The following is a 72,089-nucleotide window of genomic DNA, read 5'->3' as shown; positions in this document are numbered from 1 at the left end:
AAGCCAGTTGAGTAACTTTTGAAGAGTTTTAAGGAGAGGAAGATGGCCCTGCAAACTGATGAGCCAGGCTTGTCCAAGTTCTTTTCTCCCACACACAATAGCATTACCCCGGAACCATTCGGACGCATTCCCCATCAACAATAGGGATGGCCGCACTAACTCCATGGAGTCTCACTTGAGGAGGTCTCGTTCTGCCCTCACATAGATTCCTCCCTTAGCCATCGAAGTAAGCTACTTCAGTAAGTCAAAGTTGAGAGCAAAATGCAATGTCATCCAGAAAGATAATAGTCAAAACAACTTTCAAAATAGAGTGGGAGTGAGTTTATACACTCTTTCAACAACTTTTCTATGTTATCTTACAGCAGCGTTAAGTATAGTCATCATGTTGTACATTGCATCCCTAGTACTTTTTATCTTTTAACTGGAAGTTTGTACCTTTTGACCACTTTGCTCCAATTCCCCCTCTTGCTCCCTGACCCCATGCCTCTGGTAATAGGAAATCTGATCTCTTTTTCTATGATTTGGTGTATTTGTTTTGTTTTGCTTTTAGATTCCACATATAAGTGAGACCATTCAGTATTTGTCTTTATCTGACTTGTTTCACTTAGCATAATGCCATGTTGCTGTAAATGGTAGGATTCTTTTTTATGGCTGAGTAACATTCCATTGTATATATACACTATAACTTCTTTATCCATTCATTCATTGATGAACACAGGTTGTTTCCATGTCTTGACTATCGTATTATGCTGCTATGAACAGGGAGGTGCAGATAGTCTTCCGAGTTAGTGTTTCCTTTCCTTTGAATATATTCCCAGAAGTAAAATCGCTGTGTTATATGGTGGCTCTATTTTTAATTTTTGGAAGAACCTCCATATTGTTTTTCATAGTGGCTGTACCAATTTACAATCCCACCAACAGTGCACAAAAGTTCCCTTTTCTCCACATCCTCAACAGTGTTTGTTACTTGTGGGTTTTTTGATGATAGCCATTCTGACAGGTGTGAGGTGGTACCTCACTGTGGTTTTAATTGGCACTTCCCTAATGACTAGTGTGGTTGAGCATCTTTTCATGCATCTGTTGGCCATGTGACTGTCTTCTTTGGAAAGATGTATTGCAAATCCTTTGCCCATTCTTAAATTGGATTATTTTTCTGCTATTGAGTTTGTATGAGTTCTTTACATATTTTGGATATGAATCTATTATCCAATATATGGTTCACAAACATTTTTTCCCATTCCATAGGTTGTGTTTCCACTTTCTCGTAGTTTCTTTGCTGTGCAGAAGCCTTTTAGTTTGATGTAATTCCACTTGTTTATTTTTTGTTTTGTTGCTATGCTTTAGGTGTGATTTCCAAAAAGCATTCCCAAGACCCACGTCAAGGAAATTTTTTCCTATGATTTCTTTTAGAAGTTTCATGGTTTTAAGTCTTAAATTTAAGTCTTTAATGCATTTTTAGATAATTTTTGTGAGTGGTGTAAGATACACGTTAAGTTTCGTTCTCTCAACAAAAATCGCAGTTTGTTTACATGTTTTCTAGAACCTTATTCTCAAAAGAATGGTCTTATTTCTATAACCTATTATTCATGCTGGCTTGGCTGCATGTTATTTTTCCCTTCACAGTCTCAGTGGTGAAATGTAGTTTTCAGTTTGCATCTATGCTCCCCTTGGTGGATGAAGCCCACGGCCTTAGTGGAATGATTTTCATGCTAGAATTACCCCCAGGAATTCAACTAAATCTGGAATACTGGTAGTTTATTATCACTGAACAACCTTTGCAATCTGGTGTGTGCTTCGTCTGTAATTTTTAAATTCTTGATCTCAAGGATCACAAGTCACTCTTTCTCTCTGAGAAGGTCTGAAGAAATGTAATAGTGTCTTCTCAGACTTCAGTTATTTTATGGGTCTTTTTTTAACCACTGGATCCTGCCCACCTCTTTGTACCTAGTCATCTAAACTTTTATAATCTGTTGACTTTATTTCACGTTTTTTGCAATAAAATTTTTTTAACATCCAAGAGACATCATTCCTAGCTTTAAAAAGTCAACTTTCCTTTGATACCACTACCACCTCCCCCATCACGTCAAAAGCCGAAGTCTAGCTTTGCTTGAAGTTTTCTCCTTCTCATCTCCAGGTCAGGCATGAACTCAGGTTTCCAGGATCAGCCTAGTTGAACTCCCTGGCCACAGTGATTGGTTCAAGAATGGGCACGGGCCTTCCCTGGTGGCGCAGTGGTTGACAGTCCGCCTGCCGATGCAGGGGACACGGGTTCGTGCCCCGGTCCGGGAAGATCCCACATGCCGCGGAGCAGCTGGGCCCGTGAGCCATGGCTGCTGAGCCTGCGCGTCCGAAGCCTGTGCTCCACAACGGGAGAGGCCACAACAGTGAGAGGCCCGCGTACCACAAACAAAACAAAACAAAACAAACAAAAAAAGAATATGCATGGAACCCTAATCAATCCTAGGAATTTTTTCGCATTTTGAGGGGTGAGGTGTCTCTTTCCTTCTGAACTGGAACCTGGAGAGATGCAAGCCCTCGGGCTCTGGCAGCCATTCTGCCACCATGTATCAGGTGAGAATTAATCCAGCATGGAGGAAAGAGATGCAAGATCACCAACTCCCAGTGATAGTGAGCTCCTGGGAATGTTGCCTTTGTGTCACATTACCAGGAATGATTTCACAGGCATGGAGTCATTGCAATCACACACAGCCCCACAAAGTTGAATGCTTCGAAATCACAGTTTTGAATTATTAATGATTGTATCTTCAAAGTGTGAGTCAAGTCCAGTGGGACAATAGAGCACCAGAAGCACAGAGTTCATGAGTGGTTCTTCATCCTGCCACCTCCTTGCCTCCCTAGGGCAAGTTCTCAGCTGCTTACTTCCTGTCCCCTATGCCTTGGGCCCCACCCCAGTTCCTGATCCCTGGACTCTATCTGCTCTGCAGTAGCTGCTGTCCTCTGCCATGTTCCATGATGGAGTAGCATGGATGTGGGATGGAGTGGGGGTCTCAATACACCATCACCCTCAGCCTCCAGGAGGGACCTGGATGCAATCAAGGAGAGGGCTGGGTTGGCAGGTGCCCTAAAACATCTTAGAATGGGGCCAGATGGTAGACATTCTGCCCCAGGCTGGGAGCATCGAAGTGTGTTCAGCTGTCATTCAACTGAGCGGGACCTGACTGGGTCTCCGAGTGGAAGTTGCAATACCTTGGGTGGGGGGTTGGTCAACACTTTTGTCATGGATTGGGACAGCGGTCCCTTAGGAAAGAGAGTTTAATTTTGCCTCCTCCAAAGGGGCCCTACCTTTTTATTTTTCACTGGGTCCTGCATATTGTATAGCTGGACCTGCATGTCATCTGGAGTTTTCAACTAATGTGAAATAATACGTTCTCTTTTTTTGTTTAAGATTCTTCAAGTTAGATTTTCTATCAGAGGCCTAATGGACATGCCCATGTTTTCTGCTCAGTCCTGGGCTGGCTGACACATTTCACTCTCTGGTCTTGCTATTTGCCTCACCACTCTCTGGACAGCTATTTCTGTCCTCACAGATCACCTGTTGCCCACATCTCACTGCTGCTTTGTGCTACTGAGCTACACATTCCTCTGAGCCCAAGGAGTGGGGTGTTAGACTCTCCCTTAATCCCCTTAAAACACAGCTGAAACCAGGCTGCTTGAAATGAGCTTCAGGACTTTAAGAAAATATAATAAAGACATGTAAAACTCAGAGCTCAGTTGTGGACTCTGGACGCTTTAGGTCCTTCCACTAATCCCCTGGGCTGCCGCCATGTTGCAGGAGCCATATTAGACCCCTTGGTGGATGAAGGTGCTTCAGATGTTCCCCCAACCCCCAAGGAATCTAACCCACATTTTCCCGAGGCCCTCAGAAAGGGGGATCTCCCTGTCAGACCTTCTCAAGAGCAGGAAAGCAAAAGTTTTAACTAATGGTACTACTGGATTTTAAATTAAATCTGACCCCATTTGTAGCCACCAAAATTTTAGAAATATAGTAGTAGTTCAGTCACAGGGCACCTCTTACATGACATACCTCTTATTTCATATTTGTAATTTGTAAACATTTCTATTTCCAACAATTGAATTAAGAGGGAAATTATAGACCAGGCTTACTCAATAACAGATGTAAAAATCCTGCCTAACATGTTAGCAAAAGGAATTCAAGATTGTTACGACTAAATGGGACTTATTGAAGAATGAAACAGTGGTCAAATATTAGAAAATGTAATGTAAAAACAATTAGACAATCCTCTCAAAAGATACAGAAAAAAATAAATAAAATTTAGCACCAAATCATGATTAAAAAGAAAAAAAAAACTTTCAGTAAACTAGCCATGGAAAGGAATGCCCTTAACCTAACAAAAGTTACCTGTAAATGAAGATTTAGAAACTTTTCCGTTAAACTCAGGATCAAGGTGTGAATCCTCATTATTATATCTTCTATTCAACTCTGTTCTGCAGATATTGGCCAACAAGTTAAGGAAGGAGGGAGGGAAGAAAGGAAAGAGGGAAGGAAGGAAAACAACTGTAAGGGAAGAATCAGAAGTGTTCACAAATGATAATTCCTTTGTTGAAAATGTAAGGACATGAATATCTACAGATGACTTATTAGCAATAATGAGAATGTTCATCAGTATTGTTAGGTAATAGATCAATGTCAGAATACACAAAGTATTTTTTTAAGACAACGGTGTCCTGTAACTAGTAACAACCAATTAGGAAATATAATTTTTAAAGAGTCACAGTAGCAAAAAAATATAAAATACTATGAGAAATTTATAAAAACTTACAGAAAAATATAAAACAAGACCTAAATAAAAGGTGAAATATACCATGTTGATGAATGGGAAGATTTACTGTTTCAAATTTACCAAATTTCCTTAAATTAATCTGATGTGAGTCTACTTATACTAAAATAGATCATTTACTCCATCAAAATCCCAAAGGATTTCTTTTGAGAACTGGATAAGCTTAGCCTAAAATTATTATAGATGAGTAAAGGAGAGAGAAACAAAAAGGTAAAGATTATTCTAACAAATAACAAAATTTCATCTGAATCTGTAATAATTATTTCAGAGAAGTATTGGTGCAGAGATAGACAAATAGGTCAGTCTTTCTATGCACGATTATTACATTGCTGTAATAAGACAGCCCCAAAACATGGCCACATATAAATGAGTGCTTGCTATATTTCACAGTTTACTTTATAATGAGTGGGTAATGGATAGACAGTTTAATAATGATACTGAGTTTGGGGGGGGTGGAGATTATCATTCACATACAAAATCAAATACATTTAGATACTTGCTTTATGTTGGACACACAAAAGTAACTTCCAGAAACAGTTAGATCCCACCAGTCTACATGTTAAAAGCACAAGAAGCAATCCAAAAAATAGTATAGGGGAACATATATGAACTTAAAGTGTAGAAGCATTCATGGGAAGATTTTTCATCCATTTTAAGACTGTGGAAGGAGGATGTGGGAGGTCTTTAGCTGTCTCTCTAGTATTTTATCTCTTTGCAAAAAAAAAAATAAGAAACATGGCAGACTACTAACAGTTTAATAATGAGGTCAATAGGCATAGTAATATCTGATTTTTATTTTTTGTACTTTTCTCTATGTTAAAATATCCTATAATTTAGGTGAAAAAAGAAGCAATTACTACAATGGATGAGTCAGTTGCCATGTATTCAGTCACTGAATTCACCACTTTAACAGAATAAAGGAGGAGAAAAAAACATGTGAACATTTCAATAAATGCAGAAAAAGCTTCTGTTGAAGTCCATAAGTATTTGTGATAAGAGGGTAAAACAGCATATTAGGAAAAGAGGTAAACTCTCTAAATCTGATAAAGGACATTAAACAACCTACAACCAACATAGTACTTTATTAGTAAATATTTAATGTTTTACCCTCTACACATAGAAACAAGAGAAATATGCTCACTCTTAACCTCATCTAGTCAATATTGCACCGGAGGCTCTAGTCAGGGAAGAGAAGGGAAGAAAAAGAAATAAAAAACACGCCATTAGGAAAGTAAACTTTATCATTGTATTTATTCACAGATGACATGATTGGGTACATAGAAAAACCAAAGGACTCAACAAATAAACTACTAGAGCTAAATTAGTGAAGTTAGTAAAGTTTCTTGATCCAGGGTCAAAATGTGAAAACAAATTGTGTTCTGGGGACAAGAAATTGGAAAATTCACAATTCCGAATTTTTGAGAGAAATTAAAGGGGTCATAATTAAATGGAGAATATCCATATATAAATATAAATATTTATGTAAGTATCCATATTCAATCAATATAAATATCCGTATTCAAGGGTAGAACAACCTGATATTGTCTGCGTTCCTGCCCATTTCCAGGCCGTCCTCTACATTGTTCAGAATCAAAGCTCTACAGTGGAGTTGACCTTGGCTTGACATGCCTGGTTTAAAAAGCCTGAGCAGGGCTTCCCTGGTGGCGCAGTGGTTGAGAGTCCGCCTGCCGATGCAGGGGACACGGGTTTGTGCCCCGGTCCAGGCGGGTCCCACATGCCGCGGAGCGACTGGGCCCGTGAGCCATGGCCGCTGAGCCTGTGCGTCCGGAGCCTGTGCTCCACAACGGGAGAGGCCGCAACAGTGAGAGGCCTGCGTACCGCAAAAAAAAAAAAAAAAATCCTGAGCAGTCCCTATTAGCTGAAGCAGAGGTTACAAGGAGGGCACCTCTAGAGGATGCTGACGAGACTCCTCTCAGATTTTTGCATATCTTTTTGCAATTTCTGGTTGACTCTCTCTTGGGTTCCATGTGTTTTGCCCTTGTGGTTGGCTACTGGGGCCTCTTCACCTACTAGCACAGGGAGTTCAAAGTGCCTAGAGATTTCCATTGTGTAGGATGGCCCTAAACTCATGACTAATGGGCATGAGAGTATGAGAGCTAAAAGTTATCAGGTCAGGACAACTGAGACATCACTTGCACTCCAAGACCACCCCCTGCAAGAGAGCCCGAAGCTCTTGCAGTCGCACCCCTGCTTGGTTTCTTCCCCCGGCCTGCTCCGCTTCCTCCGTTTCCAGACTGTCTTCTCCTGGGAGCACCTTCTTAATAAACCCATTGCATGTGAATCCTCATCTCAGGATTTACTTCTTGGGACCTGACCTAAGACACACCCCTTCCCGTGGGCCAAATTTCGATTTAAAATATTGTTTGCCATATTTAATTTTCAAACTGAGTAATTTTAAGCTACATTTACGAACCCGATTTGGTTCTTACCACTTCCTTCTGGTTTATTTTAGTCCTGTTTTGTTTACTGACCTTCTTTGCCCTGCCCATGAAGGCATTTGAGTGTTTAACCCCTGACCTATGGGCTGTCCACCAGGGTAGGGTGATTTAGGGCCCTTGACAGTCTCACCTCATTATACATGCCTGGCTTCATCCCCCACCTCTCTGTCTCAGGCACCTTCATTTCCTGCCACCACTTAATGTCTTCACACCCCCCATCCTTGCCGGCACTTGTTGTTCCCTTACCCATGATTCTTGGTCTGAATGAAAGATTCTCCCCCACTTTATTTTTTTAAGCAAGCTCTTTTATTATTTTTATTTTTTTATAATTAATATTTTATTGAAGTATAGTTGATTTACAATGTTGTATTAGTTTCTGCTGTACAGCAAAGTGAATCAGTTATACATATATCCACTCTTTTTTACATTCTTTTCCCAAATAGGTCATTACAGAGTATTGAGTACAGTTCCCTGTACTGTACAGTAGGTCCTTATTAGTTATTCTCCCCCACTTTAGATCCACCTAGCAAAATCCTATTCATCAAGGGCCCTCCTCAAATGTTCTATCCTATGGGAAATCCGTTTCTCCAGCCCTGCCTGGGCTCCCCTAACACCTTGTACACATGTCTGTGACTGGACATAGCATATCAGAGTGGAATCTGAAGGACATCTGGGATTAACTTACTAGAAGGAGAGAGAGGGTGAAGGCGTCTGGGCAGAGGAACAGCATGGGAAAAGACCTAGCGGTGGGCTGGGAGGAGATGGATGGAGTAGAGCACCATGTGTTAGAAGAACTGACTAAAGACCAGCGCTGGGGGCATTAGAAATGGGGAGGGAAGGGCTGGGAGGGGAGAAGGACAGGTGACCGGGAAATTCAGCAGTTTCTAGTCTGGAATTCACGGATGAACGCCAGGGGATCCGAAAACACTGTCAGTTCTATATAATATTGGTACATTTGTTTCTGGAGAGAGAGTTCATAATTTTCATCTCATAGATATCTTTACTAAGAGACATAAAGGGAGGGAGGGAGAGAAAAGAGAGAGAGAGAGAGAGCAAGGAGGGGATAAGAATTTTTGAACTTTTTCCACATGTCAGAACTATGCTTGGGCTCCTACTCCCTCCATCATGAGGTCTACGGCTACCACTGTTCCCATTTGATAGGTAACAGAACTGAGGTTCAGAAGGGGGAAAGCTCCCTGAGGACACACAGCCCGTCTGTGTCAGAGCCAAGATGTCAACTCCCTTTCAGGATATGCAGGATCGTGCTCTTTATTCTGCCGGCTGCTGGACAGGAGAGAGCAAGTGGAGAGGTTTCCAAAAGGCTTTTGTGTGACTTCTTGAGGCCAGAACGGTGCAAGCTGCAGGCAGAGGATGGCTGGTGTTGCTTTATTACATGTTCCTCTGCCAGTTAGTGCATAAAACCGAGGTTGCTTGGGAACCGTGGTCACTGGGGCCAGAACTTGCCTTGACACCTTCATTTGAATAAAAAGTTCATAATACTCAAAAGCCTGAGAACAGAGAAAAAGCTCGAAAATTAAAAAGCCATGGGCTCTCTCACGACGCTGTAGCCTTCTTTGACTTAGCTGTTCTTTCTAATTATCTACACTCTGTAGCTGTGGGTCTCAAAGTGTGGTCTCAGGACCATCATCATCACCTGAGAACTTGTTAAAAATACAAGTTCTTGGGCTCCGCTCCAACCTACCTAATCAGAAACTCTGGAGATGGGGCCCAGAAATCTGTTTTCACAAGCCCTTCAGGTAATTCAAATGCATGTCTAAGCCTGAGAACCACTGACTGAAAGCATACAAAGCCCTCTCAGATTCATCATCACCAGGTTCTCCCTGCAAACCTTGAATGCATCTTTCTTGTACCCACTGTGCCTTTAAGGATACTAAGGGTACAAAAGGATGCGATTTCCAGAATGTAAATCCAGCTTGGTTGGCTTTGTAGGACAGCCCACTTTCTTTGAGCCTGGTGTATCTCCCACCATGTTCTCATGGGGTCCCTGTGAGACCCCCAGACCCCCAGGAGAAAGAAAAGACAGCTTTGCCACCTCCACTCTGAGCATTCTCATGCTTCCTGACAAGCCATCGGGCAAACATCCAAAGTGGTTGACTCTCGTGACCCTAGCTGCTATGGGAAAAGATATTTAGAACAATTCATTTGACTTTGGCTGGAAACCAATTTGGGTGTCCAAGTAGACTTTTGATCTATTAGAGGTGTGTGTTGCTCCATTAAAAAATTAGGCAGACAGGTGAAACAGCCAAGTGTTTTTAAAACAGTAAAGCACCATTTAAAGATTTAAGAATCACCACCGTTTTGATGAGCATCTACTGTCAACGTTACTTTCCATGTGTCATTGCATGCAGTCCCCATAACAACGGTGCAGACTTGGTTTCTTCTTTCTCATTTTATTCAAGGAGAAAAATTCATGGTCATGATCACTCTCTTGCTTCAAATCCTTCAGTTAATTTCCATTGATCTACAGCAGTGGTTCTCAACTGTGGTTGCCCATTAGAACACCTGGGGAATTTAAAATCCGGATGCCCAGCCCCTACCCCAGACCAATTAAATCAGAATCCCTGGGGCATGGACCTGGTATTTTTAAAAGTCCTCCAGATGGTTCCAGTGCACATCCCAGTTGGAGAATCACACTTCGGTGTCCTTAGCGTGGTCTACAAATGCTTAGGTGCTCTGGCTCCTGCCGACCTGTTGAAATCCCATCCTATTTCTTCTCCCCAGGGCTTAGCATCCTGGCCTCCTTCTGTTCCTCAGCTGTATTTCAATGGCGTCATCACTTCCAAGCCTTTTCGTTTGCTGTTCCTCCTGCCAGGATGCTTCTCTTAGCAGCTCTTCACGTGAATGACTCGTTAGCACCCTTCAGATCTCAGCCCAAATGCTTCCTCTTCGAAGAGCACTACTTTGGCCTCTTCATCTAAAATCATGCTCAGTGCCATTCTTACCTGCCTCTTTGGTTTATCTCTTTGGAAGCATGTTTTACAGCTGTGATAATATATTTGCTGACTTGTGTGTTGTTGGCCTTGCACCATTTTAATGAAGGATCCAGAGAGCAGAGACCTTACTACTGTTCTTCTTCACCACCATATCCCCAGTATCTGGAAGGGTGTCTGCTTCAATAAATATTGCTTGAATAAATGAATGAAGGAGAATGAATGAACTCAGAAGGTTTTAAGTGATTAATCTCCAGCCCTATAATTGTAGTTAATATTTGAACTCCAACGTTGTGAGTCCGGGGTCATCAATTTTTCCAGTACAGTCAAACTGACCATTTCTGTTTTCACTCTATTCATACATGTTTAAACCAACAAAGTTAGAAACAACATACTGTTCCTAATAAGGAACCTGGGACTTGATGACTTGGAGTTTACCTTCTGTGATGTGCAAGGAGTAGGCGAGTGGGCACAGTACAAAACCAGCTGTGTAAATAGCCACCTCCAGTCAAATTTAAAAGAAGTCAGTAAATTACGCTTCCAGACCCTAAACCATTTATTTCACCATGCAAGTAATTTCTCAGCTCAGGTCTTTCATTAAGAACCAAATGGAAGGGCCCCTCTAAGGAGAACATGGTGCCTGATATGATTGTGGGAGACACGTTCTTTAAAAAATGGAATAATCAAATGGTGGTTCACCTTTCCCAGTCAGTTCTCATCATTATCAGTAAGGCAGGGCCACAAGCTGGGCTGAACTCCAGCCCGCAGCGTGCCTTGGAGGAGGCACAGAGGGCTAGGTCAGCCCTCTGCCAGCAGAAGCAGTAACACCAATGTTAATAACAAGTCGCCTGTGTCAACTCTTTGGGGGATAGCTACTGTGTGTGGGGGGGTGTTAATATTTTTCTCCCCGTCCATTGTTTCTGAAGTGGAAATGCATTTGCGGATGATACTGCATTGGCTTAACATTGGCTTAACATTGGCTTAACATTTACTCATTTTACTCAGCTTTTACTCTCTTGCTACCACAGTGAAACAACCGCATCCAGCATTGGCATCAGAGAAGGCAAAGTCTGGGCAGCCATGGCTGAGGGTTGGGTATCAGTCTTCCCCCGGCTAGCATTTGATCTTCACGAATGATTGCGGGGCAGGGGGTCCATGGCTTTCCATAACTTGCTTTCAGTAACCATCATTTTCATTGAACCTTGCTCTAATTCCAAGAACAAACAATTCTTGTTTCCATTTGAGAGAAGAGGAATCTGAAAGAAAGGCCATGCAGCTTGCCTAAGATCCCTGCATTACTGAGAGGCAGAGCCGGGATTCAAACCCAGGCAGGGCGCAATTCATAACACACTTGGGGAGCTTCTCTGGGTGCTAATAATAATATGTAATAACAGTAATAATAATATAATATTATTAGTAATATTTATTATTAATATCAGTACTTAATAAATGTTAAGTGCAGTTGTCTGTCATTGGGGACGGGGGGGTTGTTTCCAGGACCCCCATGGATACCAAAATCCGCAGGTGCTCCCCTATGTAAAATGGCATAGTATTTGGCTATAACTTAAGCACATCCTCCCATATGCTTTAAATCACCTCAAAATTTCTTATAATACCTAATACAATGTAAAAGCTGTGTAAGTAGTTGCTGGCACAAGGCAAATTCAAGTTTTGCTTTTTGGAACCCTCTGAAACATTTTTTCCCAAATATTTTCAACCTGCAGTTGGTTGAACCTGTGGATGTGGAGGGCTGACAGTATATGCCAGCGCTATAAGTGCATTACACATATAATTTTATTTAAATCTCATAGTAAGTCATTTAATTCTCACCATGATCTTATCCTGTAGAAACTATTACTTTCTCTTTACAGATGCAAATACTAAGGTTCAGAAAGTTTAGCGGCATGCCTGTAACCGTCCATAAGTGGCAGAGCCACTTTCAACCTCTTTTTGCTCTTCCCTGGTACTCCTTGCAACCTAGACTAGAAATCACCAGCCTTCTCACAGCAATAGGCATAGTGAACCCAGAGGCGTGAAACCCAGTCTGGCTACCATGTCATTGTGTGACCTTTGGATGAGTCCTGTCTCCCATCCCATGGGCTGCGGGGCTGGCCAATTTCCCCTGTGTCTTGATGCCCACTCTCGTGTGCTTGCCCACTGCACACAAATTAGGACAAGACACAGAAAGCCACCAACTCATCAGCATTTCAGATCAGACTCTTTCATATGTGAAATCATATGGTTTAACATTAGCAATGAAAGCACACCTCTGGATGCGAGTCTCAGGGAGACAGGAGAAGGGATGCTGCTAGAGGAGGTCACTCCCTAGTCCTTTTACTGTGGCTCCAGGGAGAGGAGCAAGTGGCTTGTTTCCTCCCCCATGCACTGCTCACAGGGGCTTTGGAAAAACAGCAACAGCAGAAAAACAATCTGGAGCTGAGAACATAATTACATGAACTTGAAAATGAGGTAAAGACCAAATTGAAGCAGTAAGCCTTAGGCATAAATACAAATGGGTGACTCTCAGGAAATCTCTGCGATAACAAGTTAAAAAGAAAGTGAGAGGGATCCTCTTGCTACTAAAGTAAAAACTGAAAAAAAAACCCTGTGGGAGTTAGCACGGAGGCGGAATCCAGGGGTTGGGATTCCTCACAGGGCTCAGAATAGAGGCATCCGGGCCTGTGCTGTGTATCATCTCACTGAATTCTCACACATGAGATAGGTGTCAATACCACCCCCATTTTATAGGTGAGCAAATGGACTCAGATGCTAACATCTTGTCCAGACCATACAGCTAGTCGGGGATACAGCCAGGATTCAGAATCAGGTTGTCCTCATCCTGAGCTTTTGCTCTTACCCACTGAGATAGACTGTTTGGTCGGGGCAGCGTTTAAGGGCAGCCCTTGTCACTGGCTCTGTCGCCAACCAGGAGAAACCCTCTTCATTCAAGTGATAAGACGATGAGTTCAACTCCAGTGGCCAGATTTGTCACCTTGGCCCTCTCTTCCTCGTTTCAGCCCTCATAATACTGCCTTTGCCCAATTCCTTAACCACTTCTGCTAAATCACTGTTCTCTCTGTGTGCGTGATACTTGTTTCTTCCACTACAGTCAAACTTTTTATTGGTTGTTGATCACTTATTGACTGATAGGTTGATTCTTTCATCTTCTAACCTCTCTAAGGTGTGGAGTGTAGTGCCAGGCTCTGACTAGGGTACAGGGTAAGGGTGTGGAGTGAGGCACGGGCAGCTCCCCCAGGGCACAGTGAAGATGTATTAGGCAAAGGTAGTCTCCACGCACACTGGAGGGGGTGCAGCTGAGTGAAGGGGGTGCTGAGAGAACACACATAAGGAACCCCAAAGCCCACCCAGATGAGAACAGCAGTGTCCCTAGAAATGATGCTGGAGACAAGAGCCTCTTCAGCCTTGCCCAGGATAGTGTACACAGGAGGCCTGTGCTGCTCCAGCTCTGCCAGGCATGGAAATCACCAGGGACTGGGGGTAAAACTCAGAGGATGGGCTTCATAACCTCTTATGCCATGGATTCTCCTGTGGTGGTCTGGGTGGTGTCAGGTGCTGAAGTCATTAACAAGTTCTCAAAGTGATTTTATTTCATTCAGGTGGTCTGAGCTATAGCAGACAATTAATACTTGCTAATAAATACTTACAAACATACCTACATATATGCCAGAGAAACAGACAAATACATGTTCATTAGCAACACCTTGTGAGCACTAGTTTATACTCCCCTCATTTATACTTATTGCACGGAGTCTTGCTGGGTGAGATTCCACTTTCTAGGAACCCCCTGGAACAGCTGAAATGAAGAATAAACACACTTAGCTCAAAATTACAGTGAGAGGTTTAATGAACAACAACAACACAAATCAGTATTCACTGTCAGGGAAAGTGACGTGAAATGTTTGACTCCAAATCTGAACTGGTAAAACCCAACCCCCTCCTACCCCACGGGGCTTCATTTCCCTCCCTAGGTGGCCACACAAGGCCAGCATCCACTGCTGCCTTCACACCTCTGATGCGTCACTGGAATCTGAGTCTTAAAAGTGACAAGATTAAAAAAATTTTTTTTTCTCCATTGAACTTTCATTGCTCCTCCACATAGATGCTGGCTCTGCCTCCGCAGCTAATTAACCAGTCTCAAATCTCTTGAATTTTGATCTCCAAGATGTCCACATATCACATGGTGGCTGTTGCCTGACTAAGTCACTCATCATCCACCAAAACCTTACTTAATTATTCATTCATGCAGTAAGTATTTATTGAGCACCTACTAGGCACCCAGCTCTGTTCCAGGCATTTGTGCCCTGTAATGGAAAAACAGCAGACATAATCTGCTGCCTAGACGGAGCTTGGAAAGACAGCCATTAAAAAAAATAAGCAAATCACACTAGGAAGCGTTTTGAAAGGAAGGTAACAGGGCATGGACATAGGAAAATAACAGAGGTGATAGCTTACACGAGTCTAAGGACATGGAAAACTGAGGACACAGAATCCCCAAAAATCCCCGAGTCAGGAAAGGGCTTGGCATCTTCATGAAATTGCAGATCAAAGTGAGAGAGCGGTGAGAAAGGAGAGGAATAGTGTGAGACTGAGTTGGAAAGGCAAGATGGGCTAGATGACTGGGTACCTTGTAGCCATGGATGGTGCATTGCAATTTCACACAGGAAGTGATGGAAAGCCACTGACGGATTTAAGCAGGAAGGTGACATGATTTGATAAGAAGGATTCCTGTTGTATGGCTATAGTGCCACAATTTTTATCCATTCATCAGTTGATAGGTATTTGGGTTGTTTCCACCTTTTGGCTTTTGTAAATAGTGCTGTTATGAACATTCATAGTCATGTTTTTGTTTGAACACCTATTTTCAGTTTTTTGGGGTGTATACCTAGGAGTGGAATTGCTGGGTCACGTATTAATTAAATGTTGACCTTCTTAAGGGACTGCCAGATTTTCCCACAGTGGCTGTACCACTTTATGTTCCATCATCCATGTATGAGACTTCTCATTTCTCCACATCCTCTACATGCTACGACAAGGATGAACTTTGAACACGTTATGCTAAGTGAAAAAAAGTCATGCACGAAAGTCCTGTATTGTATGGTTAAATTTATATGAAATGCACAGAACAGGCAAATCCATAGACACAGAAGGCAGATTAGTGGTTGACAGCAGCTGCGGGAGAGGGGGAAATGGGGAGTGACTGCTTGACACATGCAAGGTTTCCTTTTGGAGTGATGAATTAGAGTTCTAAGTTCTAGAATTAGGTAGAGGTGACGGTTGCACAATGATGTGAGTGTACTTAATGCCACTGATGGTTAAAATGGCAAATTTTATATTGTATATCTTTTATTGCAGTAAAAAAAGGATGCCTAACAATTGCGTGGAGAATTAGTTAGGAGGGAGACTGGAGAAGGATGCCTGGAGGTGATGTCAGTAGTCTACCTGAGACAGAATGAGGCTCACAGAGGAGAGAGCCAGCAGAGTCATGCAAAGAGGAACGGAATTCCGTTCAGTGGATGCCTTGCTGGTCCTTCTTAATGCAACCTCTTTTTCCTTTTCCCATCAATTTACTGCTCGTACCCACTGATTCATCCCTAGGTCTCTCCTCCCACTGAGTTCTCTATGGTATCAGAGGCATCCATGTTTTATTACATTTGTTAATAAATCAGTAGCATCAGACGGCTTAAGGTTGTGTGTGCAAACCTGCTGAGTGGCTCTCATTACACCTTCCCCCACATTTTCCTACGTCAGCCAGCTTAGGGTCCTCGGCCACGTGGAAGGAAAAAAGCCCTGAAATCAATACAGTAGTTAACGGGAAGGCACTGAAGCGTGGCCAGCCCAGAAGCAATCTGCTGACTCGGAAGCATGGGGAAGGCTTCTCCGGCCAGGCTGCTGCCTGCCCGAGCCACGGTGGAAGCCCCAGAAAGACAAAGTGCAATCATCAATCCCAGGGAAGCGAGACTTGAGTCTACTTCCTGTATCAGCAGGAGGGAGAAAGAGTTGCAACCCTGAAGCTCCGTTTCTGAGGTGGTAATGAGGCTCCTTCCAACACTGGATGACAGTCGACCTGAATGCAAGTCAGCAATCACCATTTCCTGTTAGCGGCCTGACTTTAATGTGCTGCAGGGTCAGCATGGGCCAGGCCTTTTGGTGTGACTTTGCAGAGAAGGTGCTCTGATCCCGTTAATATGGGCTCTGCCTCCTCTGACCCTAACACGAATAAGCATGCTGCCATCCGCTCGCATGAAGATCGGGTACAAGGGGGAGGGCTCAGAACCACGAAGAATAAACACAGCAGACTTGGGCAAGCATCATTCATTGTACTCTCATCTCAAATAATACTATCCTGCAGGTCAGTTACAATGGAGCCCGGTGCTGGGCATTGTTACCTGTCATTACTGAAAAGAAGATCATCTTATAGGCATCCCTCAGTAGCAAGCAAGGTAGCAAGGAGCAGACTATGTTCTCTGAAGTCACACAAACCCAAGTTTAGCTCTTGTCTCCACGACTTCCTAATTGAGTGACCTTGGGAAGGTGACTTAGAAACTGAGACCCTCAACCTTCCTATCTGGAAAATGGACATAACGATATTGATGTCATAAAGCTACTGGGGAGTATATGGTGTATGTGTGTTAAGACTTAAGATGAGGCCTGGGTGCTGGCAAAGTTCTTCTCCAATAACACAGTGCCTGCAGACAGCAAATGCTCAATACTTTTCAACTCTTTTTATGCCTGGGATCATTGTCTTACACAAAAGCAGAGAATTCCATTGCTATACTGACCTCCCCCAGGATGAGGGGAGCAAATGCCAACAACTGTCAATAACTAACTTACTTTTTCTTAACCTTTTTCTCATCAGGACCCACTTTCAGTACTGATCAGGAGTCCTGGCTCGAATCGAAGCCATATTTATCCTAGTTCACGGGGGTGGGGGGGAGAGTACCCCCACCCCTGAGCCCTGGAGAAGAGCTCCACCCAGAGGAGAGAGAAGTGAGGCCCACCCATGGGTACCTGTGGGAGGAGAAAGGAAGGGGATTTGGAGAGAAGCTCAGTGTCCATCACTCTGGGTGCCTCCAGCATGACTCCCTTGAGTTTTGATCCACTGCATAGGTTCCAGCCCAAAGGGGAGGGTGCTTTTCCAGGAGACTCTTTCAAAGGGTATGCCTCGTGAGGTGTCTTCCCTCCATTCGAGACTCATTGCTCAGGAGAGCCCTGATGACTGCGGTTAGAGTGATGACTTATGGGTTTGTGTTGGATGGTAGGGGCAGGGCTGGAGGGAGGTTGGGAACCACGGCACTAAGGCCAGGAGTTTGAAGAAAGCTTTTATGGCAAGTAAGACCTAAAGGCTGAGACAAGAAAGAATATTTATACCAATATGATTCATAATGGACCCGAACTAGAAATATCTAATGTCCATCAACAGTACAATCATGAGTGTGCTGCATGATTTCATTTATATAAAGTTCAGAAATCAGCCAAACAAGTTGATGGGGATAAATATGAGAATAGTAGTTACCTTGTGAGGGGAGTGACTGGGACAAGGTACAAAAAGGGTGCTGGAATATTCTATTTATTTATTTTATTTTATTTTATTTATTTATTTATTTGCAGTACGCGGGCCTCTCACTGTTGTGGCCTCTCCCGTTGTGGAGCACAGGCTCCGGACGCGCAGGCTCAGCGGCCATGGCTCAAGGGTCCAGCCGCTCCACGGCATGTGGGATCTTCCCAGACCGGGGCACGAACCCATGTCCCCTGCATTGGCAGGCGGACTCTCAACCACTGCGCCACCAGGGAAGCCCTATTTCTTTTTTTTAGATTGAAGTGTAGTTGATTTACAATGTTGTGTTAGTTTCACGTGTACAGCAAAGTGATTCAGTTATATATATGTATATTCTTTTTCAGATTCTTTTCCCTTATAAGTTATTACAAGATACTGAATATAGTTCCCTGTGCTATGCAGTAGGTGCTTGTTGGTTACCTATTTTATATTTTATGTGTTAATCCCAGGCTCATAATTTATCCCTCCGCCCGTTCCACTTTGGTAACCATAATTTTGTTTTCTATGTCTGTGGGTCTCTTTCTGTTTTTCAAATAAGTTCATTTGTATCATTTTTTTTAGATTCCACATATAAGCAATATCATATGATATTTGTCTTTCTCTGTCTGACTTCACTTAGTATGATAATCTCTAGGTCCATCCATGTTGGGTTGCTGGAATGTTCTATTTCTTGATCCAAGTGGTGGTTACACAGGTGTTTTCATTTTGCAGAACTCCTTTGGGCTCTAAACTTACGATCCATAAGTTTTCTGTATATATGTTATTCTTCCAAAAAAAGTGTTCACTTATGTCTAAAGCACTAACTTCCCAAGTCTCCATGACTCACCGAGTAGATTCAGACCGTGTGGCTTCAGCAGACACGGGCCATCGTGGCCCAGTACCAGCACTCCCAGAACCACCCCTGGGGGGGGTCTTCACTGGGCAGCAGCAGGGGGTGCAGCAGCCTCCCAGGTCACAGAAGCCAGGACACTGGGAGACTCTACGTGAGCAGGTGAATCACTTAGCGGAGCCCGCATGTGTAAACATCCCTAATTTAAAGATTCTCAGGAAATGTTTAGGGAGGGCTTGGAACACCTTGACCTTCCTACAAAGTGAGATCAGTGCACATAGAAAAATAAACCATATCTGGAAGGTTGCTGTGGCCCTGCTCTCCCCCCCAAGTTGGTGGCCGCTAAGAAACATACTTGGAAATGTTTTATGGAGACTTTATCCTGAAATGGTTGTAAGAAATGGTGGATAACAAGTAGTTACAGAATGTTCATTCCCCTTTCCTTCTTACGCCACGTTGAAGCCATTGAGAAACAGTAAAATAATCTCCTCAAATTTAATGTAATTGAAGAATCTATATTTCTGAGCCGTGGACACATCTCTGCTTTTGCTTCTGGAAGAAAATTATTTAAATTAAAATGTCCTTCCCTGCTCAAACAATATTAATATAATATTAATGACTATCAAACTGAATAAAAAATTATTCCCTCATGACACCTCTATGCCAGTGAGTAAAGCTGTTGTCTTTCAGCACCCATCAGTGGGCATATGTAAAATGTTGTAATCACTCCTACTCCACTGATGTGGAGATTCTTCTAAAACTTTGGTGCTATAAATATCACTACAGTGAGATGTTTGTACATAGTTGGCTTTTTCCCTCTCTTTTTGGAATATCTCCAGTAAATAAGTGAAACTAATTCCTATAAATAGAATAACTAGGTATACAGATTTAGACATGTTTAAGGCCTGTGAGAAATGCTTCCTAAATTCTCCCTTTTAAAAATTGTAAATTTCACTTCCAGGGATTATTTTTAGCTTGTTCTTTGATTTTGTTTTATTCATTCGTGTGTGTGTGTGTGTGTGTGTGTGTGTGTGTGTGTGTGTGTTGCAAGGTTATTTGGGGAACGGTCGGAAAAGCTTTGTCCATCATGCCCAGCTCTGGCCTATGTGAGCTCTTTGGATTCACAGAGAGAGGCAGTTCTGTGGAATGCAAACTATGGTTTTGAGCTTACCCAAGCTCTTGAAATAGGAACAGCCACATGCAGCACCCTCTCAATATTTCTAAAGCAACTGAAATCAGACTTCATATTCAAATCGTCTCTGGCTGAATTACTTCCAATCTAAAATGGCTTTGAAACTTTTCATATTAATGGATTTGAATATAAAAAGTAATAAGAGAAGTCTATAGACCTATATAATTTTAAAGTTTTATGCATGTGAACCTGGAAATATTAGAAACATAGCTCATGCTGATGAATAATATTCGCAATCTAAGAAGATCTGTGATGTGGCCTGGGTGTGGGGAAGGACTTGTCCAATAGCACAATGATTTTTTTCAAGGGCACAAGAAGGAGTTTAAGGCAGGGACATACTGCAACAGACAAAAGAAAGGAAGAAGAGATGTTACCATTTAATTTGCCTTATTTGCCTCTAGTAGGGGCTTCCAAAACCTGTACTCTTCTTCCTACAAATGTCGTAGTGTGCTCTCCAGATCCTCAATTTTTAATGTTATTTTCCTCAGAAAGTTTTCAAAATCTTATTAAAATGACACTGACAGTGTAGGAATTTTAAAAGGAAAATAATTGAGTAAAAAGGAAAAAAACAGATATAGCAATTATAACGTGTTTCTGTGGTTAAGTATACTCCGGGGGCTCTGAGCTCCCTGACATCCAAGATAAAGAAGGAAATGTGGTGCTTTTCATATGACATGAGAAATCCTCCTGATTCTGTTAACTGAGTCAAGGAGAAACTTGATTTCTGAGAGAAACTTCTTCTCTGGGCCATTATGCAAGGGCCACAGGATAATATGAAGGTCAACATTATCTACCAGAATTTTACAGCAAACGCCGAAGTTGAATTCATTCTTTGAGCTTTTCACACAACCTTCAATTAAAGTTAGAGGAGTTGGCCGCCATCCAATTCAGCAACGCAATTGTGTGAGGACTAGGGTGATATATTTCAGGTTTGTAACACGAGGACCACAAAGACCTCTCTCATGTTCAGGTTTCCAGGGAATGACCATTTAGCTCAGGGTATATCAGGACAAAGGTTGGGTGTGAAAAGGCAAGGTCAGCATGACATTAAGAAATCAGTGTTTCACAAAACTGATTCAGCATCATAATCGTGTGTGTGTGTGTGTGTGTGTGTGTGTGTGTGTGTGTGTGTGTTTTAAAGAAGATGTTGGGGGTAGGAGTTTATTAATTAATTTATTTTTTCTGTGTTGGGTCTTCGTTTCTGTGTGAGGGCTTTCTCTAGTTGCGGCAAGCGGGGGCCACTCTTCATCGCGGTGCGCGGGCCTCTCACCGTCGCGGCCTCTCTTGTTGCGGAGCACAGGCTCCGGACGCGCAGGCTCAGTGGCCATGGCTCACGGGCCCAGTTGCTCCGCGGCATGTGAGATCCTCCCAGACCAGGGCTCGAACCCGTGTCCCCTGCATTAGCAGGCAGATTCTCAACCGCTGCGCCACCAGGGAAGCCCTGTGTGTGTGTGTGCCTAATACACTAAAACAGAAATGCTGGGGCTAGTGCTCAGGAGTGTGTACTTTTTTTTAAGTTCGCTGTCCAGATGAATCAAGTGCAGACAGTTTGAGCCAACATTTGGAAACACATGGTCGAGGTGGAGCTTCCTGAAGGCTTTCTTTCTCTTCCGGCCTTTGGCAGGAGCCAGGTAGCAAAGGAGAGGAGACTGGGATCCCTGAAGAACATCTACCAGGTAGATGTGGAAGATGAAGGGTGAAACCTTCATCTTAAGAGCTGCTTAGGGACCATTATGGTTTGGGAAGAAAGAACGAGAGTCGAGGCCGTGAGCTCATGCTGACTTGCCCACTTCTTGTATTCATGGGCCCCAGATACTCCCTGCAAAGCACAGGTGCCCATTAGCGGCATCCGATAAATGCAATGCCAAGTTGAGCAGTGTGCAACCACCACAAGCAATATTAATCAAAGAAGGGGCTGGGAGATCTCTCGGGTACTTTTGCAGCTGGGGAAAAATAATCGCATGTCTGATTTTTTTCAAAAGACCACATTCTTTGGTTCATTTTTTTTTAACCTAACAATCAGGCTGTCTGCAGTCCAATAGATAGACTGGTATCACCAGCTAATGTGTAAAAAGCTGTCCCCTGGAGGCCTATTCCTGATTTGTACTCTCTCCACGTCCCCGAAACACTAAATAAATAAAAGTAGATGGCTTTTAATGAAAACCTTAGCCTCCTCGGTTTAGCTTTTAATTGTGTGACAAACACACACGCACATCACATCCTGAGTTGTTTATTGGAATTACAAACCCTCAGCCTAAATGTCAGGCTATGCCACAGAGAAACGTGAACAGCTCAGTTTATTAATGGCAAGTTCGAAGGTTGGTCCCATCATTCATTGCTATGGGGACTCCAGCTTGCTGAAGCTCTCAGCTTCCAATACAGATCAACATGATCCCGACATTGACGTAGAGCAGATGAAACCCACGGCACGAAAAAAGACTGATGAAACCCCTTTGTAGGCTTCAAATAATTCACGTGTAGAAACTTGAAACAAAAGACAAGATGCACCTTGACTTGTGTTGGCTTGGATTAAAAGGCTTTAAAGGGGCTTCCCTGGTGGCGCAGTGGTTGAGAATCTGCCTGCCAATGCAGGGGACACGGGTTCGAGCCCTGGTCTGGGAAGATCCCACATGCCGCGGAGGACTGGGCCCGTGAGCCACAACTACTGAGCCTGCACGTCTGGAGCCTGTGCTCTGCAACAAGAGAGGCCATGACAGTGAGAGGCCCAAGCACCGCGATGAAGAGTGGCCCCCACTCGCCACAACTAGAGAAAGGCCACGCACAGAAACGAAGACCCAGCACAGCCAAAAATAAATACATACATACATAAAATTTTTTTAGAAAAAGGCTTTTCGGGTTTGCCCGATTTGGATCTGTTCACAATAGATTTGGTGACAATGTCTGAGGCTCCTTTTTCTCATCAGAAAGTAGCCATAATATCATCTGCCTCTGTAGAATTGCTGTGAAGTTTTAGTATCATATGTTTTAATATCTACTACACACATATAGTATGTTGTCAAAACAATAACAGCTAGTTTAACTGATAGGAAAATATTTTTTAAATGTTTAGGGTAGAGTCTAATCTTGAACTGAATAGTTAATTCTTTCAATTTGAGAATTCACCAAAAAATTTATGATCAAGACCACATACAGATAAAGGCCTATGATGTGCATAAAATAATACAATTGAAAGTACAAGTCAGGAAGGACACCTTGTAATGCTGACTCCATACTCCAACTGGTACCACCAGATCAGAACAGATCTTCCTGGATCAAAAGCAGGAGTCACTTTTCCAGTTCCTGTTGTCATGTCATTAAGGTGACAAAATGCCAAAGGAACAGGGAGCTGAGGAGAACAGTGCCAGCAGTCAGCAATGGGCCTCGAAGCATCCTACCCTAATGGTACTCTGCTGGACATTATTAGTTTATGATACATTCTTCTCCATGTAAAAACAGCAAAAAAATTGACTGAAAGAAATAACCTTAGGTCAATAAACAACTATAACCCTGAAGGCATCTTAGCGCTTATAAATCCCTTGATGTTTTCACCAGGGGGAATGGAATCATTGATACTGGAAAAGCAAGCAGCCACGTAAAAATGGGTATCATCATGTTTTCTTAAGAAATTCTTCAAGGAGCGTTCATTCCCGTTGATCTGCTATTTACAGACCCAGAAGCTTTGCTTTATTTGGTTCTAGCCCACATGCCTTATAGATGTTATCTCCCCTTGAGTCCCACAGGGTGGGAACCTGTTTACCATAAGGAAGACAAGATACTTGGCTGATACTAGTACATTAACAGCAACTACTAAAAACGACTCAGTTAAATGCTTGTCCAATAATGTTTATCAGTTTTCGAATGGAAGCAGTGCAGGGTTTTCTGGGTGCATTTGGGTCCCAAATATACCTTGGTGAGCTGAAGTTGACTTTCCTTTTATTGTGGCAGGTGGGGAATAGGAAGGTCTTAATTGACAGCACCATACTGTACCATCAAAGAATGGTTAACACAATCAGCTCTCAATAAGTGCTTGCTTCACACCGGACGCTGAGCCAGAGCCGCCCCTGGGGGCCCGAAGACACGTCTGTGAGCTCCCACGTACTGGGAGCATAGTATCTGCCAGCACAGTGCACATACTGCGTGCATGTTTCATGTATCGCGTCAGTCCTCTCCCACTTTACAGATGAGAAAACAGATTCAGAGAGATTAAGTGATTTGCCCAAATGCACATGGCCAGTGAGCGGCAAGACCAAGGCCTCAGCTGCATTCTGCCTTCCTCAGAACTGCTGTTGGAACATAAGTGCCAGTCAGGGAGTGAGAAGTCTTTTCTATTCACCACTATAACCTCATCATCCAGCAAAGGACCTGGTTCAAAGCGTGTGCTCCGTAAATATCTGATGAGGGACAGATGTCCAGGACAACTGATCATAATTTTTTAATATTTATTTATCTATTTATTTATTCATCTATCTATCTATCTATCTGGCTGGCTGGCTGCACCAGGTCTTAGTTGCAGCACGCAGGGTCTTCATTGCTGCATGCAGGATCTTTAGTTGCAGCATGTGAGCTCTTAGTTGCAGCATGCAGAATCTAGTTCCCTGACCAGGGATCAAACCCCGACTCCCTGCATTGGGAGTGCAGAGTCTTAACCACTGGACCACCAGGGAAGTCCCAACTGATCATATTGAGAAGACTCATACTCTTAAAGCCCTCATCTCCCTGTTTATTTATACCTGATGCCAGATTGGGCATTCTTCACATATTTTTTTCCTCTGGAACCTCTCTTCACTTTAGCATATGATTTCGGCTTTGTTTGCTCTCTGCCCGCAGAGTCTCCCATTTCTCAGGGGAACGTTGCTAGTTCTCATTCCCAGCATCACACATTTGACAATGCTGCCTTCCACTTCTGTACCATCAACTCTGGCCCTTGGCTGGTCCTTGATCAAGAGCTCCATCTCCCACCCATGAGAGGAAGAAGCAGGTCATTTAGAGTAGAAGGAGTTGATGATCCCTAGGGTGAGGGAATATATATATCAGGCATTTAGGACAAGTCTCTGCATGACAAAAATCTCATGATTTGTGCATTTACACGAGGCATTAGAGTTAATATTTTCAAAAGATTACTTTATTTTCATAAACTTATAAAGCTCCAAAATCAAGTGAGATGGTTCACATTCTCCTTTCTTGGTCCCTTCTTCAGTGATCTCAGAGAAAAGAGATAGATGACTGGTCCAAGGAACACAGAGGAACATTTGTGAGGCATGGAGAAATACTAATGCCTTATTTAACAGTGAGTTATGACTTAGGACTTCTTCATATATAATCAAATGTTTTAACAAAAATATATGTCACCGTAAAATACAGTAGAATTGAATTCTAAGCAAAGATGTATAGAGTAGGTGAGTTTCCAATTGTATAGTATCGATGCTTCTTAGGTGCTGAGGGTTTCTTCTGGAACAGGAAGGTTCTTTTCAGGATGTTTCTACTGCCTTATCCATGAAGAATCTATGTCTCCTGGTTTGGGAGTCTTGTAATATACAGTGGCCCTGTCCAGTGTGGAAAGTGCCTGAGACAAGAGCAGTCAGTCTCTGAGTCAAACCCAGGCAGGACTTGTGTACTCCTACCTCCAGCCTTTCTGTGATTATTCTGTGGCTGTGGACTGCTTTTCCTGGGGACCTAGCTGATGATTACAGTAAAATGTGCCTTGGAAGAGCTTCCTGTCCCATCAGCTTTGGGGATCAACCTTGACATCACCGTGATCCAGGCAGTGCAGGTTTAGAAGAGAAGGTAGGGGTGTGTGTGTGTGTGTGTGTGTGTGTCTGTGTGTCTGTGTGTGTTAGTGGTGGTGATAGTGATGTAAGGCAAGGCAGGAAAACAAAATAATTGGAGCCTGGTCTTGCCTGGCACATACTACCAAGAAAAGTCAGGGCCAAAAAAGCAAACCCAAGAATGTTTTTTCTATTAAATAGCTCCAGATGACACCCTCCGCCTGCACCCCATATTCAGGCTGAACAGTCACCTGCAATCTGCCCCCCAACATCTTAGCTTCAGCTTCAGTTTCTACCTTTAGCCCCTTCAGATTTGGACACTTCTGCATCCTCCCCTCCTGGACGTCTAGAATTTGGACAGACATTTCAACTGAAACATCCACTTCTTACCCCCAAAGTGTCCAAAGACTCTAATGGATCTCTATTTGCTTTTAAACCCACAATAGCTAAAATCAGGCTGAAGCGCGTGTGTACTTATGACTGTCCAGGTGGCCCTAGGTGCAAGGGTGCCAGCCGCATTCCGCCAGCACGTGTGCCCTTGTGGCTCCACTCTCTTCCCCACCTTGTATTTGCGCAGCAGCTCAGCGATGAGGCGTCTGTTCACTCTGCTCCAGCACTGTTTTTACACCTCTGCCAGGCTCTTCTTGATCCCTTTCCTTTGCAAAGGACCCTGATAAATCCTCTCACAATGGCAGGAGTGCAAGAGACAGCAAGGGTGGAAAGGGATGGGGCAGCGCGTGGTCCTACAGCTGTTACCATTTTGGGATCAGAAAGCTGGTGACATTTGTTAAAAGGCAGCCATACTGCCATATATCTTAACGTGTCTATCTTAACAAGGACTTTTATGGATTTTATTCTAAGTACGTTTTTTAAATTAACTTAAGTCTTTTTTTTTTTTTTTTTTGCGGTACGTGGGCCTCTCACTGCTGTGGCCTCTCCCGTTGTGGAGCACAGGCTCCGGACGCGCAGGCTCAGCGGCCATGGCTCATGGGCCCAGGTGCTCCGCGGCATGTGGGATCTTCCCGGACCGGGGCAGGAACCCGTGTCCCCTGCATCAGCAGGCAGACTCTCAACCACTGCGCCACCAGGGAAGCCCTAACTTAAGTCTTTTTAAGCCATAAGCCATTGGAACCATTGGAACATAAGCCAACTTGAATGCCCCATTTATTTCTTCCCTGAGTTCCCGTCCCTGTGAGCTCACAGCCCACTTACATGCATGTGTGATGAGGGGAAGGAGAGGTAGACTGTTCATAAATAACCAAGCGATGACATAAGTATGCCACATATCCTCACTGAAGAAGAACCCAGAGCTGGAGGAGGCAGTGCGCGGGTCCTAACTCAGATTTGCTGAATCAAATAATATTTTTTGGAGGAAGTAGTATCTAAGTTGAAACCTGAAGAGCTCTATAATTTATAATTATTTTATGTATATTCATGTTGACTTGTTCACATGATCTTCATCCCCAAATAGACCATAAACCCCTTCAAAAAAGGAAACATATTTTTCTAATTTAGTCCTGTATTCCCACTGTTTAATTCCAGAGCATGGGACATATTAAGTATACTCATGAATATTCGTTGAAAAAAGAAATGAGAAGCAATGGACTCTGCTTAATCCCCATCCACACGCCCCATACACAAAAAAAACTTCAATTCTCTTTAATTTCCTGTTAAGAATTCCCAGGTTAGTGACTGAGAACAGCAGTCAAATGTCCAAAATGCCTTTTTGGGGATGTCCAAGGAAAGTTTCAACTTTTGGTGGTGGATTATCCAACCTGGCAGAATTCAACAAGACAGTCACTGGAGTTTTATTCTTGCCTTTGCCACTGGCCTTTGAACGGCACTTCAGCACACCAGTTAGAAACCGCACATTTGCACAGCTCAGTAAATTAATAGATGACCCCAGAAAAAACCCCTTTTTTTCCAATTCCAATTGGAATTTTTCCAATTCACTGTCCACTTTTCAATCTAGTAGTGCGCAAATTGCTAAACACTTTCAACAGAAAAACAATGAAAAGCCATTTTTCATCATCAGCTGCTTTCTCCTGTTTTTAACCCCATGCGAAGTTAATTGCTTCTGAAGAAAGAAAATGGTTTTTGTGTAGCCAGTGGGCTGCTGATTCAGCAGCCCCTGGAATCTGGAGCCACAAGCATTCCTGTGTTTGCTAAACTTGCGGCAGGAGGGATGGTGGATTCCACAGACTCTGCATCTGTTTCTAATCTAGCTACAGGTCTAGGGAGTTCTAACCTGAAGTTTGTTTGAGAGTAATTCCTGAAATTATCAGTGGAATAGACTCTTAAGGACAGAGGCTTTCTGAAGACAACAGTTTAAAGTTTGGGAGACCCTATTCTTCTGCATAATGGAGAAGACCAGCAGCAGTTCATATAAAATTTCTCCTAGTTATGGGAATAGAAAATGAACTCATGGATTTTATTTGGTTTAGCATGTGGTCTAGGTGCCTTTTTAAATTACTTATACAAGGATATTAACATTACACCTGCTGGAAGCTTGCTTCCTCCATGGCCTATTTGTAAATACAGAATGTTGGGGCTTTCCTGGTGGCGTAGTGGTTGAGAGTCCGCCTGCCGATACAGGGGACACGGGTTCGTGCCCCGGTCCGGGAAGATCCCACATGACGTGGAGCGGCTGGGCCCGTGAGCCATGGCCGCTGAGCCTGCGCGTCCGGAGCCTGTGCTCCGCAACGGGAGAGGCCACAGCAGTGAGAGGCCCGCGTACTGCAAAAAACAAAAAAATACAGAATGTTGAAGATTTATGGTAACTGTAACATTAAAATTATCCTAGTCTTTTGTACAAATCTTGTAACTGTTGCAGCTTACTCAATTCCAATTGCCTTGTGCAAATTGGCCTAATAATGAAAAGCCATACATTCCCATTAGTGCAGTTGTTCCGTCTGCTGACGGCTGACATTCTAACTTGATAAACAGCGGGATTCTCTAAACTGCTGATTCTGCAGCTCAGAACTCTCCACCAAGAAGAAATGAGATTTGACTTCTGAATATTGCTGGTAAAACTCATCCTCAACGGCGTTATCAAACCGTGGGCCTGTTTTTGAGACCGCTGGAGAAGGCTACTTTTCATAAATTTCCTTTCTCTCATTTGTAAATGCCCACCATGATGCATTGTAGAGCGTCATTCATTCACGTCTTCATTCCTTTGGCAGGTATTTGCTGATTGCCTACTTGGTAGCTGGTCCTATGCTATGTGTCATGAGGTTGAACTGTTATGGGCTTGACATGAATATCCAATATCTGGTGCACAGTATCAATTCAATAAGTGGCAGAGTCTCTTCTCCTTTTTACAAGAGTGTAGGTAATGTGGATAATAATGAGATACTAATAACATAATGAGTTTATTATAGTCAACATTTTGGCCAAGGAATTGTCCTCTCTCATGGGAAAGACTTAGATTTCAGAGGGTTAGAAACACTCCTGGATACCATCAAGCTCTCTCCCTGACCCACACAGGGATCTCCCTACGTGCCTTCAGCAAAAGTAAGCTCAGGACAGCCCACAAGGCAGATCATTCTGTGAGCAGGCAATTTGAGCAGTTGGATCTTAAAATAGGCCTCAAATAATAGTCCACCCATTCTCAGGCTCCTCTCAGACGCAGGAAAAGAAAGCCGCCTCAATCTTCTCTATTTGAAGACACTTCTTTTTACTCCTAAGCCTCCTCTCAAGCTAATCACCCACTTTTCTTTAACTGTTTGTTTTAAGTTGTTGATGTAAGTTTTAGCTTCTTCTCTCTGTTGTTCACTTACGTCTGAATGTCAGTCATTGAGCCTCTTACAAAATATTTATATAGATTTGACTCGAAGTGAATGAGAAATAATGTCAACAGAATTTCCTCTGGGCGTCATGATTGTGAACCACTATGTATTCGACTGCTTGGGTCTTCCCAAACAGCCCTACAAGCTTCCTGTTTTACAGTTGAGGAAACTGTGATGGGGATAGGGAGGGTGGGAGGGAGACGCAAGAGGGAGGGGATATGGGGATATATGTATACATATAACTGATTCACTTTGTTATACAGCAGAAACTAACTCACCATTATAAAGCAATTATGCTCCAATAAAGCTGTAAAATAAATAAATAAGTAAAATAAAAAATAAATAAAATTTTAAAAGGTAACAGCCTATGGTCACGCAGATACTAAACAGCCAAGTCAGCATTCAAACCCTGGGGCTCATTCCCCAAAAGTCGTTTGACCTTTTCCCTGCTCCGCAGATCCCTTGTCACTGAAGTGTTTATGAGTCATTCCTCTCTGCATTATTTACAGAAAATATTTCTCTTGTTAACACTGGACCTAAAGAATGAATATAGAGGGAAGATTTGTTCAAAGTGGCAGTTCTGTATTACCCCCTGAATGAAACTGTGAAGTGTAAGACAAGGAACCAGACAAGAGAGAACTATGTAGAACCAAGAGGACTTTAGATGATATATGAAGGCATTAATAGAAGAGTGGCTATTCACAGGGTTATGATTGATTATGTATTTAAAGTAAACACAGTTGGCTTTCTTTACTTTGGCTCTGAGAGGGGCTTAACTTCAGCACCATAATGGCCCACTGTTGTCTACATGGCAGGTGGCTGGTACATAAATCCCGGCAAGGGGCAGACTGAGGGGCCAATGTATGGATTCAATCTATGAACTTTGCATACCCTGCATTTTCGCAGAGAAACAAACCAGCAGTGTCTGTGTTTCCAAGTCTCTGCCTCAGCTTCATAGGAGAAGCAGTGAGACCCTACCTTTCCTTTAGCTTAAAAATGGAGTTAACTAAGTGCAATTAAAAGTTAATGGTGGGGCTTCCCTGGTGGCGTAGTGGTTGGGAGTCTGCCTGCCGATGCGGGGGACACGGGTTCGTGCCCCCGTCCGGGAGGATCCCACATGCCGTGGAGCGGCTGGGCCCGTGAGCCATGGCCGCTGAGCCTGCGCGTCCGGAGCCTGTGCTCCGCAACGGGAGAGGCCACAGCGGTGAGAGGCCCATGTACCGCAAAAAAAAAAAAAAAAAAAAAAAAAAAGTTAATTGTGGGACTTCTCTGGTGGCACAGTGGTTAAGAATCCGCCTGCCAATGCAGGGGACACAGGTTCGAGCCCAGTTCCGGGAAGATCCCACATGCCGCTGAACAACTAAGCCTGTGCACCACAACTGCTGAAGCCTGCGTGCCTAGAGCCCGTGCTCCGCAACAAGAGAAGCCACTGCAATGAGAAGCCCACGCTCCGCGACGAAGAGTAGCCCCCCCTCGCTTCAACTAGAGAAAGCCCGCGTGCAGCAACAAAGACCCAGTGCAGCCAAAAATAAATAAATAAATACATTTATTAAAAAAAAGAAAAGTTAATTGTTGCAATTCCTCATGTGAAACATCTTTCCAGATTATGGAAGGAGCGTTTTCATGAACTCTGAGGTTACAAAACTGTCCTCTGGGATTATCAAGCCCACCCCTAATGGGATACTTTAGGAACGTTTACAAGAACTCCAAGTCACCATAATGCCTAGTGGAATATGTTAGGAGATGCAAACTCATTATTTCCACTCTTTTATATTTTACTACACATTTCTTCAGTATGGCAGCTCAGAAGAACATCAAATACTTTCATGATAGCAGTCCCCTCTAATAATTTATATTCACTGGGGTATAGAAAATAGGAGGAACAACCAAAAGAAAAACAGAATCTTCATTGAAAATCCATTCATGTGCCAAAGGCAGATATGTGGGGAATAGAAGGAATATTTAGAGCTGTAATTGGCTCTGCAGATCATCTGGTCTACCATATTGATGTAGAGATGAGAAAACCAAAGTTCAGATAGGGCCAAGACTTACCCACCACTGAAGAGAAAACTGTTTAGAGCCATCCCTATTCTACTAAACCAACAATCAACTCTAATTTGATGTCAGAATTATTCCATCGCCCTCAGCATCATATGTGTAGGCGGACTCATGCAGTGGTCAAAAATTAGTGTAAATTTCTGATTATACACATACACACACGCACCTCTAATTGAATTACCAGACATTTGTTCAATTATTTTCAGAAACATAGGCATCTTAACTATGCCATCTTTTTTTTAATCCTCCTGGAAACAAAAATGACAACTAAGAAACACATTATGCAGGGGTTAACTTATTTTATAGACTTTATAGGTGAGAGATACAAAGTTTTGTTTAAAATTGCCATTTTCTTCTGCTAATAACAACTGCAATGATAAGAGAGTTAACATTTACCAATCTATTACTATGTTCCAGGAATTATGCTTAGACTGTTTCTCAATTATATTTAAAATTTTTAATAACAATAATATTTATTAAATACTATTATTACACCCATTTTACAGAAAAAAGAAACTGAGGTTTCAAGAGGTTAAGTAGCTTCACTAATGTCACAGATCTGGAAAGTGATAGAGCTGAGATTTTTTTTTTAACATCTTTATTGGAGTATAATTGCTTTACAATGGTGTGTTAGTTTCTGCTTTATAAAAAAGTGAATCAGTTATATATATGTTCCCATATCTCTTCCCTCTTGCATCTCCCTCCCTCCTACCCTCCATATCCCATCCCCCTAGGTGGTCACAAACCACCGAGCTGATCTCCCTGTGCCATGCAGCTGCTTCCCACTAGCTATCTATTTTACATTTGGTAGTGTATATATGTCCATGCCACTCTCTTACTTTGTCCCAGCTTACCCTTCCCCCTCCCCAGAGACTCAAGTCCATTCTCTAGTAGGTCTGCATGTTTATTCCCATCTTGCACCTAGGTTCTCTGACCATCTTTTTTTCTTTTTCTTTTCTTTTCTTAGATTCCATATATATATGTTAGCATACAGTATTTGTTTTTCTCTTTCTGACTTACTTCACTCTGTATGACAGTCTCTAGGTCCATCCACCTCACTACAAATAACTCAGTTTCGTTCCTTTTTATGGCTGAGTAATATTCCATTGTATATATGTGCCACATCTTCTTTATCCATTCATCTGTCGATGGACACTTAGGTTGCTTCTGTGTCCTGGCTATTGTAAATAGATTAGAGCAGAGATTTTAACACAGATAGTTGGACACCAAAAACCTATGTTTGTACATACTGCTCCATTCTTTATGAAGGCAAGTATGAAGAATATGTAGCAATGGGACATTTACTGATACTGTGAAAAAGAAAATACAGACATCTGTCTTGAACACTTTGAAGAACTAGAAGTGAAAAATCAATAGATTTTAAAAGTGAGAAAAGCAAAAATACCTGATTGTGACTTGTGACCACAGTTATGCAAAAACATATGTCCATATGGACAAACATTGGAGAGATGAAATCATTGGTTTCTGGGTAGGGAGACTTGGAACTACTTACTCTAAAAAAAAGAAAAAAAAGTCCCTCAGCTGATTACTGTTTTTATCAATATCATTTTAAAAGAATCAAATGGTAATGAAATGGGCTCTGCATGTTGCCCTTTGGTCATATCCCTATGGAACTCTACGGTTAGATGAGAAAAATGATGAAACTACCCACAAAATTCCATGTTCCTGCGGCAACATCTCCTCCCCACAGCAGAGTACACCAGTGTGTCTCATTGGTTTCTGTTTCATTCAGCAGATATTGTCGGGTGCCTGCTATGTGCCAGCTGCCTGAGCTGAGACTTACTCTGCTCTTAAGATATTCTAGTGAAGTGAAAAGACAGAGACTGTAATAGCTGTAGAGAAAGGCAACAAAGAACTGCTGGGACTTGAGGAGGGGATACACTCTCTGAGTCAGGGGCTTCACAAAGGGTTTAACTGAGTGGAAACTGTTAGGATAATTACAAATGTGCTAGAAGAGGAAGCATATAACTGAGTGTAGGGGGAACTGCATGCAAAGGCATGGAGATGCAAAAACCAACACGGGCAGATGAGTGTGCTTGGGTGTTAATTGCATGTGGTGGTCGGGGTAGCGATTGAAGATAGATGGATACTGGGGGCCATTTCTTAGAGGGCTTTGTAAGCCACGCTGAGGAGCTGCAGGAGCCCTGGATGCATTTGGGTGGATAAGAGCCAGGAGAGGGCATAGACCTTCGTGTTCGCAGAGTTAGAAGTGTTCTCATCCCTCATGCTACCTACCACCCATGGATGTGAAGGAAAACCCTGAAGATACGGAGTCACTGTGGAGACAGGCTGGCTGGAGGCTCATCTCTAGAATGGGGCCCTCTGGGGGCACCTCCACCTGACATGAAGTGCTGCGCACACATCAATACACCACCTCCCAGACAGATCAACCAACACACAACGGCCAAAGCCCTCGTTCTTGCAGATCTCAAAAGCCCCTCAGTCCGTAGTCTTGTATGACCAGCCCTTGGGACAGACTAAAACACCATAAGCACCTACTTACAGGAAGTCTTTTCTGCAGTTTTTGGTTTTTGTTTAGTTTTTAAGAAAAGAATAAGCAACAAGGGCTGTTCCCAGATAATGAATGGAATGGCATCCCGGCATCCTGCTGTGTTCTGCTTTCATGTTTTAATAAGCTTAACAGTGAGCACAACTCAATGTTATTAAAAAAGAAACAGCATATGGCCGTTTCTTCCCAGTCATCCTATAAATGTGCTTCCCTCTGTTGTTTCAAAAGTATTAAAAGCTAATTGTTTTATTTTTCAATTGAGGTCTGCACGTGTGAGAGTTCGTGTCCATATGTGACCCCAGCACCATAGCGTTTTCCTGGTGCCATGGCTCTCCCTTGGGTGGCTGTTTTCCATTTGGTGGTGAATGGTGGGAATTCAAGTCCAGCTCTGGTGAGGGGTTGGCAGTCTGAGCTAAAACTCACCCAAAGATGGTACCGCCTGGGTTTCTGTCAGCAAAGGGATATGAATAATTGAAAGCAAGGGGAAGCAAAGATGCCGTTTCTGGAACCTGGTTCGACTGAAGGAGGTAAAATGGCTTTGATTTAAGGGGAGAGAAGGCGACACCATTATGGTGTCGACATCATTATGAACTCCAGGATTTCACGGGCGAATTTTGCCATTTTATCAAGGGAACAGGCAGAACCCGTGTAACTCAAAGTGCTGATTACCTCACTCCCTGGATTATGCAGGGTAGTAAGTTCTGGGAGCAGGGAGACAAACTGGAACAAGTTTTAGGAGAAAATGATTGGGCTACTCTCATGTAGAACCATCTCCCTTTCCTCAGTCCTACCCTGGCAAAAATGCAAATGGAGCTTGCCTGGAAGTTCTTTCTAAGCAGTCCGCCTCTGGAGGTAGTAAACTCTCCCTGGCCTTCTCTTCACTGAGCTCTGCTCCAGCTGGAGCACAAGAGATCCTCTGCCTCCTGCTGCCTCTGTTTGAGACACTCCTGGGCATCAGAATCTGCAAATTCACTGCTAGGAGAGTCGGGGGTGCCCAGATACAAGCCCACCAATCTGAAATTGAATTGTATCTCAGTGAAAAAGCAGCTTGATAAGCGTCATAATAGTTCATTCCATTGCAGCTCACCAGAAGTCATTCAATAAGGATATCCTCTTCACCAATCATCTGCAGAAAGTCCCTAGCATATGAGGACAGAGAAAGATGGCTTAGTTTGTGACGTCTGGGCTACTTCTTCTAAGCCAACATTTCTATACTTTATCCTGTTTACCTGGCTGATGTCAGTCTTACCTGTAGGATTATGTGTCCCACACTGACAGAGCCCAGGACTGGTTTGTTCATCTCTTTCTTCCCCATGCCAGGTTAGGGACGGGCTTGTGAGAGCTACTCAATCCGTATGTCATTCATTCATTCATTTGACGAATCCACTGAGGGTCTACTAGGAGCCAGGCACTGTGCCCTTGGACTACAGCAATAAACAAAAGAGGTACGGCTTTTGGACTCACAGAGCTTACAGTGTGAGGGGGAGGCTTGAATTTGCTGATAATTCTGGAGAGCAAGAGAAAGGAAGTAAACAGGCACATGAGACTAAGGGAGAGAGCTGCTTTTGGTCTGGGAAGGAAAGCTTTTCTGAAAAGGTGTCATCCCAGTTGGTACTGGGGAGTGAGAAGGACCCAGGTGTACAAAGAGTGAGAGGTGAGCACCCCTGGAACCAAAGAGGCCCTGCTGTGTCAGAACTTGGCACGTTTGGGAAACTCGATGTGTTAGTTTGCCAGGGCCATCACAGCAAAGTGCTGCAGGCTGGAGACTTCAACAGCAGAAATGTATTTGCTGACAATTCTGGAGGCTGGAAGTCTGAGATCAAGGTGCCAGCAGGGTTGGTTTCTTCTGCCACCTCGCTCCTTGGCTTGCACATGGCTGTCTTCTCCCTATGTCTTCACATGGTCTTTCCTCTAGATCCATCTGTGTCCACATGTCCTTGTCTTATAAAGATACCAGTCATATTGGATCAGGGCCTGCTCAAAAAAATGACCTCATTTTATCTTAATCACCTCTGTAAAGGCCCTGTTTCCAAATACAGTCACATTCTAAGATACTGGGGGTTAGGATTTCAACATATGAATTTGGGGGTTCACAGTTCAGCCCACAACACTTGGTGAAGGCCATTCGGGTTGGATCTTTCAAAGTGTAAAAGGGCCATTGAAGGTAATAAAGCAATGAGTCACAAGGCTGCTTTGCTTTCAAAGCCACTGCTTTGGGAGAAGTGTGGAGAGGAGATCATGGTGTGGCAAAAATAAATGCGAGCAGACGCGTTAGGAGCTATTGCAGTTGCCCAGGCAAGAGAGGACGGTAGGCGTGAGGTCAGAGGAGAGGAGAGAGCCTCAAGATGGAGCTGGGAAACAGAGCCAGTTTTTGAGTGAGTAAAGGAGTGAATGAATGAATGCATGTATCCAGCCCCTTAATCATTGTGAAAACCCTGGCTGGGCCCTAATGTCAACAGAATGAGACCTCTCATCTTTCTGCGTCTGTCCCCTGTAAGAGAGAAACTTCTCTACCTAAACTGTCGGTGCATTTGGGTGGCAGCATGTGAAAGGGGATAAGGACTCTGTTCTCCCCTCACTCTGTCACACACCAGCATTCCACGTGCGCTGTGTGAGTGAGAGGAATGCAAGGGCCTACCTTCATCTTGCTGAACTTGACTGGGGACACTGGTATTGGTATTTCTAATTCATCAGCCTTTCTACTTCTCAGACAACCCCCTGCGTTTGGGAATGTCTTTGCGATGTAAATTGCAAAGCAAAGTTTTTTTAAAAGAAAGTGGTTTTATTCAGTTGGGTTTGTGACATTAGCCAAGCACATTTTCCACAGTATTTATAACGGGTTGTATTCATTCACTTCACATGTGCACACACAGGATGAGGGAGCCATTCCTTGCGAGAGAGGTCCAGATGCTTGATTAATTAGTGCAGTCAGGGATTCATGCCACTGTTCAATTGCAGCTCTGGACGGGACCTTAGTGGCAGCACTCCCCACTCCATCCCGACAAGAATTTCCTTTAGAAAAGTCATGATAGGTACCCCAACTTCTTGTACCCTCCCGGGAACCAGGAGCTCACCACTTTGCAGCACTCTCCCTCCTTCCACTGCTAATCCATTCACACTGTTGGTGTTGATAAAGAAGAAAATGAGGTTATTCTCCCCTTATTTACGTAGCTCTACCTGTCCTTTCCTGTGGTGGCCATTCACTGGTTTGTGGCTCCTTAGTCAATAATTCCATTTCCTTTAGTAGCTGCCCAGGGCGGATGATTTCAGTTCTTCCGCCAGCCTGCTTGTGTATCCCTCTGAAGGCCCATTCTGGTCATTGTCTCTCCTAAAATGAGATTCAGGCATTGAACAGAGTGTTCCAGGTGTTTATTGACCGAGAGTCTCTGTCCTGGTTCCTGGAACCGACACTCATCCTGATATCTAACACTAAAATATGGGCACATCCTCCAATTTTCCTTTTCCTTCTTGTTAGAGACTGAATATTTGTGTCCTCCTTAAATTTCACGTGTTGAAATCCTGCCCCCCCAGTGTGATATTATGGAGGTGGGGCCTTTGGGACATGATTATTCGTGAGGGGGGAGCCTTCATGAATGAGACTGTGCTCTTATAAGAGAGACCCCAGAAAGCTCTCTCGCCCTCATGGGAGGAGACAATGAGAAGTCGGCAGTGTGCACCCCAGAAGCAGGTCCCCACTGGAACACGACCCCGCTGGCGCCGTGATCTCTGACTTCCAGCTTCCACACCTGTAAGAGAGAAATGTCTGTTGCTTCAAAGGCACCCAGTCTATGGTACTTTTTATAGCATCCTGAACTAAGGCTATCCTCTTTCTCCATGCAAGTCACACAACCTTGGGATATTTAGCCCTTAGTTTTCTCTTGGCTTTTTCCTTCCTTAATCTATTTACAACAACCAACTAGCTGTCCATCCTTTTGCCTAAGAGTATAAAAATCTCCAGTGAAACTATAACACCTGCCTCCAGTCTTCTTCTCTTGCCCTGACATTATAACATTATAGCCCCGGGGACTATAAATTGTGGAATCTGTGCTTGCCCTTTCCTTCCTTAAAGCCCTTCAATTGGTGTGTGTGAGAGTGTGTGTGTGGTGTTGTGAGTATGTGTGTGAGTATGTGTGTGTGTGGTGTGTGTGGTATGATGTGTGTGTGTGTGGTGTGTGTGTGTGTGTGTTTGTGGTGTGTGTGGTATGGTGTGTGTGTGTATGTGGTGTTGTGTGTGTATGTGTATGTGGTGAGGGGTGTGTGTGTGTGTGGTGGGGGGACAGATTTTCAATGGCTCTACAACACCTTAAATTTCAAGTTCAGACTTCAAATTCTTGCCCTGCCCTTAATGATGTATCCATCACCTGACTCCCTAGCTAGCCCTCTGTCCCATTCCTATCTCCATACAGCAATTTTGAATTCTGCGTTAATCCTCAACCTCATCAGATTCTTCCACTTCATCTGACTTCCTCTGCCAATAATGACCTTCCCCACTTCTTTGCTGGGGCAATACTTACTTACCTGTCAAAGTTAGAGTCTCATCCCTCATGGGGGGTCCTGACTGCCCAAGTCAGGCTAGCATACTATGCTTCTCTCCTGAGGCTTTTTCCTGGTCTTGAAGGACAAACATATCACAGTGGAATGTACTTGCCTGGTGATGTGTGTGTCTCTCCCATTCAACCATGGACCCTAGTTCATTTTTATCTTGGTGTCTGGGACCATAACTAGCATGGAGGAGATGTTCAGTGCGTGTTTGTTGAGCTAAACTTTCATCCCAAGGGAATGGGGTTCTGAAGGTTAGGGCTGCTCTGGTGTGTGTGGGGAGGCCATATCATGTTTCACGTGTTCATTTCCTGAGTGGCATTGGGCATAAGGAATATGTAGTATGCTACTTGAAACCCAAGAGTCACCAGGGCTTGGGGAAAACCCTGCATCTAAGCAGTTATGGTTTACACTGCAGTTGGAACAGCAGATCAAAGACAGTCCAACAATACCTCATCTCAAAAGACTTGGGCATTCTTCATGGACCAAACACAGCCTCAACTATAATCACTAGTAACCTCTTATTGCCTCAGCCCAACCCAGAACATATATATTTTGTTGTTTGTTTGTTTTTTGCGGTACGTGGGCCTCTCACTGTTGTGGCCTCTCCCGTTGTGGAGCATAGACTCCGGATGCACAGGCTCAGCGGCCATGGTTCACGGGCCCAGCCGCTCCGCAGCATGTGGGATCTTCCCAGACCGGGGCACGAACCCGTGTCCCCTGCATCGGCAGGTGGACTCCCAACCACTGCGCCACCAGGGAAGCCCCAGAACATATATTAAATTGATTTGCTAACTGTCCTACTCAAGTATTAGGGAAGAAAAATGTACCCACATTCTAATTAGTAATTTTAAAAAGTAATTTTATACATACTTTTATGATCAAACAATGCAATATAAAACAGATACTTGAAACTTATCTTAAAACATAGCTACCCTGATAAGCATAATTTAGAAATCTTTAATGAATTCACCTCAATTAGCCTTTAATTAACTAGCTCATTAAAAGCTGATTTGAATACTGCTCATGGAGAAATCCTTGTTCAACTGTTGTGACAGAACAGGAAGTTAATGAAGTTAAAATTAAGTGCAGTTTTGGGGGAACATCCTGAAAGTCATAAAGCTACAAGAGGAAATAAAATCTCTGAACTTTGCATGACACCTGAGACTGTTCATCATAACCAGAGGCTTCAGTGAATGGTGGACGAGGCTCCGGGCAGGGATCGTGTTTTTCTACCCCTTGTTCTCAGCTTGTGGCTTAGGACATTGGAGGTAAAAGGTTAATATTTGATCAATGAACAAATGAATGAATGAATGAAAGAATGGACAGTCAAAACAGATCTGCACAGATTCTAAACTCAAGCAAAAGGTAAAAGAATTTAAGATAAACGTACATTTAGGGAGCACCCGCCTACCATGAGTCAAATGTTTTGAGAGAATTTTTTTTAATGTATTTCTCCTAATAGCCCTTCATGCTGGGAGCTAAAATATTATTCCTATTTTTCAGGTGAAAAAACAGGGGAACAAAGTAGTCAACTAACACAGGTAGTAAACACCTGGGCTGAAATTTTAGCTCAGATGGAAGAGAAGAGAACCCGAAATATCTAAAATTCTTCAAGGCCTCATAATAGACTTAACTGAAAAAAAATCTATTTGGTATCAGCCTTCACCTTCTCATGCCCTCCCCCTGCCAACTCCTTCTGAAGAGCATGTCCCCAAGGCTCTGGCTTTTGTTGCCGTAGCTCTGTCATTCCTGGGACATCATCTGCTGAGTGTTTATACCAGTGAATGCTGCCCAGGTGCCTCCCTCTGGGCAGCCCGAGCCGGGGTTTAGCGAGGAGACACTGAGGGGCAGAAGCAGGCTTTGGAAGGAGCCTTTGGGCTCCCAGCACTGCCAGGGGATAGTGTGCCCTCTTGGAAGGGAGGAAAGAAAGACAAAGTTACCATTTTCATCATCTCAATCATTTGGGGATGAATCTGGCAGATTTTAAAGCAGGAAAGCACCTAGGGAATCTGTCTGACCTGAAATTCCCAGCACAACATTGGGTGTTCCTAGACTTCCTGATACATGGCTGCCACCGGGGAAGCCTCAGTCAGAGCCGCAGGGCCCTGCTTCCAGGTGTACAGCTGGACTGAGCTACAGCAGATGCTCAGAGGCATCAAAGCCTTGGGTCCACAGTTTCAGGAGAAGGGCCTGAGGGAGCACAAGGAAGATGGTGCCGTGTTCTCAGCACAGCAGGAAGCAAGAATCTGCCTGATTGGAGCTAGACCCCTACCCAGGGTGCAGCAGGAACCACTGTGGGGAAACCAGTGCTCAACCCACAGCAGCTGGTGCTGCCTACCCGGAGCCACCTCTGGTCGACATATAGGCTTGAGCAGAACTGGAGCATCTAAGGATCCCAGGATACAGGGGCTGGGGGCCCAGTGTTTTCCGGCATCTCCATAATGGCTACAGTGAGAAGATGGAGAGGCCGTGGTGGGCAGAAACGTGGGACCAATAAGCAGGGATCCATTCCCCCCTCTTCTGCAGCACTAACTGTACACCAGCTATTGGGCCAGCCAGTCTCTTCCCCCCGGCCTCCCCCCATGCACAGGTTATGTCAGGCAGGGATCGGCACTTTCCCCGTCTTGCAGAGATTAGTGAGGCTCAGTTAGGACAAGTAGGTCACATTGATAGTGTGTAGCAGAGATGAGGTTCAAACCAGGTCTCTGATGCAATATCCCATGCTGGTTCATATGCAGCCTAAAGAGTGTGGGAAGAAGGCAGATGGCGTTTCTGATCAGCAAGGTCCCCTGAAAGCTCAGGCTGGGACACGGGAGCCTCCGTGCCCTGTGGCCTCCGAACCCTAGTGCTAGTCTGGCCATCCGTCCTCTTCTTACCCCAGTGCCTGCCTGGGACCTAGCACATACTGAGCGCTCAGGAAGTGTGAGCTGCTGAAATAAGGGAATGCAGAGGGCAGGAAATTCCTCGAGGTGTCTTCTGTTTCTTTTATGCAAATGTGTTCTGAACTTCCATTGGTTAAATCTACTTAATCTACTGCCCATGAATACGTTTTGAAATGTGTAAAACTGTGTACAGGAAGCTCTGTATATCTGTCCCCTGCCCATTTCTGCAGCCTCACCTCCTGCCAGGTTCTCACTGCCTTTCTGTGTTCCTGCCTCCCCAGCATTTCGCCTCATCCTCGAACGGGCCATATGTTCCTTTGCCTTATCGCCCTCTTGGCATGGGCTCCTCCCCCTGGCTGGATGCTCTTCTCCTTTGTTACACCTTTACTTGCTGCTTCCTATTCATCCACCCTCTCTTCATGGAGGCGTCCACAGTAGACTAAGTGCCCACATGTGTCATCCTGTGGGACTATGTGTGATTTCCTTCTTTACAATATCATAATTCTATACATGTAGTGAACATCTTCAGCCTCCACGAGGGAAATCTCTGAGGAGAGATGGTGTCTCTTGCTCACCATGGGATCACTGGCAGCTGGTACCTAGTAGATGCTCGATAAGTATGTAATACTAAGTGAATGAATGAATGAATGAATAAAATGAATGCATGGTTGTTAGTATACACATGTGAACAATTTCAAGGTTTGTTTGTTTAAAATAAACAAACATTTGTGTTCACATCTGTGTAAATAGCTCACTTGTCTGCCCTATGCAGACAGCCCCGGGAGGCTCACTGCCATTCCTTTCTTCACTTGCCAGGATGCCTCTAGTCTATAGGCCCAGCTGTGCCATGTCAGCATTTCTGAGACAGGTAAAGGACTTCTAGGAAGGTTAAGTTAGAACCACAAGTTCCATTTCCAGACCAAGGAACCTATGGGACACAGCATCATTAAACTGAAGGTAATGGCTTGTGAATACATTGGAAATTTCTTCAGAGGTCCACCAGTGTGCATGAAAAGACTCAGGCTGGGTTTCCGTCTCCTTCTGTGTGTAACTAGCACATTCTTATTCTCATGAAGCTCTCGGTGCGGTAATGCAGTGTGAGTGACAATCAGGTGTTCCCTTGCAGAGGCCACTGAATTTCATCATGCATCCCCCAATCATTTATTCCCCATTCAGTCCTTATTTTCTTATCCATTACCTCCTTCAGTCCTTCAGTTAGACCCTAGAATATAGGATCCATCCACCCATCCATCCATCCATCCATCATTTGCTTTTTTAAGCATCTGTTCTTTGCCTAAGACCAAAGTCTTGCCCCACAGTGGGGCAATTCTTAGGCATGGTCCATACAGTCTCCCAGAGGCCCCCAGCAGGGCTGAGTGGCCATTGCCCATAGCATCAATCTGCTGCTTCACATAACTTTTACTAACCTGCCTCAATTCCTTGTCTCACTTCTCCACTCTCTCACTGCACTTCCTAAAATCACCTCCTAAATAAATAACTTGTACCGAAACCCTTGTCTAAAGGTCTCTTTTGGGAAAGACAAAACAAGACATCATCAAAGAAACAGGTTCATTTCTTCTAGATCACCTACGCTACCTATGATTATGCATTTATTAGAGCCAGTCTTTGCTAACTGTCCATGTCCATCTTTAGCTCCAAGAGAACTGAGATCCCCGCAGCTGTTAGCTCTCCATTGACTACCTAGTGTCTGGCACAAAGCAGACTCTCAAGGAATCTTTCTTAATGAATAAAAGGATATACCAGGCTGTGTCCCCAGTGCTAGGAATTAAACTATTTTGACTCAATCCCTGCTCACAGCCTGAGAGAAGCAAAGTGTAGTATTTATAATATACTTTCACTGAAATAAATGTCATTCATTAGCCTTAGATGTTAGGAGGTCTTGGGAAAGTGTACTGAACCCAGCTGAAGGATGGCCAGTGAAGGCTTCCCAGGGAAGTGGTCCCAAAGCCTGATCACCCAGGGGAAGAAGGGCACATACGCCAAGAGTCTGTGGGATTATTGAGAGAGGCAGAATACAAGGATCTTCTTCATGAGCTTGGTAGTGAGGAAAGTTAAAGTTACAGCACCCTCGAACTCAGAGGCTCGGACCAGACTTATAATATTGTAAATATCAATAATGGAAACTGAATAGCAAAGGTATGGGCACCAGTGTGAGCACTGACGTTGAGTGCTCAGATGTGGCTGGTTTAAAAACTAGGTTGATGTAAAAATCCTCTTGTGGAGGTGCCCTCTCATGTTCGGGAGGTGGTGATTAGTGAGGCCGGGGGCCTGGCCCAGGAAGCTTCCCGTCTACCAAGGCTTTATCAGTCCCCAGGGGCTGGGAGTCATGTTTAGGGAGCACATGCCTCCCCCGCAGAGCCTCTGAGTTCTGAACTCTGCTCCTGTCTTTCAAGATCTATACCTGCAATTGTCAACAGACTCCGTTTTCATTTGTAAATGTCCTTAACGGTGGGTGGGACAGATTTGCAAAATTGTCCGTCAACCATCATCACCGAGTGGGATCCAAGTCTGTCTCCTGAATTATGGTGAGGCTGAATGTTGTAACTAACAACCCCAGAACCTCAGGGGCTTAATTTACAAAAAGTGTATTTCTTACTCATGTGACGTGGAGTTGGAAGTTTGAAGGGTCGTCTTCCAATACTGTGATTCAGAGACCCAGAGCTCTTCAGTCTGGTGGTTCTGCCATCCCCTGGGGTCCCAGAGTCATCCCTGGATGCTCTACACCCTTCCTCCCAGCAGAATAGGGAAAAGCCTCGCAGGTTGCATGGGAGGTTGTACTGGTTGGCCTGGGGAGGTCTGCTGTTTCTGTTCACATACCATCGGTCATAACTCAGTTCCATGCTCCACTGAAATGCATGGGAGCCTGAGAGCAGCTGTGTTCCCAGGCAGGAAAAAATAACAGGATTTTCTGAAGACCTAGACTTCTCTCCCATAATTTCAAGACACATTTGAAAGGATGGGGCCATGAGAAGATAACCAAAGATGACATTCCCTATCAGTTAATGAAATGCAGTCTGCCTTTACTTTTCTTGATGAGATCATCTTTTCTGCTTTTCACTTGATATGAAAAGTCTGTTGGACACATTGACCTGGAATTTGACTGGCAAAAGTGTGTGAATATTAGGAGTTACTGGAGAATATGTATCCAAAATACCTTTCTCACTTTAGGAAATATAAGGTCAAAAAATTAGTGATGTTCAAGGAATGGACTTCCTCTTTGGCAAAAAGGAGTGATGTTAGTTCTTAGGAAGAGTTCAGAGAAACTGTGTGTGTGTGTGCGTGTGCGTGTGTGCGTGTGTGTGTTTATTGTATGTGTGCCGATTGTGTGTGTGTGCATCCAAAAGACCTTGGAAGAGGTGATGTCAAGATATAGCAAGTGAGAATGTATCCCCAATATCTGTGTCCTAGAAAAGCTCTACTTTAGAACCATGGGAGCCGAAATGATTTTTTCTTTATTAAGAACAGAGTTCAGCCTCCAAGGTCAGCAACCATGTTAGATTGTTATTATAATCATCTCCATTTCAAAGGGAAGTAAACCAAGACTGAGAGATGTTAAGAATTTCCCCCCAAGGTTACACAGCTACTAAGTGGTAGAGGGGGGATTGAAACCCTCCACATCTGACATGAGAGCCCATGCTCAACAGTATGGTTTTCTAAGCCTGTTGGAAGTAGTTGCACGTTGCAGGAAAAATGCATGCAACTCATTGGTAACCACTGCATACGACTGCCTGAAAATTTGGTGTGAAGTGGAAGAAACAAAATCCATAGCCCCCTACCCACTACAACCATGGTTAAAACTCTAGCAAAAATTAGAACACACAGTATTTATTAATCACCTCACTCCCCATGTCCCACCGTCAGAAATCATTCTTGCTAAATGACTAACTCTGTCCAGTCTTTCTTCTTTATACTGTTGAATCACCCTTAGTATCTTCTCTAACCTTGGAGTTAGAGAAGCCAAATGAACCTCAGGGTCAGTCCAGACTGTGCTTTTACTGAGAAGTCTGTTTTCCAATGCAGAATCGCACTTTTGGAAACTACAGACTCAGGGATGATACTACTCGTAATAGATCCATTTCAGGAAAGGTGGTGTGGCCAGTGACAGCTTCCCAGCGATGTTGCAGTTCTCCACAAGGGACCAAAATCATGGCAATTGGGTGCTCTCAGTACACTGTTATTAACATGTGTGCACTGAGTCCAAGTATTGTGACATCTCTCCTTTTCATCTTACTATGGAACGATAGAAATAATTGAGGAAAATTTAAGTAGAGTTCAATAGACACACCCATTCATTCCTCCAATATTAATTGGTGTGTTCTCTGCACAAAGTGCTACAGCAGGTATGAAGGATACAACACAGATAAAGTTGTACCTTATGGTGTGTTTTCTATCTGGAGTCTGGGAAAAGGGCTGTGGGAGTTCAGCCCTTGGTCACCAATGTTATTTGTTCCTCTTAAGTATGGGAGGTCGAAGGGACATCTCAATATCACCAGTTTACTGAGGAGAAAACTGAGACTGTAAAACATTTAGTGACTTACTGACGGTGAGACACAAGTAGAAAGTAGTCAACCCAGAACTCAGACCTATGTTTGTGATGTTTCTAATGTAAACTAGGGCATTGTAAGAAGTTAGAAATTGTCGTTTAGATACATTGTACCAAAAATACCACAAGACCCATCCTGCCTAATAACTACTTTCCTAATCTTCGTGAAGCATCATGATGACAGATACCTATCAGGATATTCTTCTAGTTATAAGCCCAAAACAAGCCTATGTTTTCTCTACCTCTGAAATTGTGCAGTAAAGTACCCAGCACAGTGCTTGGCACTGGACAAGTGCTCAGTGTATATCATATAATTCTGCACTTGTCACGTTTGAGATGATGATCACGTGATTACCAAATGATCTGCTTTTCAACTGTGCAGCCCCTCAAAAAAATCAGGACTATGCTTATTTTGGTCTCTGAAGCATTTCCATAAATTATTGAGGGGAAAAGTACCAGTTTACTAGCAAATAAAATTTTAAATCTTGGCACAAATCTGTTATAATTTCAGCATGTTTAAAAAGGTGCCTTTGTTCATTGTCTCACTCCCAACGATTATTGCCCTTAAGCCTTGGGCTGATGTTTATTTATTAACAAGGAATGGATTTGAGTTGGGTAGGAGTAGTCACATGGCACGCAAGGTAGGCCTTAAAAGGAGCTTTTCTTCTTGGCCATATCACATGTGTGTAAATTACCTTCAGCAGGGAGAGTTTTATTATTAATCATTTGTGCCAATAAACATCTCATTAAATCTAACTTTCACTTATGGAGCATGCAGTTGTCATTATATAAATATTATTTAATTACGTAATGGCTCAACTGTTAAGAAATCTGTATTTAACTGATATTCAAACCACACTCATAAAATGCTCTATCCTAGGGACTATTTGAGAATTCCATAATCTTTTGATTAAAGACTGCAGTATTTTATTGATTGTATTTGGTTAAGCCATGTTGTCTTTATACTAAGGTGTGTTGATATGAAAAAATGATTAAACATTTTCAAGAGAAGAGCCACTTCATATTCACCCACCTTTCATCTCCATATTATGAATTATATATTATTCTTTTACTTTTATATCCTTAATACATTTTTCTCTCTCTTTGTAGGTGATTATACAGTGACCCATTCATATAGCTCATGAGACGTCTCTATTTTTTATGAATGTCTGTACGTATGGAGGAAATGAGTACAAAATTTATAACCAGTTGGACCATATAAAGTTTTTGTGTGTAGAGGGGTATAGTCGTCACACTGAACTGTTTGAATTTAAGAGGAAATTATTTTAGAATAGTATGGAGAGTGATGAATGTTTAAATCTAGAAACTCCCTTTAGCCTAGTACGTGACCAAATTCCACATAAGTCGAGGGTTTGGGAAGGCTCACTGTAACGCTACTTTGATTTATTATATGAGAGATGGCAGGAGGCTCAGAGGCCAGAGCACGATGGGTGGATGTTGGCTGCTAGCTGCTGAGAAGAGGGAGAATGGAGGTGGAATTGGGCTGAGTCAAGTTTAGGGAACTAACCTATGAAGGGTGACGGTGTCCAAGGAGGCATGATACACTCAAATTTGGTCTCAGCTCAATGCGTATTTCCAAAGTAACCCAACATCAGAATTCTTCAGGGAGCAGTTACACTTGAGATGTGGTTAGTGCCAGAACGGCTTGCAGCCTGCCCCAAAGAGAAGGCAAGAGGAAGAGCTTGCGATCATGCCAGGAAATGCGGCAGATAAATGACCCACAATAGAGTGTAAGCTCTGCGAGGCCAAGACCCACACCTTTCTGGTTAGTGGTTATACCCATAGCCTCCAGCATAGAGCCCAGCACACTAGTTTTCTAGAAATACTTGCCAATTTGTGGGTGGAGGGAGGATGCAGCCAGTGTCAGGGCACAGATGGAGGATCAGATTTTGTGAGCTTGGGTTTAGTACATGGTTGGAAACCTGAGGCATACCTCCAAGAAAAAGCCAGCTATGTGGACTAGTCCTAGAGTAAAAGACAGCATCTTAGGACAAGGGAAGGCATGTGATGCTCAGAGCTCACTCAAGGAGTGATGGGTACCAATCTTAGGTGGGATATGTGTCTAGTGTTCTCACTTATGCATTCAGTAGTCATTTACTGGGCACTAGCTTTGGTCCAAACATCATGTGAAACGTTGGGATGCAGAGATAAAATGTCATGATATCTGGCTTGGGAGAACTTCTTCCCTAGTTGGGAGAAACGCATTCAAACGCCATTACAGGGTGGGCCGGCACAGGGTGGTGTGTGCAGAGTCTCGGCACAGCTGCCTCCAGGATGGTGGTCTGGATGTCAGGTCTTTGAGAATAAGTTCTGAGAGCCCAGATTCTTCTCAGTAGCAGGGTTTGAACATTCTAGAAACTCCAAATTACATTTAAGGTGTTGGTTATTTCATTTTAAAAAAACACTTGAACTGGGTCAGGGAAAGGGCTTTACAGATATTAACTCATTTTATCCTCCCAGTAATATTGAGGAATAGGTACTAACATTCCATTTTACAGATGACGAAGCAAGAATTCAGTGGTTAAGCCATTTGCTCGAGATCCCCCAGATAGTATTTGGGGAATTCTGAATTTGAACTCAGAAAATTTCACTCCAGAATTCATAGTCTTAAACCTTACACTGTAGTGTGCACGATGATGAGTTCAGAGACAGGGTAGATGAGTGTGAGGTGAAGTTGGTGGAGGCGGGTGGGTGGGTGGAGGTGTCTGGGGGTGTCTGGTGGAAGATACGGACGAGTTAAATCCCTCTGTGGAGGAGGAAGGCCAGCCATTTTAGAATGGGACTCCAGTGAAAGTGAAGGCATGAGCATAGAAATCCATGTGTTCATTCAAGAGCTATTTATTTAGCATCTACACAGCATGCCGGGCCTTGCACTAGGTGCTGGCCATGCAGCGGTAAGCAAGGGTGGGGGGTGGGGGGGAGGCCTCCTTTGCTTGGAGCTCCCAGGCTAATGAAGAATTCAGACAAGCCAATGGGAGATTCCAACAGCCTCCAGTAGGTCAAGTCCAGCATGGTGGGGACACAGAGGATGGGCTCCTGACCTGGTCAAGGGAGGATTTCTAGAAGTGCAGCATGGAGAGAGCAGCATTGAAAGGATCTAAAATGAAGGCTGGGAAGCATGTTCAGCCATTTAGCAAGGGGAATGGAGGCAAGAGTGGGGGAGTTTCAACTTAAAGAATCCTAAAAGAGGCAGCAGTCGAAAAGGATCTCGGGTTCAGAGAGACTAGCTGCTCAGCAAGCACTGCCCCTGGGGTTCAGAATCGTGTCCAGAAGGCCTCACGAAGGGCAGAGGATAATATTACTGACCATATTTGGTTCTTCAGACCCAACCCAACTTTCCCCGTGTATCATCAATTTAGCCGGTTTAACTAAATACGATGTTTCTGTTCCAGTCTGCTTTGTGAAGCGCTTATGAAAAGACCCTTTATAAATCTCTATAATAATGAATTATGAACAGCAAAAACAGGGCTGCAGCATCCATCCTCTGTCCTGCTCCTCCAAGGGGAAAGCTGAGTCCGATTCATATATTCCGCTTCGTCTGGCCTTGTTTTCTTTCGAAGACAAGAGGACAACATAACCTGAAGCTCTCTGGTAGAAGTAAAAGATTGATGCAAACTTTACTGTGTAAAATGTGGGTCCTTTTCAGCCAGAAGTGAAAACAATTGAATACTATAAAAACGCACACCATACTTGAGAAGAACTTATTTTATTCAAACACTAAGAACCTTCACCCTAGGAGAAACCTCTTTATGTGAAAATAAATAAATTAATATGCGCCTGATAAAAAATAGATGTCTCTGGCAGTTTCAAATCTTGAAGCCCGAAAGTCTGACTGCCTCATTTTAAAAATGCAGACACCAATGAAATGACCCAGGACGTGACATAACTCACTTAAGATCACCAAATATGAATGGGTAAATTCACACCCAGAGAATTTGACTCCAGAACCTTCTTTCACAACCACAACAATATGTTAAGTCTCGCCTTCCAGACCATGTTGAAAAGTTTGCCAGGCATCCTGAGGTGCTCCAGAGCACGTAGAAGAGAGGAACCGCCGGAACCCTCAATGGCGGAGCCCACCACTGAGGGAGCTGAGAACACCTCTGATGGGAAGTGGTCCTGACACCGCCTTCTGGGAGTTCACATCTCATTGTCAGGCTCATTAGAAAAGAGCACCGATGTGTCTGGTTAAAATGGCTTGAGCAGAGGACGTGGCTGCCAACCTCCCGGGGGCATCATCAGTCACAGCACCCAGTGCAATCCAGCCCAGCCTGGACCACTGGCGTGTGATACCCAGTCGTGGTTCTGTTCACAAATCCACTGAGAAAGCAGAAGGCAGAGGAGAGCTGGCCCAATGACAGCTCATAGAATAAAGACCTAACTGGACTCTACCCCAGAAACAAATCTATGGTACAATCCACTATAAAAAAATGGACATAATTATAATGATCATTGTTAAAACTTTAAAGGACAAAACCACAAATAAACAAAACACTAACATAGTCTCAAAGTGCATTAAGAAAAGCAGAATATCCCAAGTATGGATATGGGAGGTGAAAACTGCACTTTCCCCAGGATAAACAATGATCACCAGCAGCATTATTGTTACTATTAACAATATTATTATTATAATCACCATTTTTTAGTGTCAACTACTCTGCTAAGCATTTCAGATGGATTAATTCATAGTTCATCAATCTCCACAACAACACTGTGGGATGGGTTTTTCATCCTTATTTTCCAAAAAAAAAAAAAAAGGAAAGAAAATGAGGCTTAGTTGGTATGCCCAAAGTCACAGGACTAGTAAATATGGAAGTAGGGTGTTCAGAGTTGGTTAATTAGGGACTGACAAGATCCTCTATGACCTGAGCCCTTCCCACCCTTCTGCTCCACCATCCCCAGTGGGTCAGCTCGTCCCCAGATGGCTGCTGCAATCCCGAGCATTGGAAGCAGGCAGAAAGGGGCTTTTCCCTTCCTCCATGCGTCTCTTATGAGAAAGCCTTTCTGTACATCTGCCATCATAGCTCATTGACCAGAAGTGGATCCTGAACAAATTATCCCACTGGGGATATATTTTTAAAGCTCCCAGGATGCTTCTCATGTGCAGTCTGGATAGACAACCACTGGTCAAGACTAATTTAGATTCACTGGCTGGGTCTCAGAGGGGTACAGACACCCCTGAGGCACCAGGTGCCAGGCACTGACCAACTTGGGTCCCTTTGGCAAAGAAGATGGGGGTGGGTATTAGCACGTCCACGCCCCAGGCTCCCGCAGCCAGCATGGGGAGGGGCAGTGATCTCATGGAGAACACACACGTCAAGCTGACTGAGGATTCCTCGTGGCCACCCTGCTCATTCAGAAGGTCCAGTTTCCATCACAAACCCCCAAGGTCCTGGGTTCTTTGCTGGCAAGGGGGTGATTACAAATGCTTTTGCAAATTATAGGGAGTCCTGTTGTATTGTAGGGAGATTTTTTGGGTGGCAGGAGAATGATGGCTTTTCCATCAAAGAGGAGGCCACTGGGCAGAAAGAAGGCTGAATGACCGAGTGGTTCTGCTGCAAAACCCTTTCTAAGACATTCATTGAAGGGAAGTGTCAAAGATAAACTTGCAGATTCTTTGAGGGACCAAATTTTAGCCAGGTGTTTTCTCCCCTCCCCTCCCCTCCCCTCCCTTCCTCCCCGTCTCCCTTCACCCCTCCCTCTCTCCTTCTCGCTCACCCTCTCTCCTTCTCTCTCCCTCTCCTGTTTATTATAATGGTGAACTTAATCACGATGAACTGAGTCAGGCCTGGTCCTCTTGCCCTGTACTCACACTGCTCCTTTAGGATGACAACCTCCCATGTCACATATTTAATATCTATTATGTTTAATAATAAATATTATTCCGGCCAGGCTATTAGTTTCTCAAAGGCAGGCGCAATCCCCTCTCTCATTTTCCTCAACTTCTCTAGAGGCTAACACGATGCCCGGCCCGTGCAAGGCACTCAGCGTCCAGTTAGCAGTGGACTGTCGGGTCTTCTGTATCACAGCCTTGAAGGGAGAGACAGCCCACCCACCTGGGCTGAGGAAGCGGAAGCCACTGCAGGAGGTGAAGTACGCACACTTCAGTGATTCAATGAACCTTGTGAAAACAGGAGCGTGTGAGGTTCAGGGGGCCCCGCCTCTCTGAGGCGGACCGTGACGTGTCAGGTGGGGTGGGGATGCAGCAGAGTGCCTGTGCCCTGCTCACGCCTCTCTGTAACAGTCAGTGGTTCTCAACTGCACATCAGAATCACCTGGAAGACTCGTTAAGACAGATTGTGCCGCTTCCCCATTTGTGACTCACTGGGTCTGGGATGGGGTCTGAGAACGTGCCTGTCAAACCAGTTCCCAGGCGAGGCTGACGGTGCTACTCGGGTACTTTGGGAACCACTCTTCCTGACGTCTCCCAGAGGAGTTCGCTCTCCATCTCAGGAATTCACAAGCTCTCCTTAGGATTGTTGCGAAGGACCGGGTCAGCCTACATCTCTCTGAAAGGAGGCTGACCCCTTCCACCAGGTCTCTGGGTAGACACCAAGTCTTGGGGAGACAGCGCTCAGAGCCAGGCCTTCCTCAATGGAGCCGGTGAGCGTCATGACTCACGAGGCTGGGGGAAGAGTCTAGAGCAGCGGCCCCTCCTCTGAGTTCAGGGCTGCAAGGTGGGGGCCCAGCGGGGCACTCAGCACTGGAGACGCTCACTTCTAGCTTTCAGGACTCCCACCTCGGGTCCTTGTTCCCCCAGTCACTGACAGTGTCTTTATCCATCAGGGCCTTTCAACAGGCGCTCAGCTCCCCTTGCACGACCCTCGGACCTCCTCATCTCGGGGCCTCTTGCTCTGTCCTGGGTTTTCCATGTCTGCATTTGAGTTCTCTTTGGCCTGGTCAGAGTTCTCCAATGTGCTTGGCAGTGGGGTATGCATTTGAAAAAAAAAAAAAAAATGGCAGGGATAATCACAGGCTGCTTGATTTCTGAGGTAAAAATAGATTCTCGGCATTGTGGAGAAAGCAGAGGCCAGAAAAGTCCAGAGCAACGTCAGCTCTCTCTCCAGTGGCAGAAACACCTGGAATTGCTGCTTAATTATCTCAGAAGCAACGGTGCAATTTAGAGGTTTCAGAACAACGTGAGGGACCTCACGTGTGGTTTTGGCAGCTGCCAGTCACCACGGGATCCAGCCCAGAAGCTGAGGGTGCATCAAGTTCATCACTTATGAACCGACGTGACCTTGGGTACGTTCCCTCTCCTCACTGGGCTCTGGTTTCCCATCAGTAATTTGGGGGAAATCGTACTTGGTTTTCAGGGCCAATGTGACAACCCACTGAAAGAGCATTTGTGAAGGGTCCTCTCTTGGGGAAGAAAGAACCGGTTGGAGCTGGAGGAGGAGAGATAGGCGCTCTGCTGTAGTAAAGGATGGACCAGAGGCAGGGACTCAGGAAGGAGGGGTAAGTGAGATTTATTGACCTAAGGAAGCAAGAGCCCGGGGAAAGCAGGGACTACTAAGGGAGCTGACAGAGGTTAGAGGAAGACAGGGACAAGAGGAAGCTTGGGTATAGCTTTCTGTTGATACAGGTTTCTGATATAGTTTTCTGTTGTTGATGGGGTGTCACTGGAAGGTTTTAAACAAGGACGGACATCAGAGTTGTAATTTAGAAAATGTGGGGAAGATAGGAATGTCCTGGAAGCAACAGAGCCCAGGGATAAGTCTTCGACCAAAAAAAGTCAGAAACAGTGCAGAGGAAGTGGGGATGGAAAGTAGGGACATAAGATTTTTTTTTTTTTTGGAAGACAAAAAACAGGCCTATTGCTGATTAGAAATAGCTTTAAATTAGCATTTGCAAATGAAGGCCTCTTTCCCTGCCTCCTTCTCAAGCCACTTGCCTCTGGAGGGGGCTTTAACTCAGACCCGGCCCCCTCTCAGCTGTCGCCCTCCTTGCCTGAGTGTTTTGGCCTGTTGTCTCCTTCCAGGTCCTGAGCTAAGAGGCTCACCCCGCCGACCGCAGCCAAGGGAAAAGAACATCCAAATGGGAGGAAACCGCAGAGTTTTCTGTTTTCTTCTGCAAGAGAAAGCAAGGTTATTTTTGGCCCCTTTCAGTACAAATCAGATTTTTTCTTTCTTTCTTTCTCAAAGCCCTGTGTCTGGCAGGCTTCAGGCAGGGGAGCAAACATTAGAGCTCGCATTTTGAATACCGTTGCATTTTTGCTCGGTGTCAGTTTTGTTTCTCTTCCTCTGCTTGGCTGTCTCCCTTGTCTCAGGATTGTTAACTTCCTTCAGACGCTGCTCTCAAGCCAAAGAAAGTAAAAAAAAACCTTCCTCAAGGATGGGGAGCTTTGGTTGGAGAGAAAGAGAAGGACAGAAGGGAAGCATCCCACAGTCTGGGTCTGGCTGTGGACCAAGCGCTTTCACACACAGCCCCACATTCTCGAATTAACTCTCTGGCTCGGAGATGCTGAGATGCCCCAGGAGGCACAGGGCCGGTGGGGCGAGGCCAGAAGTGAAGCCAGCTTTCCGACCCTATGGCCACCTTGTTTGCATGTTCGGCTCTGCCTCCTTTGTGGGTTATGAAGTTTGCTGGTGTCCCCTGTAGCAATGGAACCAGGAGTTAGGAGTCCAGGCTTGACCCCAGCTGCTGTGGGTTATAGCCCCACCTGAGCTAAGTTACTGAACCTCCATAAGTGTCAGTTTTCCTGATTTGTGAAATGGGCATAATAACAGTGGATTGTTGAGTTGATGTGAGGGTTAAACGAGAGGATCCACGTGGAGAATTTGGGGACCGCCTGGAACATGCATCGTGCTGGCTGAGTGTGTATGTGTGTGAGCGCTGTGTGCGCTTGTGAAAACCACACCGCCCACTTTTACCCGACGGTCACCCGATTTGTTAAAGTCCTGCTTGGGCTGTTTGGCGGAAGTTGTAAATTAGTTTTGGTTCTTAGAAGATTCTTTTCTTTTCCTTCTTCTATTCCGATGGAATTTTTCCCTTAAGGCAGTTCAGGTTAATGTAACCTGTAAGAATGTGGCAAACAGCAATTGGAAGGATTTTCCTATTTAATTCCATACATCAGTTTGCACATTTTGAGCCAGAGTCACTTGTGGGTACGATGACTCTGGCGACTTTTTTTTTTCTTCAATGAAACATAACATGGGCGCGCACGCGCGCTCACGCACACACACATACACACACACACACACATACACACACACACACACACACACACACACACACGTCATCCTGGGTGGTGCTGTCTAAACCCCACCTTTTCTCCTTTCCAGTTCTTTCTCATTCTGAAAGGAAATTCCTCTGCTTGCCTCACGGAAGGTCCTTCAAAAGTTCCCACCCTGACTAACACTAAATGACAATTAATAGAAGAATGATAAATCAACACCATTGAATACACACCTGCTATGTTTTGAGAACTTAGCTTGTGTTCTGTCCAACCTTTACAACTGCCGTGAAGTTTACACCCATTTTTCAGTTGAGAAAAGTAAGGCATAGAAAGTGAAGGACGAAGGCATTCAGACAAATTAACGAAGCAGGCTGATAAAGGAAGGCATTCCTATCTGGTTTCAAACGTGGTGTTTTATTCTGGTTTATTTTTCATCTTTATACCAAGGTGCTTCTCCTTCAGGACAAAAGGGCTGCCTGCCTTGTTCCCTCTGTGTCCCCAGTCTCCGGCACATATTTGCACAATATTTGCAAGTATTCGTTAAATGCTAGCAGAAACAGGCACACGCACACACACACACACACACACACACACACACACACATACACACACATAGAGACCGTTATTGTGGTTGTCTTATTTTTTATAAGATATCCCTGGCTCTGGACTCCAGCTCCAACGCCCATGGTTAGGAGGAGTGGGGCAGGCACATGGGTTTGGCAGCCGGCAGTCACAACGGGATCCAGCCCAGAAGCTGCAGATGCCTCAAGTCCGTCACTTATGAATGACGTGACCTTGGCATGCCACCTCTCCTCCTGGGGCCCCGGTTCCCTATGAGTGAGTTGGGGGAAGGTCTCAGAGGGCTCGGAGGGACAGCTTTCTGCGGGATCCGGCACCACAGAGACATTCCAACCCTGCCTGGTTTTTCTCACACCACAGAGACCCCTGAGCATCCTGGGACTGGTGTCCATATTTGAATGTGAACCAATTAGTTACTGACATAAGCGAATGGCTGGCATCTAGTCGCTGGCACCCTAAATCAAATATTCTCAATTTTCCAGGCCTGCGGAGTAGCACCAACTTTTCTCACCATGACTCACAGGCACCATGTTAATCCCATGAGCACTCATTGCCCCAGCAGGAGAAACACGTGGATCTGACTCCTGGGGTTTACTTAAGGGCTTCTCACCCTGACTAATGGTGGTCACGTGAAAACATGTGACCCCCCCCAACCCTGGGAAACCCCTTCTGGTCAGGTTAGGCTTCCTGCAGGTGTAGAGACTGTGCAGAGGTGGAGAACGCTAGCACAGGAGAGGCTGTATGTGTACCTATTGAAAGGAGAATTGCTACGGGCTCCTTTATTTGTCTATTGAATGAAGGACTGTTTCTTTCAGGATAGCATTTCCTAACGTTTTCTCTGAAGAACATTGTTTCTGCGGTCTGCTAATCAGGTACATTGGAAAAAAAGAGCGAGTTGGAAGGAGAGAAAGAAAAAGGAGTATTCCTTAGTCAAATAATTTTGGGAAATCCTGGAATAAACAGCGTCAGGCACTGTTTTTTTTTATTGCAGAATTTCTCAGCGTCTTTAGGAGGTTAATGTGCATTATGACTACGCGAAAGATAAACATGGTATCGTGCTCTTCTGACAACAGAATGTTTTCCCCCTCTCCGAACATCCCAGGGAACTAGTGTTCTGTACCACACTTTGGGAAAAAGAACTTGCAGAGAGGAAGAGGAACTGGATTCTGGGCCTTTATGCAAAGTTTTCGCACAGGTTGAAGTAATTCCAGGTGATTCAAGGCAAGTGAGGAGGTAATCAGTAGGTACTCAGTCTGTAGAGAACCTCCTTCTCCACAGCAGCTCCGCTCGTGAACTCCCCCGCAGCAAGCTGGCATCCTGGGTGCTCCGTCCAGGTAGGTCTCTGCCATGCCTTCAGGTGGGCATTCTAGGCTTAGCAGAGCAGACATCTGGGCATCCGGAACAAAACGGAGAAGGGAGCCATAATAATAAAGAGGACGCCGCTCGGCTTCCTTTCCTGGCCTTTGCTTCTTGCACCCAGATAAACGACATGCAGCAGACTCTGGGAAAGGCTTAGGAAAGGGACTTTTATGTGTGTGTGAGTAGAGGTGTTGCCTTGGGGGCATGTGTAAGCCCAAACCTGAAGCGACTGTGTGCCAGAGGGCCACGGTTTGAGAAACCCTTGTGAAGGCCGTATGGAAGCTGGGATGGCACAGAGCTATTGGCAAGGGATGGCGTCTACTGGGTGGACCGCGGCAGCTGAGTCAGGTATGACCAGGATGGTCCTCAAGGATTTGGTGGTCTAGGTAATTTCTCTGAGTGGGGTGGGTGGCCATGAGTCCTTACAGGCTTCCCTGTAATCATGACTAGTCTCAGTATCTTAACGTGCAGGCTCAATTTTAACTTCAAGCAACCGAAGAAAGTTGACTTTTGGAGGGGAGACCAAATGTAGGTTTAGGGGAGCCTGGAGTTGGTGAGGTTCTGAGTCTTGCTTGCGGACAGCACACAGAGGCGCCCGGCCCCCACCCGGGGGGCAGGCTCTGTTAGAGGGGCTCTCACTCAGCCCTCCCTCCTGAGGCACAGAGATTGGCTCAGAGCTAAGCTGATAAAGAGAAGGTGATAAGAAGGAAGGGCAGGAATTTCAGAAATGCTATTGCTTCACTTTCCAGAAGCTTCCCAAACCCTGACCTCAAACTACCCTTGCTCTCTGAAAAAGTGGGTGGCGAGTCAGGGAGCTTCACTGACACGGCAGCCCTGGCCTTGCCTCGGCTGTTGGGCTTAATGTTCCAGAGGTTTCTTAAAAGGCGTTTGGAGATTTCAGTTTTCTTTCGGTTTTAGGGAAGCGGAGCAGGTGTTAGCATTTGTTAGTGATGACTGTGTGTGGGAAAGGCCCTGCGTTCCCAGAAGTGGCTACACCTGGAATCCCTGGGTTTTGGTTGGCTGTTTGCTTTATAAATGCTGATTCCTGGGCCCACCCCAGGTAGCCTGATTGGATTGATCTGGAATGTGGCCTGCGCCTCGGGTTTCGTGAGCCCCCCACCCCGCCCCCCAGTGCGTCGAATTTGGGGCAAAGTTTGAGAAGCGCTGCACCGGAAGCTTCTGTCCCTCACTCCCAGTTACTCACCAGTAACCCAACCATGGGCACATTAGTGTCCGTTGAAGAAACAGAGGCTCAAAGAGCTCAGGACTTTCCCAAGAGCACACGGGCACAGGCTAGAACACAGGTTCCGAGGCCAGTCTTCTATCACACTGAGTCAGTAAATGTTGCAAAATCTGACCTGATTGGACAGTGAGGCCATCATGGGCCCGTATGGGGCTTGGAGGAGTTGGCACCTGCTGCAGCCGTAAAGCTCACCCAGTGGACCCCTCTCCGGGGCCCATTCCAAAGAGCAGGGAGTTGTACCCTGGGCCAGGAGCTAAGTGACTTGATTCCACAGCTATTAGGCCCACCCAGGAATCAGGATGGGCTAACACCAGGCCAAGTTTATTTTTCTTTTCTGTCAAGTGTGATCGCTGGAGAAGACTGCATGGGAAGTAATGCAGACACACGTGGGCCCTTGAGGGTGTGGGGTTCACAGTCCATCGAGGAGCCAGCCAGGCTTGACACGGCACCCCTCCTGCTGCACTTACTCAGACACGAGGCCACCTGCGTTCCCACTGGTCTTCAGGAATAGAGAGTTGACTTGGAAGGGAAAATTGTGGCCAGGAAGGAAGCTAGGCCCTTATCTAGATTCAGACCCTTATCTATAAAGTAAGGATTACAGTCACCTATAGTTGTGATAATTAAATTATATATAATATGTATAATTATATATGATTATATATGAATACATATTATATATTGTATTAATATATAAATATTCAAATTATACATAAAATACATAAAATAATATATGCTGTTATAGACTAATGTATACTATTACATGTATAAACATTATTTTATGTATCATATCATTTATATGTATATTTGCTCTGTGCACAGCTACGGTGAAAGAGCACCAGGCTGAGTCAGAGGCTAATCTCCATTGGTAACTCACTCCATCAGAGGCCAGTTGGAGTGGTTATACAAATTATGGTACATCCGTTGAATGGAGTTCTTTGCATCTGTTAAAAATGAGCTAAATCCATATATCCAAATAAGGAAAGCTGTCCAAGATAGACACTAAGGGCAAAGAGCAATGTGCAGAGCCATGGGAAGGGATAGCCCTTTTCCGTAATGAAAAGCATTTACATATAAATACGTACACGTATAAAATGTAAAGCTAAAAACAGACTCTAGCTGTGCATACACACATGCATGTCCTTGGGGGGATGTGCATGTTTTCTGGAGAAAATACATTTCGGGAGAAAGTTAGAAAAGAGAGATCTGGCAAAAGGAAAAGGGAAAGAAGATTTTCCATTTTATTTTATGCTTTCTCCTTATTTCATACTCAACTGAACTGTTTACACGTTTCCTGTGTCTGTGCCTGTGTTTCAGTAACAGAAACAAAAAAATTTTGAGTTAAAACACAAAAGAAAACAAAGCCTGGACAGACTCTGAGCCTCAAGCTTTTTCTCCCTGTTCTGGGCCAGCCCAGCAGATATGGTTGTTTTTCCAGCTGGGAATCATTTCATCCTCTTGCCCTAAATGCTGAGCGAGCCCAGATCCAGCAGGAGGCCAACAGAGGCCTGGTCCGAGGCAGGACAGCCACCCGCTTCCATGTCTGGTGTTATTTTTAAGTAGGAGCACACAGGTGGGTGTGTTTGGGGAGTCGGGGGAAGGAGCTAGACAAGCCTCAAGGAGGGAGAGAAATTGACATGTCTAATGAGGGAACCCACGTGGTCTGGCACCAGAGTTCCAAATGTTTTCAAATAAAACCGGAAATAAATTTAATCCAAAGAAAAAGACTGATATAAATCGATGCACAGAAGCAGGAATCCTCTGGGTGAACAGATACCAACTTTGGGGCTAATTCTTCCCCTCACCTGCTGTAATGTGCTCAATGGTGACCCCACCCCCCAAAAGATGCATTGATACCCTAACCCCCAGAACCTATGAATGCAACCTTATTGGGGAATAGATCTTTGCAAATGTACGTTAGGATTTCCAGATGAGATCATCCTGGGTTACCTGGATGGGCCCTAAATCCAATGACAAGTGTTCTTACGAGACATTTCTACGAGACAGAAGGGGAAAGGACACATACAAAGAAGAAGGCCCTGTGAAAATGGAGACAGAGATCGGAGTGATGCAGCCACAAGCTAAGCAACACGTGGAGCCACCGGAAGCTGAGAGGAGCAAGAGGAGATGCTACCCTAGAGCCTTTCTTTGGAGGGAGCTCGTCTCTGCCGACACCTTGATCTCAGACTTCCAGCCTCTAGAACTGTCAGAGAATACATTTCCATTGTTTTCAGCCACCAAGCTGTGGTAATGTATTACAGCAGGCCTAGGAAACTAACACACTTGCTGAAGAGACAGGGGCTGGCTTGGATTGACCTCCCAGCCAGGGGCAGGCTCTGGGATTTGAAAAGAGAACAGGCAGGCCTCCACACCCACCCAGGAGCCCTGCCAAGCCCCCAACACACTCTGTGGGCCCTGATCTCCCTTTTCTAACCTTCTCCCAACACTCTCGACGGGCTTATTCTGCTTTATTTTTCTGCACGGAGCCTGTCGTGACCTGTTATTACTCATCTATTTGTAAAGTAACTGTCCATCCCCCCGGGGACGTGAGCTCCATGAGGGCAGGGCTGACAGCCCAGCTCACCTCTGAATCTACCCCTGGCCCAGTGCACGTAAGGGTGCCGAGATGATCTTTGAGGAAGGGAGAGAGGGAGCACAGAGGAGGGCCCTGAGAGGGATGTGGTGAGACCGCACTCACACCCAGCCCCTAGCAGCTTACCGTCTAGGCTGGGAGGGAGGGAGGTAGAGCAGGTGCTGGGACGGCTGTAACACAAGGTCAGAAGGGTTAAGAAGGACATGGTAAGAAGTTGTAAGGAAGGGGCAGATAAAGTCCTAAGGGAGCAGAGAGATGCAGGAGATGACCTCCACCAGCAGGGATGGGGACACTCCGTCCCAAGGGGACATCTGACAGGTTTCACGGCTATGATTGACTGCCCTGAATGGAGGAGAGAAGGCCTGCTGCACCGCATGGCCGTTGTGAGAGGCAGTGAGGGAAAATGCAGAGGATGGAACAGTTATGAGCGGCAGTGCAGAGCAGGCCCATGGGACCAGGCCAGTGATGGTGCTGTGTGTGCTGGGGATGAAGAGGCCACGGAGGCTTCAAACCAGGAGCCTGCCCAGGTGACTGTCAGAGGTGCTAGGTGCACCTGACACTGGACACCAGCTCCTTAACTTCCAGGAGGTTAGTCTACATTCCTTTCCATCCTTTACAACTTCCCAAAGCTCACAGTTACATTAGAAATTGCAACTATGCATTGAGTCAAGATTGTGCTAAGAAGCTTCCGTATTTCAATGTTTAATCCTTTAGACACGTTCATACAATAGCATGATTATTCCCTTTTTGTAGATGAGACAGTTGAGTCTCAGAGCTGGTAATTGTGGAAATCAAGATTTAACCCTGAATCTGCTGACTCCTGGTAGCAGGCCCATGCTTTCACCATGGCCTGTGGCCTTCCTCATTGTGAGGGGTGCCATGATTTCTGGAGTAGCTCACACACAGGACTCTCCTCTGACCTAAAGCAGAGAATCCAAGGAGTGGCAGGGTCTTTCCCAGGCCGCTGCAGACCTGGATGACAGGCACCAGTGTTTCATGCTTAAGGTCCTTTGCCTGGGATGCCCTGTATTCAGACTTGTGCCAGCACGAAAATGCAAGATGAGGGCAGTGGAGTTGGCGGCGGGGGTGTCAGGAACTGGAGTGCAATTTGCTGCAGACCCAGTGCCTACTGAGCAGGGCTCCTCCCCAGAGCTCAGATCAGTGGGCAGGAAGGCAGCACATCCATCTGCAAAGGGCCTTCCAGGGAAAATTGTACTCCCTGGAAGGAGTTGGCTACATCCATCTTGTAGGACAATATGCTATTTTTGCCAGAGAGCTACAAGGCATAAATATAGATTTCTGAATTTTTTTTATGAGCTGACATGATGGCCTCTGGACACCTCTTCACTAAACCATAAAAAGCCAGACAGCCCTTTCCAGAAACTGCATCCACCTGTGTCCCAGATAGACCTGGGAGCCTGCAGCTACGTGGCAGAAAGGGCCCCACTTTGTTGGGAAAAAAAACAAAAAAATCAACGGCCAGTTGTCTTTGAACTGCCTTGGAGATGAATGAAGCAATCACCTGGGGGCATTTTCTGTCTCCTGCTGTGACATCTCTTTTCTTGTGCCCTGTAACCAGGTCAGATCCTGGGGTGCAGACCAAATCCTGAGCCTTGCCCTCAGCCTCCCTCGGCCTCCATCTTCCTTCCCATTTTCCCCGTGCTCCTTTCTACCACAGGGCCTTTGCACCACCTGGGATGTTCATCTGTCCCTGCCATCTGTGCCTAGGCAACCCTTTAGTTCTCAGACCTCCATCAAACCCCTGCTACCACCATCTAGGTGAGGCTCCTTTGTTTGCCTAGAACCATAGTCACTTGATTCGGGGCATTTACCCCAGTTTGTAAGGGTTTGTGTGGTTATTTGATTAGATCCTGTGTTCCCCACTTTACTGTAACCTTCATGAACGGTTGCTTCCATTACATTCCCAGAGCCTAAAAAGATGCCTGGTCCATAGTCATTTCTAGGTAAATAGTTACCGAATATACAGAAATGTGCCAATGAATGAATTAATAAATAAATAGATGAATAAATGAGTGAGCAGGCAAGCAATGGTTCGCAACCAGGGGAGAGTCCCCCCCCCCCGCCCCGCCAGCCCCGGGATATTTCGCAGTGTTGTGAGACATTTATGTTAGTCATAACTGGGGAAGGTAGTGGTTGTGCTGTTGGCATCCAGTGAGACAGGCCAGGGGCACTGCTAAACATCCTACACAGAACGGTCCTCCCTTCTCCCAGCAAAGAATCTATCCTGCCCCAAATGTCAACAGTGCTGAAGGTGAGAAGCCCTGTGAACTCATTTCCTAGGGCTACTGAACAAAGCACTACAAACTGGGTGGTTTAAAACAACAGAAATTTATTCGAGTACGGTTCTAGAAGCTAGGAGTCCAAAATCAAGGTGTTGGTAGGGTTGGTTCCTTCTGGAGGCCCTGAGGCAAAGTTGATTCCTTGCCTCTCTGCTGGTTTCTGCCGGTTGCTGGCAATCCTGGTTGTCCCTTTGCTCACAGCTACATCTCTCCAATCTGCCTCTATCTTCATACGGCCTTCTTCCCGAGGTGTCTCTGTGTGTCTTCTCCTCTTATAAGGATACTAGACATTGGCTTTAGAGCCCAACCTAATGACCTCATCTTAATCAATTACAATGGCAAGGACCCTATTTCCGAATAAGGTTACCTTCACAGGTACTGGAGTTAGAATTTGAACATAACTTTTTAGGAGACACTGTTCAACTCACTACACCCTGGTTTAATGGAAAGTTAATTATATTCATACACACCCTCCCCCCCAAAAGAAAGGGGCAAAGAAACCTGCCCTTTGTCCTCTCTTCTCTCACATCCCCGTTGTTGTCCAGGCACTCAGCCAGGTGCCTGGGGGGCTCCTCAGCTTTCCCTCTGCCCAACCCTCTCAGCCACTGTCAGCCACCTGCACCTTGTCAGTACTTTACCTGAGGAATCCACCTTTGCGCTCAAAATCTTCTCCTTTACGCTGGAGCATCACACTAAGTGGGTGATACGCATTCGATCCTTGCGCCAGATCTAGAAGCTAGGTATTCCTGTTGCCCCATTGACAGCTAAAGAAACCTGAGTTCAGAGGGATAAATAAAGAGCCCAAGCTTACGCAGCTGGTAAATGACAGAACCTGGTCATCTGAGGGGAAAGCCCATGCGTGGCCCCTGTTTTCTGGGGGCTTCTCCACCCCCTTACTGAGCTCCCAGCTCCTCTCCTTTGCTCTTCTGGCAGGAGCTTCACCCTGTGCTCTCATAACTGGAGGGACTTGCCTCCCGCACAGCCCTTTCTCCCGGCATGATTCCCGTTTGTTTATATTCCTCTCTCCCCTCTAGACCATGAGGGCTTTCAGGGTGGGTACGATGTTGATTTCATCCCTGGGTTCCCAACCCCAGTACCTACCTGCAGAGCACACACAGCCTGTCGATGGTTAAATAAATGAATGCATTCATGGTTTTAACAGTCTGGTCTAGGGACGTTACTTTTGTTTGTACTAGAATTCCCCAGGTTACACTGCAGTGAATACGATACAACTCTCTGGCTCTCTTAGAAGCAGCCAGAAGGTGAAATTAATTTTTTTTTTAAAAGTTTCCATAGTCCAATTAGCTTGGATAACTCCAGGTTAACCAACACTAAACCTACTTCCTTACTGCTGGACTTCACAGAACCTTAAATAGTCTAACATGCTTCGGAATTGCTAAGAAGCTATATAGTCTTCTGGATACTTCGTATTTGTTTTAATTAAGAAAACTGGTTTTTACTTTTTAATTTTTTGAACAGTCCCAATACATACTAAGCCTATTACAGAGTTAGAATATGCTGGGATGACTCACAGCCCCTCCTGGGTGGAGACTCTCCCACAAAGCTAAGAGGAGGAGGGGGCTTCCGTCTCGAGCTGACTGTGGTCATCGCCGGTGGGCTGGGATGACTCTTCTCTCACCCTCTGGTCTCCAGTCTGCACCCACGTTCTCCTGTGAACCCTTCATTCTTGTTTTTGGTAGATTTCCCCCACTCTCATCAAAGCCCAAGTTTCCTGAGCTAAAAATGAAAGTGGATGGCCTAAAGCTTCCTGTACCTCATTCACCTCCACATTATCTTGGGGAAATTATGCCAATTATCACACCGAGGCTCAGGATTGAACAGCTACAACGTCTGGGCCGACGGTGATGCATGCGACCAATTCAGGGAGTGGAGGGCAGCTCCTCGGGTGGTGAAAGAATCATCTGGTTTGCCAGGAGATGCTCTCCCGTGGCAGACACAAAGTTTGGATCTCCGGTTGGGGTGCTCTCCTAGCATCTTTTTGTAAGAAGGACATTTCTAAGGGGGATTTTTTTTTTAAGCATGTATTGGTTAATCTTGTTTTCTTATTGTCTTAATATAGAGAAATAGAGAGAAAACACCAGACATATAAAAATGGCCCATAATCCTCCTACCCAGTGATTTCCGTTGACCTTTAAAACCAATCAAAATGAAAGTAATACAATACAGGTAGGTCTAGACAATCCAAAGAGTTCAATAAATAACAAAGTTAAAGTGAATATCTTCCATCCCCTCCCACCCCTTTCTAAGCTCAGTCTCTCAACAGCTAGTAGAGTTTTGTGGTTCCTTTAGAAATAGTGTACCTGGGAGAGCATAATGGCTTAGAGCAGGGCATCTCACACCTGATGGACGTTGAAATCACCTGCATAGCTTGTTAAATCACAGGTTGCTGGAGCCCATCCTAAGAGATTCTGATGCAACAAGCGGGAGCCGGGAATTTGCATATTTAAAAATTTCTCAGGTGGTGCTGAATCCTAGTTCTAGCACTTTGCAGCTGTGTGATTTTCTCACACGATAGCCTCTCTGCTTCATCTTCCTCTTCTGTAAAATGGGGCTAACGATGGTTGTGAGGATTAAGTGAATTAAAATAGTTGAAAGGTTCTGCATATTAAGAACAATGCAACTGTACTGTGATGCATGGAGCAGCCTGTAAATATGTACCAACTACCATAGGGATATTTCTACATATTCCTCAGTGTTATGCTTTATTTACAGTAGTGATTTTTCATACGTTTACATATAGATATATTTAGTCCTTTTGAATTACGCTTTCCATAAAATCATAGTTCAGATGTACATTCTGGAGGTTACTCTGGTTCTCTGTAAGTGACCACACTGGTTTCCAAGTATTAGCTAATGTGAGCAGTGCAGCAAGAGGCATCCTATGCCTGTCCTGACAGACATTCTGTGAGCATATTCATAGAATAAATTCCTAGAAGGGAGTTGCTAGACCAAAGTATGTGTGCATTTTACATACTGGTTGTTGGAAACTTTAAATACGTGTTCTTGGGAAGGCTACATTTGTGTCTAAGCCTAGGTCTGATGTAATCTAAGGACAAAGGGGGGTTTCTCTGTGGACTTTGTTGTCTTTATCTTCAAAATGAGGATGAGAAAGCCAACCAACGATATTGACATACAGTACTGAGGTATATGACTCAAATGACCATGGACCGCTTGTTGAGTACAGAGCAGAAGCTGAGGATCCAGAACTGGCTGAAGCATGCTCTCTGTGCTCAAGGAGCCTTGATCCAGGATCAACTCCCAAGAACACAGATGCATTGCAGTCCAGCGTGAGAGGTGCATCCGTAGAGTAATGTGTACAGATCCAAGATGGCGCCAAAAGGGAGGCAGGTGGGCTGAAGGAATCAGGAAAAGCTTCAAGAGGACGGGGCAGATGTGTTTTGCACAGTGAGAGAGAGTGGACAGGAGGGGAAGGCACTTCAGAAAGGAAAAACAGTACGTGTAAGAGCGTGGAGGCTTCCTAGCCCCTAACACAGCACCTGATGTAAGGCAGGTGCTCAAGGATTGTTAGCTGAACACAATCTCAATCCGCGTGGCTTGTGCAACCTACAGAAAACCAGTGCCTTAGGCGCTCTATGATCCAACTCAAGACTGAGAATTCCTTCAGGTGGGCCTGCTACATCCTGAATTTGAGATTTCAGGTTCATGAATAGCTTAGTAAATTCCTAATGAATTCACGCAGTCAAGACAAGATCTGCCTTCTTATACTTCTGATCACCAGGTTGGAATATAAGTATTGAAATAGCCTTCAGATGGGTCCTGGCCCATCCTGGTAGAAGTCCCAGGATTCTGAAAGTAGAATGATCATAGCCACTTCCTTCTACAAAGATTCCATTCCCCAGTGGACATTCATTTAGCTCCCACTGCCAGCCAAGAAAGTCTACTAGTCCAGTCAGTCAAAACAATGAAAAAACAGCCAACGATATTGACATACAGTACTGAGGTATAGGACTCAAATGACCGTGGACTACTTGTTGAGCACAGATCAAGAAGCTGAGGATCCAGAACAGCCTTTTAGTGTAGCACTGTGGGTTTTGCAAAACTTTTTCACCAAATGGTAAAGGAAAAGCGGACATGAATGAAAAGGTCAGGGGATATTTGCCATCAGTAGTTTCAAGGGACAAAGAATGTTCTGGTACAGGCTGCTCTTCAAATATGTCCAAGGATGAATTAGAAAGCACACATCAGAAAGGTGTGTTTCGTTGTTGCAGTCTGCAGATGGTTTCAGACAAGGGTTATCGAGACAACAGTTGGTAAGACAATATGGTCCACTGCCTCGGAGTAAAAGAAGCAGGTACAGTCTTCAAGGTGACTGCAAAGTATTCCAAAGCCATTATCTCGTTCAAGTAGAGGAGGGAGAAGAAGATCTTTGAGGTGCTCTGGTTAGTCTGTTCCATCATCAGATCCTGACTGACGACAAACCGGGCCGTTCACCCCTCACCCCTAGTCACTTCACCACCATGATGACCAGCCACAGTCCCCTGCCAGAGACCCCTGCTGTTTCCCAAGCATGGCTTTAAAGTCTGAAAGACTGACTTGCATCCAGACAATGCCCCATTATAGCTACACAACCGCAGGAAACTCAGTCAACCGCTCTCAGACCCAGTTTCTGTATCATGGAGGTAATGTTGAGAGGATTAAACAGTAACCTTTTTTGGAAAGGTCTAACTCAGAACCTCAATCATATGGACTTTTGTAAAAATAATGCCCTCGACGCCACTGAAAGAGAGAATTGCCATCACATATGGATATTCCTTATCCCCCTTTAGGTTGGATGGCCTCTAACCTCATCCCTTAACTATGGGTTTCATTGGTGATCTCACATGTGTGCTAACGTGCTAATCGGAATTAGGCAGGAAAAATAAGATGACTGAATTAGTTAGGACTTTTTGTGCTTGCCAAGGCTAAACCCAACTTGAGCTGACTTAAGGAGAAATGTATGTGGCGAATTATAAATAGTAACGTTTCATGAAATAATGGGATGGAATTGCAACTGAGCGTAGCTAGGGAAGTGCCTGGAAACAAGGACTGGAAGTTAAGTAAACCTGATAACTGGCTCTCTCCATTTCCTCTCCCTGCTTCCCTTCATGTGCTTGATTCATTGTTTTCTGTTTGCTTACGGCTTTTCTCTGCTCCCAGGTCCCAGGGAAGAACATGTAGCCTCAAGGATCATGGCTCCACCTGTAGGGGACCAACCAGAAGCTGAGACCGTCAATCCTGCTGCTGGTCCTAGTTTCAGATTCGTAGAAGATAGAATCTGATTCCTGCAGCTTGCGTCTTCCTTGCTCTAATCAACTCTGGGTGGTAAGTAAAGTCATAGAATGACTAATGGCTACTGGGGGCTCCTGTGCATCTTGGATAATCAGTAATATAGGGACAAATTGATGAGTTTCAGAAGACAGTAAAATGTGAGAGGTCTGGAAAGAAGTAGTAGATTAAATGTTGCTCAGTCCCCACTCTCTGTAAAGTGCTGTTGAATATCCAGGTGTGTACATCCAACTTCGGAGAACTATCTGTATTTATATGAGAAAGTTGGACTCGATCAATGGTTCTCAGCCTTGGCTTGTCATTTGCATGACGTGGGGACCTTTTAAAACTCTTAATATCCAAGCAACATTCCCAGACCAAATAAATCAGAATCTCTATCTGTGGGATCCTGGTAGCAATTTTTTTAAAGTTCTTTAGATGATTCACTTTTCAGCTAAGGTTCATAACCATTGGACAAGGTCAGTGATTCTCAAATGAATCACCTCAGTCTAGTTAAAATGAAGATTGTGATTTAATTGGTTCAAAGTAGGGCATGGGATTCTGTAGTGCTACCAAGATCCAAGGTATTGTCCATGCTGCTGGTCCAGAGATTATACTTTGAGTAGCAAAGTACTGAATTGTCCCTGTTGTCCTAGTCTAGTCTCGAGATTTCAAGAAAGATGATTTTCTCCAGAAATATTTATTTTCTGCTCTGTACTGGACCTTGTGCTGAACACTGAGGCATAGAAATCTAGTAAGTTTCTGCCACAGAGGGGTTTGCCTGTAGTCCACAAAGCTGGAGAGAGGCTAGAGAAAATATTCCGTGTACACCACTTCTTCTCAGCTGTGTTTGGAGGTCTGTTTATCAGGGATTTTTGTTTGTTTGTTTTGGTCTGGTTTGTTTTTTAAGAAAACATCCGTACTGAAAAGGCAGCTGGCTTCCCCGACAGGAGAAAAGCTAGCTCAAGACATGGAAGGAAGGGAGGACATAAAATCTAGCAATTTGGGGTAATATAAGCAAAACATGGAGTCTGTGATGGAGAGAGCAGTTTGGCCCTGAGCAAAAATGACAGCAAAGAAACCATAGCTGGGGAATAAGAAAATGACTATGATGGTGATAAGTAGGTAGGTAGGTAGATAGATAGATAGGTAGATAGATAGATAGGGACTCCATGAAAGGATCTCCTCATTTTTCAGTGGATTCAATGATTAATGAACCAAACCCACTCTAAGAGATCATGAACATGTTTTAGGACATAACTGGAGTCCCTAATAATAACAAAGTTGTTCCAATGCTTACGCTCATAATTCATTAAGCTACTCTGTGCCAGAAAGCCAGGAACACCAGGACAAATTATGATTTCTTGTTTTCATGTCATAGAGCATGAGTCTAAATAGTAGAGGAGGCAAAAGGCCATAATAAATGACCTGGTTTTCATTAAAATATTCTCCGAGTGCCTGGTAGGTGCCAGACACTGAATTTGACCAAAATCTCAACATTGCAATTTGAGGATTATTCATATGCTGTTATCTTTTGATGACAAGAGCAAGCTGCTTGTCTACCCATGGTCACGTTTAATCCTTCCCAAAACCTGGGATGGAGGAGTCAGAGTGGTGATGTCTTTATGTTGATGATGATGGTAGTGTTGGTGATGATGGTGATAGTGGTGGGGTTGGGATATATTTTCTATTTAAGAAAAAATTTTTAAATGGGCTCCAAAGTATTGAAGGACCATATAAAGTCCCACAGCTGGTTAGTAGCCAAGCTGGTGCAAGAACAGAGATTCCCGAATTCCAAACTTGGGTTCTGTCCATTTAACCATGCTGAGTAACTGGAGTATTAGCTAGTTGTTAAAGTTTAGTTTCGGGTTAGGCATCCTAAATACATGGGGAAAGATGAACTAAAACTACAGGATCTGTAAAATACTCTGGCCTTGTGTATTATGACAGGGAGAGCTTCAAAATGGCAGCTCCTGAAGTTTCAGATTCTTCATTTCTAGTTTGCATTCTTTTCTCCTGGCAGGGAAGGCTGGAACAAGAAGCAGTCCTAAAGGACACGTTTCCCTCTGCCTCACAAATGTATTTCTGTGCCAAAGTTACCTTCTACCTTTATAACTAATACACATAAAAAGAGAATATTTAGACGGGCACTTCACAAGTGTGGTTAGCTTAGGAAGTCAGAGGGTTCTAAGTGCCCCCAAGAAAATGCCATGCTTTTCCAACAGCCTCAAGCTCCCCAGCCTTACAGCATCCCATCTGGTTGGACTCCAACCCCACTCCTCACAGCAGCCAGGGTGAGTCTATCCAAAACGGGAATGCGATTGCCTCTTTGTAGGGTTGAAAATTCTCGCTGGCTCCCTAGAAGAAAGCTCAGGCTCCTTAGCCGAGCCCACGATGCCTTTTGCGCCGTGCCTCTTGCTGGCCACTCCAGGCTTGTCTCCTTGCCCTCCTTTCAACCTTCCGTAATGTGCTTCAACAAAAGCAAATCACATGTAGCTGCAGCCCCCCTTACAGAATGCTTGGCGTGATGCTCCTTGGCCTTTGATTATCGCTGGTTCCACTGCGGGAAGGCTACCTCTGCCTTCTTCACCCAGCAGGTTGTTACTCAGCCTTAAGGACTCACCTTATCCAAACACTTCCTTGACCAGCCCGAGACTAGAGCAGAGGAGTCACCTTATTGCTGTATCTGTGAGTTTTTAAAAGCAATTCATCTGTTGATGGACACTTGGGTTTCTTCTGTGTCTTGGCAACTGTAAATAATGCTGCTATAAACATTGGGGTGCACATATCTTTTCATTAAAAATTAGCATTTTCATTTTTTTCGGATATATACCCAGGAGTGGAATTGCTGGGTCATATGGTAGTTCTGTTTGGGGGTTTTTGAGAAGCCGCCATACTGTTTTCCACAGTGGCTGTACCAATTTATAGTCCCACCAACATTGTACAGGGGTTCCCTTTTCTCCATATCCTCGCCAACCTTTGTTATTTGTGGTCTTTGATGATAGCCGTTCTGAAAGGTGTGAGGTGATATCTCATTGTGGTTTTAATTTGCATTTCTCTGATGATTAACAGTGTTGAGCATCTTTTCGTGTGCCTGTTGGCCAAATGTATGTCTTCTTTGGAAAAATGTCTATTCAGATCTTCTGCCCATTTTTTAATCGGTTGTCTGCTTTTTGATGTTGAGTTGTATGAGCTATTTATATATTTTGAATATTAACCCCTTATTGTTCATATCATTAGCAAACAAACAAAATCTCAAGCTCCCCAGATATGGACAGTGTCTGGAGCATAGTAAGCATAGCAATTGCTCAATAATTTGTAAAGCTAAATTCATAACTATTTTTCATTCATTTAAAAAATAGACTTTATTTTTAGAAGTTTTAGATTTATCAAAAGATTGAAAATATTGTACAGAAAATTTCCTTATACCCCACATTGTTTTCCCTATTATTAGCATCATGCATGAGTTTCGTATATTTATTATAATTAATGAACCAATATTTATGCCTTATTATTATTTAAACTCCATAATTTATTCAGCTTTTCTTAGTTTTCATCTGTTGTCCTTTCTGCTCTG

Source organism: Aethalodelphis obliquidens, unplaced genomic scaffold, assembly GCF_003676395.1.
Source record: "Aethalodelphis obliquidens isolate GAN/ISIS:26980383/991018 unplaced genomic scaffold, ASM367639v1 scaffold20, whole genome shotgun sequence".
NCBI lineage: Eukaryota > Metazoa > Chordata > Mammalia > Artiodactyla > Delphinidae > Aethalodelphis > Aethalodelphis obliquidens.
Note: the sequence above shows the minus strand (reverse complement) of the source record.